This window comes from Chiloscyllium punctatum, chromosome 31 (genome assembly GCF_047496795.1).
Source record: "Chiloscyllium punctatum isolate Juve2018m chromosome 31, sChiPun1.3, whole genome shotgun sequence".
NCBI lineage: Eukaryota > Metazoa > Chordata > Chondrichthyes > Orectolobiformes > Hemiscylliidae > Chiloscyllium > Chiloscyllium punctatum.
This window is the reverse complement of record NC_092769.1, coordinates 6,364,826-6,436,914: the sequence shown is the minus strand read 5'-3', so window position 1 is coordinate 6,436,914 and position 72,089 is coordinate 6,364,826.

Sequence of the window (72,089 nt, the reverse complement as noted above, 5' to 3'; positions counted from 1 at the left end):
TTCTGGCTGAGGATGGTGCAGATCCTGCATCTTTTACATGGATGCACAGGGCTGTTGCATTATTTGGGATGGCGATATTTGTGGAGTCCTCTCCTCCAGTAAGTTGTTTAATGGTCCATCGACTTTTATGCATTGATTTGACAGGACGAAAGAGCTTATATCTGATTTGTTAGTCTTGGGATCATCTCTCTCTCTGTATCAGATGTTAGTCCTCCTGTTCGTAGTGTAACCAGTCAAGTGCGGCAGCTTTAATGGATTGTCATCAGGTTTAGGTGCACGTGATTCCGACCCGACCATGTTCACCCACAATCGTCACTGACCCATGGATCAGCTTGATGGAAATGGTAGATGGATGGACTATCCTAGGGGAAAGGTTACAGATTGGCATTGAAATATACAGCATCAGATGATAACCAAGTTTTAGCTGCAATATCTACAATTCAATTCTACTGACTGCCCCCCAGTTCACACCGAGACCCATTCACCCTTCAGCCCTGTATTCAGTGACCTACTCTGGTTTCTGATGCGGAAATACTTCCATTTTCATATTCTCTTTCTGCTGGAAGTCTTTCCTTTGTGTCACGCCTCCAATTTGTCACATAAACAATATCCATTTAAGGTCGTAATCTGAATCTTTTCCTTTCAGTAATGCCATCATCTGTATTTGAAGTGAATGTGTTTACTTCTGTTTTTCTCCGTTACCATGATTTAGAGCTCTGCAGTATCAGTGATGCCAGCCTTATGCAGTTGCAGAGTCAAGGAACTTGTCACCATGCGTTGCTGTTCAGTTCCCAGTGTACAACGCTTCATGTTGGACAGGATGTTTGGGCATCTTTGACAATATGTCGTTGGAAATTGTTCAAAAACAGAAATTGCTGAAGAAATTGCGAAAGATGTTGAAGAATTTTCTGGAGTGAATGCAGAGTTAAACTTTCAGGTCCAGTGGACCTTCTATAAAGGCTTTTTATTTTTATTTCCAGTTTCCATAATTATTTATTTAATTGCAAAATTGTTCTGCGTCTATTCCTTTCTGGAGATACTCAGAAGGTCTGTCAAAATCTGCAGAGAAAGAGAAACAAAGTTAGCGTTTCCAGTCCTGTGTGACAAATCTTCAAAACTGAATACAATTGCAAAATGGTCTTTTAGTCCCTTGCCAGATGTAGAGGATGGGTGGCAGGGAAAAGAGGGTGTGGCAAAAGGAAAACGGGCTTTTAGCAGTGGTGAAAGGAAAGATTCTGTATAACGGGTCGAAATTAAGGTGTGAATCGGGGAAAGGGGTTCTCTCTATTGAATGCAAGATAAAAAAGACACAACCACACCAAGCTTTTCGGAGGCCAGGAGGGAGAATGTTGACCATGTGATGCATATATGTGGCCACAGATACGTTTCACTTTCGTGATCATCACCCCCTTTAGATAAAAGAATTCGGTTGCTTGACTTCTTATTGGCACTAGTAAGTGTTTCATGCTGCTTTAGTATTGGAACAAGGAGAAAAACAAATCACAGTTTGACTTTTGGGCCGAGTGTTGGTTACCTGTCATTTTTAATATTGTTTAATTTTGCAGTGCTTATCTTTAAACGCTTGTTCTTGAAGTTAGTATCAGATGGAGTGTAGGATGTTGAGGAGTGACATTATAGAAACATATAAAATCATGACAGGTATGGATAGGGTGAATAGTCAAGGTCTTTTCCAAAGGGTAGGGGAATCCAAACTTAGAGGGAATAGGTTTAAGGTGAAAGAGGGTAGATTTAAAAGGGACTAAAGGGGAGCTTTTTTACACAGAGGGCGGTGTGGGTATAGAATGAGCTTCCAGAGGAAGAGTGGGAGATGCAAAGACAGCTACAACATTTAAAATTCATTTGGACAAACATATGAATGGGAAACATTTAGAGGCACATGGACCTAATGAAAACAGATGGGACTAGTATAGTCTGGAAAACCTGGCAAGCATGGACATTTAGAAAAGCTTCACGCAGAGTCAGGGTGATTTTGTGAAAGGAAAATGATATTTTGCCCTGTAAAACCTTGCAAAGTATTTCTGGAGATGCCTGTAAATGTAACAAGCGGACCTGATAAAGGGGATCTGATGGACATGAGGCTTTCCAGAGATTTTCCACAAGGTATTACGAAACAAAAGTTCTTACACAAAACAGAAGCTCCAGGGTCGGATACTTTATTAACATGGGATGATGATTGTTTAACACAGATTCGGAGAGTCAGGATTAATGGATCTTTATGGTAAAGGTTTATCTGCTGCAGTACCACAAATATCAGTCTGATGGCATCAGTTATTTGCAATCTAAGCTGACAGCCTGAAGGAGGGAGTTGAGTGCAACATACATTCGAGTTTATGGATGACACTGAGAATCAAAAGGCAGGCTGTTAATTAATGGAGAGGACTTCCAGAAAAGGAACAGTAAAGGCATTGGAGTCTTCCTGTGTATGAAACATAAAGTCAGCAAGATGATGCAGCAAGTGACTTGGTTGGTACATTAGGTGGTTTCCTGTGCAGAAAGGGTTGTGTTATTGAGAATCTCTGAGCTGGTGAGGCGATAATTCATTGGGGTTTAAATGAATGAGGAGTGATAATGCTGAAACCTACAAGACACAGAAGGGGTTGGAGAAGGTAGAGGTTGAGAAGTTTTTTCCATTCTTGAGCAAAGTGTTGAACTCGATGATATAGATACCGAATAAGGAACATAGATTTCAATCTGAGATGCAGAGTAATGTCTTCTCTCCTAAGGTAGTGAATGTCTGGAATTCACTTACTCAGAGAGGTGTGGAGGGATACAAGGAGTCGCCAAGAGAGTGGGGTTGAGCCCTGGAGTAGATCAGCCATGTCCTTATTAAATGACTGGGTTAGCTTGAGGGGCCGATTGACCTACTCCTGTTCCTATTTATTAATTTCACATGTTATACTTTTGGAAAGTAACGGGTTATTTTGCTGAAAATCGTGTTGTACAATGTTGCGTTCAGGGAGAGCAGAGGATTTGTTGTTTTAACCCTGGGTGGGGTATGTGGCTGTATTCCCAGCGTATCTGGGTCTGCAACATGACCCTCATCTGGAGCAGAAGTTACAGAGAGGGGAAGCCTGGAAACAGGGACTGGGGGGGTGGGGTGGTGGTCACTTCCTGATCCAGCCTGGATTTTCCAAGTACATTTCCAAAACTACACCTAACCATCGGAGTGGCCTCGATCTGTCCATGTTTAGCATGTCCGAGGGCTGAGTGGAACATCACAACATAGGTCTGAGGGACACAAGTGGGTCATTCGGCCCTTTGACACTACTACACCAGTAAATAAGGTCATGGCTCATTTCATTGTGATCCCAGCTGCACGTTTCTTCCCATGTACCATTATCCCTGATTCACCTGCTCATGGAAAATCAGGCAAAGCCAGCTTCGATGTAATATAAAGGTCCAGCCACCCCAAACTTCTGGGAAAGAGAATTCCCACTTGACTGAAATCCCACTTTGTGGATTTATCCTAATTCCTACTCTGACGTATGTTGGAGGGTGTCACTGTTTCCTTTTCTCGTCCCATTCCTCCACTGCTGACACCAAATTTTAAATGTAACCAGGTTGGTGATATGGCCGATGATAATGTTCTCAGACTGAGTCAGGTTCAGTGACAGGAACAAGTCAGGCTGATTTCTTTAGTTAGCCACAAGTAACTAAGAGAACAAATAGATGCGCATGGTGGATCTGTGGTTAGCACTGATACCTCCCGTCACCAAGTAGCTGCGTTCAGTTCCAACCTCGGGCAACCCTCTATGTGGATTTTGAACATTCTCCCCATGTCTGTGTGGATTTCCTACCAGTGTTTCAGTTTCCTCCTATCGTCCATAGATATGCAGCTTAGAGCGGATTAGCCATGCTAAATTGCCCATAGTACCCGGGGATGTGTAGGTTAGATCTCCCCGATTAAAAGCAATCAATTAAGTTTTTTTTCATCATATGTTAGTGCCTGGGCCGCTGAGGTCTCGGCATCGGTATGGCTAGACATTGAGCCCTCTCAGACAAAGTGAACCCTTATTAATCTGTTGTTCTCAGATAAAATGACAATATTTTGGAATATTGTCATAAAATAATCATTATCAATACTGTTAAAACTTCAAGGACAATGCGTCAGATCGAGGCAATGCAGCCAAAACCATATTTCTTACTCCTATAATTGGTATACCGGGGATAATGGATTCCAGGTTTAAACTGTGGGCAGCGAGGGGGGTACCTTGCTTGGGTGATTTAGAATTAGTAGTATCCCTACAGTGTGGAAGCAGGTCCTTGGGCCCAGCAAGTCCACTTCGATCCTCTGAAGAGTAACCCACCCACACCCATTCCCCTACCATCCTATATTTACCCTGATTGATGCCCCAACTTACAGATCCTGGAACACAATGAGCGATTGAACAATGGCCAAGTCATCTAACATGCACATGTTTGTGACTATGGGAGGAAACCTACGCAGACACAGTTGAGAATATACTAACTCCACACAGCGAGTCACCCAAGGCTGGAACTAAACCCGTGACCCTGGTGCGGTGAGTCAGCAGTGCAAACCAACGAGCCACCACGTGTTACTTGAAGGAGAAACAATGATACCGTTTGATCAAATAACTCCTAAGTATGGACTACCTAGTAGGGACTTCTTCTGGTTTTTTTTCCAGATTAGAAATTTGATTAAAAAACACAATTTTACAAGACACTTATAGATCTGATACAGAGAAGCAGGTGATTATTGTAAAGAATACATTCTCTGTCAGTACCCTTTACCGTTTGTTGGATAGTGTCCCCGCAGACAAGACTGTGCAGCTTCGTGACGTCTGTGCGAGAGAGTTGTGATTTTAGATCTCTTCGGAGACATGGGTGGATATTTGTGAAAATGCTCGAAGGATTTTGATCAGTAATAAAACCCATTCCATGCAGTTGAAAAATCTTCATAGGTTCTTTCTGACCCCAGGTTTTCTCTCAAAATTCAAAGTGGGATTATCTTCAGCATGTCCTAAAGGCAGAATGACTACAGACACTCTTACTTATTGCTTGTGGTCCTGCTGCAGGCTTCGTATATATTGGAGCTCTGCCTTAGGTGTGGTAGAGTGGGTCATGGGGATCGAATTGGAGATGGACCCGGTTTCTCTTTTCCTGAACCTGCCCAGAGTATCTTACACAGATGCACATGGGAAAAAAATATATCCTTACTTTCTATGCTAGGAAAGATATTATGTTGTGTTGTATGTCGAAAACTCTCCGGGTCTGTTGAGACTTTGTATCCTTATTATGGAGAATATCCCTTTGAACTTTCTCACCAGCATGGTGCACCAAAAACAGAGCTTAATATAAGTCATAGAATCATCGAGTCATGGAGATGTACAGCATGGAAACAGTCCCTTCGTTCCAACCCATCCATGTCGACCACATATCCCAAACCAACCTAGTCCCACCTGCCAGCACCTGGCCCATAACACTCCAAACCCTTCTTATTCATTTACCCATCCAAATGCTTCTTAAATGTTGCACTTGTATCAGCCTCCCCGACATCACCTGGGAGTTCATTCTATACACGTACCACTCTCTGTGTGAAATAGTTGCCTCGTAGTTCTCTATTATATCTTTCCCCTTTCACCCTAAACTTATACCCTCTCGTTCTGACTCCCTGACCCCAGGGAAAAGACTTTACCTATTTACCCTATCCATGCCCCTCATAATTTTGTAAACCTCGATAATGTCACCCCTCAGCCTCCCACGCTCCAAGGAAAACAGCCCCAGCCTTTTCAGCCTCTCTCTATATCTCATATCCTCCAATGCTGGCAACATCCTTGAAATCTTTTCTGAACCCTTTCAAGTTTCACAACATATTTCCGATAGGAAGGAGACCAGAATTGCACGCAATATTTCAACACTGGCCTAACCAGTGTCCTGTACAGCCGCAACATGATCTTACAACTCCTGTACTCAATACTCAGATCAATAAAGGAAACGCCTTCTTCACTATTCTATCTACCTGTGATTCCACTTTCAACCTGCACTCCAAGATCTCTTTGTTCAGCAACACTCCCTGCGACCTTACCATTATTTGTATAAGTCGTGCTAAGATTTTCTTTCCCAAAATGCAGCACCTCGCATTTATCTGAATTAAAGTCCGTCTGCCACTTCTCAGCCTATTGGCCATTTGGTCAATCTGAGGTGACCTCTTCGCTCTCCACTACAACTCCAATTTTGGAGTCATCTGCAAACTTACTAATTGTACCTCTTTTGCTCGCATCCGAATCATTTATGTCAATGACAAAAAGTAGTGAATCCAACACCGATCCTTGTGGCGCTGCACTTGTCACAGGCCTCCAGTCTGTAAAACAACCCTCCACCACACCCTCTGTCTTCTACCTTTGAGCCAGTTCTGTATCCAAATGGCTAGTTCTCCCTGTATTCCATGAGATCTAACCATGCCATTCAGTCTCCCATGGGGAACCTCATCAAAACCTTTACTGAAATCCGTATAGATCACATCTACCCCTCTACCCTCTTCAATCCTCTTTGTTACTTTCTCAAAAAACTCAATCAAGTTTGTGAGACATATTTTCTCACGCATAAAGCCATGTTGACTATCCTTCATCAGTCCTTGCCTTTCCAAATACAGGCACATCCTGTCCCTCAGGATTCCCTCCAACAACCTGCCTCCCACCAACGTCAGGGTCACTGGTCTATAGTTCCCTGGCTTGTCCTTAACACCCTTCTCATACAACGTTAGTCAACCTCCAGTCTTCCGGCACCTCACCTGTGACTATCCATACTACAAATATCTCAGCAAGAGGCCCAGCAATCACTTCTCTAGCTTCCCACAGAGTTCTCGGGTACACCTGATCGGGATTTATCCACCTTTACCCGTTTCAAGACATCGAGCACTTCCTCCTCTGTAATATCGACATTTTGCAAGGTGTCACCAACTACTTCCCTACATTTTATATCTTCCATATCCTTTTCCACAGTAAATACTGATGCACAATACACCTTTAGTATCTGCAACATACTTCCTGTGCTAGTAAAAATATTCTGTTGTGTTGGATGTCTGAAGAACCTCCGGGACTGTTGTGTCATTGTAAGCTCGTCATGGAGAATATCCCTTTGGAAATTCTCACAAGTATAGTGCACCGAAAAGCAGAGATTTAAAAAAGATATGGCAACCCTTTTTGGATTACCGCGATACAGGCTGATCTGACACTCTAAAAAGGGCTTTTGTACAGCCATGACGATATTGTCTCATAAATTACATATTAAGAATTGTGAATGTATGAATGTGTATCAGTTCATGCTCTCGAAGAACGAGAGCTATCACTTTGTAATGCTGAGCCGTATTATTTATTATTATTTATTGTTTATTTTTGTTTTTCTTCTGTCCGTTTAGAGACTAACTTATTTTGTATATACATGCACATGGGTGTAATTTTGTTCAGTCATTTGAGTTGTTTTGTTGTTGGTTTAATATAAATAATAAAAAATCTTTTTCAATAAAATAAATGTTATAAAATTAAAATGCTAACATTGATAGATTAGAGTCCCAAATAACTCTGATTAGAGAGACCACTCATGCTGGTTTACATTGAAGGTCACCACACGGGTGATGGGGTGAGGTTGAGAGAGCATCCACTTCATGGTCACCTCTGTCTGTGTGGGGAATTGAACCTGCGCTGGTGGCCTCCCTCTGCATCACAAACCAACCATCCAGCCAAGTGAGTGGTAGACTGTGCAAATGTTACACATAGAATCAGTCACAGAAAAAGGGCAAGAGAAATTTTAATGACAAGGAAAAAGGTGTATTTGAGACAAAAATATTCTCTGCTAGAGATTATATTTTATAATGAGACTAGTGTTTGGAAGTTGTCTTTGGCTGAATACAATACGGTGAGACCAGTGAAATAACCAGAATGACTAATTGTGACTGGATACCGATAACCATAAAATAAGTGCATGTTTTTGAATGGTCTGTGGAAACCATACTGACTGTTGTATGAATTTATAAATCAGATGAAATATATTGTAAGCAGAGTCCGTCCACATGTGAAATGCCTTATGAACACATGCTAGAAGAAACCCGGGGTATGAAGTTTCTGAGAATCGTCTGCTCGGTAACAGGAACCTGGGGGTCGAATGACTGAAAGTTCCTGTAACATGGAGCTGAGAAAACCATCAGATCACCCCCAAACATATTGACTGTTGGAGCACATTTGAAGTACTGAATGGCCTCATGATGGATTTTAATTGTGTGTGATTTGAAAAACGTACATCTCTATTTCATCCTCTTACATGTTACACACTGGGGCACAGCTGCTTTAGTGAAACTGGGAATAAGTTGGAACAGTACCTGGAACATTCCATAATTCACATTCTCCAGAATATTCTATAACAATGTGGGGGGCATTAGAAAGGCAAAACAGAAAGAGATGGAAAGTGCTGCATGCAGTAGTGTGAGTGGTGGAGCATGAGCCTTGTTCGGGGGTCGGTGCTATAACAGATATACAGTGAGTGTGAGGATGCAGAGAAAATATGGTGACCCTTATCCTGACAGAGCGGGGAAGCTTATTGATGTTTGTTCTGTTTTACTGGTCATTTCGTCAGACCCCAGAAACTGCACTGAGCTGGGTGGTGAGCTCAGACCATGCTGGGTGGGTCTGGTAGTGTGGCCCCCTCTGACAAGAGCATGGTCCCCTTTGTACTAGCCCATCCACCAGGACCTCCGTGCTACTGTCGACAAACCGTGGTGTAATTTCCCCTTCGCTGCCATGCTTGGGGAAAATGTGCAGGTCAGCTCCAAACTGAGAAAGTGCAACCGTGTGCCCATTGGCCTTTTAAAGATGGAACCAGTGTCAGGGATCACGGAATATCCAGGGGCATCCGGGCGACTGTGAGTACCTTCAGTCACGATGGTTGGGAGAATCGGGCTGGCATTGAATGAAAGGGACACCATGGGGTGGGGTGGGTAATTAATGAGGTGAGTTTGGTAAGATAGCACCAGGAAACTAGCCCGGCCTCGTGCAGACAATCCCTCTGTCACACTCAATGAAAATGTCACTGAGACAGGTTTTTGTTCGATTCAGCCCAGTGAGGCGAAGACTCTTCTGTCCTTATTCCCAGTTACAAAGCTGCAGAACAAATGCTAATCCAAAACTCCCCATCGCCTGAACTCACAGCAATATCCTTTTCACTCATAATTCTTCGAAATACTGACCCGTGTTGCATGATACTATCGGAATGAATTCATTTCAGCATTCTGAACCTGTGAACATATCCTTCCATGACATTTTATCTCGGTGTACACCCCCCACCCTGTCTCCACCCCAAGACACACTGCTTTACAGTCATATTGCACGAGACTGACAGTATGACTGGCCATTTGGCCCAGCTGGTCCATGGCAAACAAAATGTCCATCCAGACTCACCCCATTCCCCTGTCCTTGTTCTGTATCCCTCTAATCCTTTCCTATCTGTGTATTTGTCCAAATGCCGTTTCAATGTTGTTATTGTACCCACCTCAATCACTTCCACTGACAGATCAGTCCATATGCGTATTACACTCTATGTTAAAAAGTTGCCCCTCAGTTTCCTTTTTACATTTTTTATCCTTTCCAAACATTAATGGACGTCCTCTAGTACTCGATTCACCAAACCTGGGAAAAAAATTGAATTATTCGCCTAATGCACACCTCTCATGATTTTATAAGAGCTACACTTCAATATGAACCCCCCCCCCCCCCCCCCCGCCCACCCCCGCCGGTTTCCAATGCTGTAAAGAAATAAGTTCTAACCTGTTCAATCTCTGCCTAAAACTTCGAGCCTTTAGCCCAGGAAACATCTTTGCAAATTTCTTCTACACTTTTTCTCGTTCAATAATATCCTTTCTAGAGCAAGGTGAACAAACCTGAACACAATACTCCAACTGCAGCCTTACCGACATCCTGTCCAACTGCAACATAACGTCCCAACTTCTTTACTCAATGCGCTGATGCAGGCCAATGTGCCAACATCCTTCTTCACTGTCCTGTGTATCTGTGACTCAAATTTCAGATAAACGTGCACCTGATCTCCAACGTCCTTTTGTTCCACTTCACTCCTTAAGGCACGATCATTCGTATTAAACTCCTACCTGGATTTGACTTTCCAAAATGCAAGACATCACACTTATCTCTCTTAAACTCCATTTGTTATTTCTCAGCCCACTTCCCCAGCTGATCAATGTACTGCTGCAATTTCTGATAACGTTCCTCACTGTAAATGATGTCTCCTAACTTAGTGTCATCTGCAAACTTACTAATGTTGCTTTGTACACTTTGGTCCAAATCATTGAAATCGATAACAAACAGCAATGGTCCCAGGACCGACCACTTAGGCACTCCACTAGTCACAGGCCTCCAGTCCGACAAGCTAACCTCCACCATAGCCATTTGCTTCATAACGTCAAGCCAACTGTGTCGCCAATTTGCCAGTTTACATTGGAGTCCATGTGATCTAAACTTCCAGATTGGCCTACCATGTGGAATCTTATCAAAGGCATTACTGAAGTCCATGTAGAATATGTCTACCACCCTGCCCTCGTCAACCTTCCTGGTCACTTCCTCAAAAAATTCTATCAAAATTCGTCAGGCATGATCTGCCACGCACAAAGCTATGCTGACTGCTCTAAGGCAAACTCTGTCTTTCCAAATGCATACATAACTTATATCTCCGAACCTTCTCTAGTGGTTTACGAAACAGATGGAAAGCTTACTGGTCTATATTTCCCAGGCTTTTCTTTTCAGCACTTCTGAATAAGGGCACAACATTTGCTACTGAACAGTCTTCTGGGACCTTGCCCCTGAACTATCTTCTCTCGCCTAGTGCAGCGCCTTTAGATATATCTGGTCAGGACCAAGAGATTTATCTGACTTAGTGCATTCTAATATGTCCAACAGCACCTCTACTGTGATATGGACTGTGCCAAGATATCGCAACTAACCTCTCAAAGGTCGCAAGTCTTCATGTCTTTCTTCATGATAAACGCAGAGGGGAAATTGAGGACCTTACCCATCTCTTGAAGTTTTACACATGTATGCCCATTTTGGATTTTAAGGCGTCCTATCTCTCTCCAGTTGTTCTTTTTCTTTACTATACTGAATTTGGATTCACCCTAATCTGCTCAGCCAAGGCTATCTCATACCCCACTTTAGCCCTGCTGATTTCCTTCTTCAGTAAACTCCTGTATCCCCCGTGCACCTCCAGAGATTCCCTTGGTCCCAGCTGCCTGTACCTGAGCCACGCCTCCTTTCTTTCTGGTCAGAGCCTCATTATTTCTTGTCATCCATGGTTCTCCCTTTCAGCCTCACTTTCCCTTCACCCTCACAGGAACATGCAGACCTTGAACTCGAGCTATCTCGCTTTTGAAGCCCTCCCACTTGCCCGGGATCCTTTTACCTGGAAATACTCGACTCCAATCAAGCCCTGCAATCCCCTGTCTAATTCCAACAATATTCGCCTTGCCCCAATTTAGAACTTTAATCTGTGGACCAATTTTGTCCCCACCATACCTATTTTAACATTAATACAGCTCTGGTCACTTTTCTCAAAATGCTCCCCCACTTTACGTCCGTCACTTATCCTACTCAATTTCCCAACAGTAGGTCGAGTTGTCCCTTCCCCAGTAGGACCCTCTACATGCTGCTTGTGGAAGCTTTCCTGAACACTTAACAAATTATGTTCCATCTAAGTTTTTAACCCTCTGCAAGTACCCGTCTATGTTAGGATAATTAAAATCACCAATTATGACAACCCTATTGCTCCTGCAAGTCTTGCCAGTCTCCCTGCATATTTGTTCTTCTAATTCCCATTGATTATTTGAAGGCTTATAGCGCAACCACTATAACATTACCACCCCCTCTTACTTGTTTGCATCATTTACAAAATCTCATTGGTTATTATCTCAGCTATTTCATCTTTAAATTCTAGAGTGATGTGCGCCTTAATTAGAACTATTGCTATTTAAATTGTTTCCATTTACATTTCTTTCTTGCAGTGATTTTCACATTCGCAGCACCCCTTGTCAAGGCACAGTGGAGATATGGAGCTGTAAATGGATGGGAACTGCACATCCTGTCACTTCCAGCATTGGTTACATGTTTCCCCAAAATGGGCAGTGATCTAACACAGTGTTGCCGAACAATGCAACAGCCTGGGTTTATATATGAATGAACCAGTGCGTTCTGCACAGCCCCCTACGCTGGACATTTAGCCCAGGATAATAGATCCAGCATTGGTGTGGGCTGCACATAGTTTCACTCTGCACATAGCGAGGTTGCACTCAGCAGACACTAGCCGGATCGACACAGTGCTCCATCCTGAATATGTAATGGAATGGCTGGTTATGTGATTTGAATTGCGAATATGAGAGAACTAAACATCTAGCAATGCTTTTATTTTGTGTTTTAATTCTTGTAATTGGACTCTTCAAATCCTGACTCATCCGGTTAGACCCATCTGTCTGGATGAGTCATGTTGACTGTTGTTACAGCACCTCTGTCTGCAACATGACCAATAAATGGAGCAGAGGCTGCAGAGAGGACAGTCTCCATAAAATGGAATGAGGGAATCACCATCAGATCAGCCATGGTCTTAGTGAATGGTGGGGCAGGATTGGATGGACAAATAATGCAATTTATTCATATATTTCTGTTTGTTCCAAGCAAACTTCCCTTCTCTCCCAGTGTCCCATACTGGTGTGGACTGCTTCACCTCCTCCTATTCCTGCGTCACAGGATCATCGAGCCGCACTAGCCTCCAGATTTCCCTTTGCCCAAGTTTTGAGCAGTTTAATGACTGGCTTCTGTTCCTGTGTCCCAGCCTCGAACAGTTGAGTGACTGTCTCCTGTCCCTGTGCCCCAGTTTCAAGCAGTTGAATGACTCACTCCTGATCCCAAGTTTGTGAAAGTAGATGTCCTCCTCCTGCTCCTGTGTAGCAGGCACCAATAGCTCTGTGCTCACCGACTGCTCCTGTGGAATGGAGGTGAGGGACTGAATGGCCTCTTCACATTCTTTACAGCTTTTCTTGATGAAAGGCCATTCTACTATTTCTGTAAAACTTCATCAAAATCTGACTGATATATTTTTGTATTTGACTCAGTAATGGAGCAAACAAGCCGACTGGCAGAACTCAGATGCTGAATAGCTTCCACCTGTTCCCGTGTTATACACTGAAGAGTCAATAGACTCTCAGAGATGTACAGCACGGAAAATGATCGTTCCGTCTGGTCATCCATACCGCCAAATATCCGAAATTAATCTCGTCCGCCTTGCCAGCAATTGGCCCATCTCCCTCTACACATTTCCCATGCATGTATCCATCCAAATGCTTTTTAAATGGTGTAACTGTACCTCCCTCCACCATCTCTTTTGGCTGTTGAATCCATACGCACAGCAGTCTCTGTGTGAAAATGTTGTCCCTCGTGTCCCTTTTTAAAATTTTTCTCCTCTCACCTTAAACCTTTGTCTTCTAATTTTGGACTTGTCTATCCTGGGAAAATACATTGACTGTTTACCTTATCTATGCCCGCTCATGATTTTATTAACCTCTTTCAGGTCCCCCTCAGCCTCAACACTTGAAAATAGCCCCAGCCTATTCAAACTCTCCCTGTCACTCTGACCCTCCAAAACCTGCAAGATTCTTTTACATCTCTTCTGCACCCTTTCAAGTTTGACAACGCCTTTCCGACAGCAGGGAGACCAGAATTAAAGGCAATATTACAATTTGGCCAAACCAATGTCCAGTACAGATTTAACATTTCAAGCAAATGCTTCGACTCAAAGCACGCACCAATAAAGGCAAGATCACCAAGTGCCTTCATCACTGCGCTATCTACCTGTGACAGCACTTTCAAGGAACGGAGAACCTGCATCACGAGTCTAGCTTTGCTGCCTCACAGGGCAGCGACCTGGGTTTAATTCCAACCTTGAATGACTGGCTGTGTGGAGTTTGAACATTCTCCCTGTGTGCCGTGAGTTTCCTCCGGGTGCTATGTTTTACTCCGACAGTGTAAGTATGTACAGGTAACGGTAGATTGGCAATGCTAAATTGCGCACCGTACCCAGGGATGTGTAGGCGAGGTGTATTAGCCATGGGAAATGCAGGCTCAGAGGGATAAGGCAGGTGTTTGTCCAGTGGGATACTGTTTAGAGGGTCGGTGTGGCCTCGATGGGCCGAAAAACCTGTTTCCTAACTGTAGAGATTCGATCATTTCCATGGAGTTCTCCTTGATTTCAGATTTCCACAGGAACCTACCTATAGGTCTTGCCTTGATTTGTCTTGCCAAAATGCAACACCTCACATTGAAATAAAATAAACGCTATCTGCCACTCGGTTCACCGAAACAAGGTCCCATTATAGTCTGACAGATCATTCTTCACTGTCGACTACACCAACAAATTTGTAATTATCTACAATCTTACTTACCATACTTCATATATCAAATGCAAATGATTTGTATCAGTGACAAAATGCAGTGGACTCACTACTGATCTTTGTGGCACGCCACTGGTCAAATGTCTCCAAATTTAATGAACAAATGTCCACTGTCACACCCTGTCTCCAATATTCAAGAAAATTTGGGATCTAAATGGCGAATTCTCCCTGGATCCCAGCCAGTCTAACCTTGCTAACCAGTCTACCATGTAGACCATTTTGGTTTTCTTACTGAATTCCATAAAGCCAACAACCACTGTCCTGCCTTCATCAATCATCTTCATTACTTCCTCAAAAGATTACACCGAGTCAGTGAGACGTGATCTCCAATGTACAAAGCCCTCTTCAGTCCTTGTCTTTTTAAATGCATACACATCCTTTCCCACAAAATTCCCTCCAACACTTTAGTCACCATTGACGTCAGGCTCACCGATCTATGATTAACTGTTTCTTTTTTTCCTTACTTTCTTAAATAATGACAGTATTTTAGCAGCCCTCCATTCTTTTGACACCTCACCTGTGGAAATCAATGACACAAATACATCAGCAAAATGCTGACCAATTTCTTTCCTAGCTTCCCACAACCATTTGGGATACAACAGAACAGGTCCAAGGGATTTGTTCACCTTTATGCGTTTTAAAATGTCAAACACCTCCTTGTAATATAGACACTTTCCAATGTATCACTATATATTTATTCATTCTCTCGCCCTTGTAATCTCCTCCTCATTAAATACTGAGGAGAAGGTTTTGTTTCGTATTTCTCAAATCTCCTGTGGTTCCACACATAGGTTGCCTTACTGATATTTAAGGGGCCCTATTCTCTCCCTAGTTAATCTTTTGCCATTAAAGGATTTGTAGAATTTCTTCAATGCCTCGTTAACCCTATTTCTAAAGCCATCTCATGTCTACATTTCTCTGGCCCGATTTCGCCATTGACGATGCACTTGCTGCCCTTATACACCTCTCGGGAATTACTTGATCTTAGCTCTGTTTACCTGACATATGCCTCCTTCCTTACATTGACCAGAGCATCAATATATCTAGCCATCCAGCACTCCCTGCACCCTCCAGCCTTGCCCCTGTCACTAAAAGGAACACGTTGGCTCTGGACTCTCTGAAACCAGGTGTTGATGGCCTTGCATTTTCCAACCATCCCTTTACCTGTGAATAGGGTATTCCAATTAGCCTTTCACAGGGCTCGCCCAACACTTTCAAAATTGGCCTTGTTCAAAGTTAAACCTTTAACGTTTAGATCAGGTCTTTACTATTCCACAACTAATTTAAAACTAATATTTATGCGTCACAGAAAGTTAAAGAAACACATCTTGCCCTTCTGTAACAGGTTCGAGAGGCTGAATGGGCTCCTCGTCGCCCTCTGTAATAGATTGGAAAGGCTGAATGGCCTCCTCTCCTGTCCTTGTGTAACAGACCAGAGACATTAAATGAGACAGCAACCCGTGGATTACGAGCAGTTGTTAAACTGTATCTGATGGAGGTCGATCCCTTCTCAGTTGCAGAAACACAACCAACACAATGTACTCCATGTGCCCTCTCACGAACACCTCATACAGCTGCAGCAACACATCTCTTTGTTTTGAATGATTCTTTTGGCAAAATGTGCTGTAAAATGTGTTGCTGGAAAAGCATAAAACGTCGATTTTCCTGCTCCTTGGATGCTTACTGACCTGTTGCGCTTTTCCAGCAATACATTTTTCAGCTCTGATCTCCAGCATCTGCAGTTCTCACTTTCTCCTTGTTGGCAAAATGCGCCAATATTCTAGATTACCATCTTTTCAAGTAGCAACAGGCTAATATTGGCTGAATGGCCTTATATTCTCCCTCTGTAAGAGGCCCAGAGGGACAGAATTGCTTCGCCCTGTTGTTGAGCAGCAGGCTCAATGCTCTGTCTCAAGGTTATGAAAGGATTTGGTAGCAGGGCATTTAAAACCAGGAGTAGCCTCACACTGGTCAATAAGGAATCTCGAAACTTGCCCACCCGACTTTTCTTTATGCAGCCGATCAGTTATTTTATAACAGCCTCTTTCATAAACAGTGTGGAACATATATAAACCGACGCAGTGTTCTGTTAATACTCTCATATCCAAGTTTAAAAAAAGATTCGAAGATTTATGATCCATCCCTCAGCAACCCTCATCCATTCCATCCAAACCCAGAAAATATTCTCTTTTGTAGTTATATGAAAAGTGATGTGTGGAACTGGTTAATTGAATCTGTTAGCTCACTCATGATTTGGAGATGGCAGTGTTGGACTGGGATGTACAAAGTTAAAATCACACAACACCAGGTTATAGTCCAACAGGTTTAATTGGAAGCACACTAGCTTTCGGAGCGCCGCTCCTTCATCAGGTGATAGTGGAGGACACACTTCTAATGAACAGAATTTATAGCAAAAATTTACAGTGTGATGTAACTGAAATTATTCATTGAAAAATACCTTGATTGTCTGTTGAGTTTTTCATCTGTTTGAAAACTATGATAGTTTCACTTCTATCATTTGTGTAAATCACGAAACCGTTCTTAAAAATAAAATGTTACATTCTCGGGTTAGCTGTAACAGTGAATGTTAGCTAGACAATATGTTGAAGGTGTTAGCCCCCTGTGTTCTCTGTCTATGCCATGATGTGTCGATTGATTCTAATCTGAAAAGTGAGATAACAGAGTTTTACATGACTCCATGCAGGTTTTGAGCTCAGGGTTTTATATGAATTCACGAAGTTTTTGAACAAATTACAATGCAACTCTGCAAGTACAAATTCATCCCACAAAATATATGTGTGCATGTGGGTTTTGTCAGTTTGTGTGTGTGTGTGTCTGTGTCTGTGTCTGTCTGGATTGGGGAGTTTGTGAGTGTGAGAGAGAATGTATATGTGTGTGTAGTGATGTGGAGTGTCTTAAGTCTCTGAGAGGATGACTGTGTGAGTGTGGGAGTGTGTGTGTCTGTAAGGGTGCGTGTGAGTGTCTCTATGCATGTCTGTGCATATGTGTGTCCATATGTATGTGTGTGTACAGGAGTGCCTGTGTCTGGAAGGGTGCGTGTGAGTGACTGCATGCATGTCTGAGTACATGTGTGTCCGTATGTATGTGCGTGTATAGGAGTGCCTGTGTGTGTGTGTGTGTGTGTGTGTGTGTGTGTGTATAGTGCAATGGTGGTCACCTCTAATGTGACATGAACCCAAGGTCACGGTTGAGGCTCTCCCTATGTGCATCAAAATTTGCTATCTGCCTCTGCTCGGCCACCTTTCGCTGCTGCCTGTCCTGAAGTATGCCTTGGAGGATGGTCACCAGAAAGTCCGAGGTTGAAGGTCCTGGACCACTGAAGTGTTCCCCAACTGGGAGGGAAACCTCCTGTCTGTTGATTGTTGTGCGGTGACCATTCATCCATTGTCGTAACCTTTTCTCGGTTTCCAAGAGTTTGTTCAGTGACTCTGATTAATGCCAATCTCCATGGATTCTAATTATTCCAGTGTAAGGTTTCCATATTTAAATGATAAGTGTGCGCCGTTCAATGTGTTATCCCATAACATGATCGGAGCATCACAGCACTAATAGGGATCAGCCGATTTAGACAGAGGGGAAGGAGATCAGAATCTGAGAACATTAGACTGGAATGTTCCAAAAATGTATCAGAATCTGGGAACATTATATCAGCATGTTCCAACCATAGACAGGAGTTTATCACATTATGTTTGGTATTTTTCTGCATTTTATTGCTTGTCATTATCATTGAGGATCTATTACACTCTTCTCATTATTTGATATGTTTATTATCCTTTCCTGGCTATCGTTGGTGTTCCTGGTAAGTGTCACTGAATAGACTTTTTTTCTATACACCGGTTATGACTATATTACTCTTTCATATAGTGTACACTTCTTGTCACTATTATTTTCCTGTTGAAACTTTCAATCCACATATTCACTCCACAGACCACTAATAACTACATCAATGAATGTGTTCACTTACTGTCTCCCTCTCTGCTCTGGCATTGTTACTCATGGGTCTCGATGTTGATCTACTCAGTTCCAGCTGCGAACTACAATTTATTGTATCATTGCCTTTGTTATTTACATATTAAGAGCATGGAGGTCACTCTCTACTGTTCTGTTTCAAACCTCACTTCCTGCCACTGTTTCCATCCCATCCCTGGCCAATATCTGCTGCTGAAGCAGACAAGTCACAATTGTGGGAGATCCCTTTGACCATGAGCTGATTCTTGACACCATTCCCTGACCATTTCGAACTTGAAATACTTACCAGCCCAGAATATATCTCACCGGTTTATTCCATCTGCTGTTTGAACCTTGAGCTATGAATTACCCCGTTTTAATAAAGTTAATAATCTGCTGCTGACACTCCCGGCTTCAAACCTGCCGAAGCAAATCTGATTCGACCTCACACCAAACTCACCATCCATCTGTCATTCATGTGCACGCCGATGTGTATTGCTATTGTGTCTGGCAATGCCTTTATGTTAACATTCTCAAACACTTTACCTCATCTGTCCATGAAACCTCTCTCGTTCTCTCTCTGTCGATTAACAAAATGCCTGCCAGTTTTTCTTATTTAAAATAATTTCCTCCATGTGCGTTCCTTCTCAAACAATGAGTTTCGCATTCAACCACGCCAATCGCGCATACACACGCACTCTCCTTCAGTTTCTGATGAACACACACACACCGAGCAAATCTTCCCATTGTCGGCAGTAATCTGATGCGAGTATGGTTGGCATATGATAGTAAAGTTTGCAATACTCACTACGCTGGGCATTTAGTGCAGTTTACTGAGCAACACACTAGCATGCTCTGCACAGCTCTCCATGCTGGGCTGTCATCTTGTCCCAGTTTATGTTGTTTGTGGTGTTCTGTGATGTAGCTTCAGAATTTGATGTAACAAACCATTTCAGCTGATCTGACAATGCCTTTATTCAATGTTGTCATTCTTGTAAGTTTTCTCTCGAAGATCTCACTTTTCCAGTTAGTCCCACTGCCCTGTCTTTTTCTCCATATTTCCACAACATTTTTCCGTTAATTAGCTGCCTGTTTCTGTCTTTAATGTGAATCTTTCTGTCCCTCTGTATCTTTCCCTGGCCTTTGCTTTTGGCTCCCTAGTGTATGGAGTGCTGGCATTGTGAAGCTGATAAACAGTAGAATGTTGTGTGTCAGGCTGTTGTTCACTTCCCTGTATGTCCCACGTGATGGTCCACGGACAGGGGTGTTTCAAAAGTTATGAGATACATCCTTGTAACTTGGTCTGTACCTGAATGTGTCCCTCTCACGTGACCTTGTGATCAGTAGCACGAGGAAGCCCCTCGAGTAAAGGACCAGGCATCTAAATTGTGTGACAACGCTCTTACTTTAAAAAAAAAGTTATTTTCTCCTTTTTTAAAAGTAAGAGATCTTAAAGGCCAAACTGCATGCTGAAAACGGCTCAAGTAAATAACTTACGACACCTTTAGGGTTTTTAATCAATAGTAGTAACAACGGCCTAGTAACTTATCCCCAGCTGCTACTCTCTCTGAAACCTGACTTGATGCTGATTCCTCCTGGATTGGAGAACTGTATGCAAGAATGTATGTCTGAATGTTCCTTTTCGCAAAGGGGTGTGTTTAAGGGATGTTAGTATATTGGAACAGTTCATTTGTAGTAGATACTGTATCCATTATTCGGTTAAGGTTTCCAGTTGTTAAATTATTCTAAATTCCTCTTCATTTTGAATGGACTTTCATTAGAGTGTTTAAATATGTTGTGTTTTGCTTAATGGTGAGTGGTTTAACTAGTAGCATCACATTTGGAACACCTATTTCACATCTACTTTTAAAATAAGAAAGGTTTGGCATCCAAGCTACCCTCTTAAAATAGTCTGAGTCAGTCTGGTGGGTCTATAACAAACTGGGGACTCTTGTCTGGTCCTAAATCGATAATACCATATTGGGTTTAGAATTACAATCCCTCCAGTGTGAAAACAGGCCATTCGACCCAACAAGTCCACACCGACCCTCCGAGGAGTAACCTAGCCAGAACCATTCCTTTACCCTATTATTACACATTTACCCCGACCAAGGCACCTAACCCACACATCCCTGAAAACTATGAGCAATTTAGCATGGCCAACTTACCTGACATGCACATCTTTGGATTATAGGAGGAAACCAGAGAATCCAGAATAAGCTCATGCAGACACTGGAGAGTGCACCGGGAGACTATTGGGTACAAAGGTCGTGTATGGTAGTTGTTAGTGTCTTTTGTTGCGGATATTGAATTCGGTTGGTTTAAACAGTGTTTTGTGTATAAAGATTCTTTCAGTCATTAAGAGTTCTCTGCGTATGGAAGAAGTAAAGTTGGGTGTTTTACAAAAGGTAATGAAGGCAAAGCTGTAGGAATTGACAGACAAACTGGAGTTGGGTTTGCTTTTGTCTGTGAGAAAATGAGAGATAATTACAGCTATAGCTCGGCAATTACATTTGGTAGAACTGCCAATAGACACTTTGGAAATAGCTGGAATTCAATTTCAAATGAGGCACTTTGAACATGAGAAGGAATTGAAACAGTTTGAATTATGATGAAATGTAGAAATAAAAGAAAAGGAAATGAAGAAGAAAGAGAGGAAAGGAAGAAAAGCAGAGAGTTTTAACTTAAAATGTTAGCAATTAGAGTGGAAAGTTGACATAGAGGGCGGTGATGAAGGTAGCAGGTCGGCAGGATGAGGAGGAGAGTGAGGTTGAGCAACCCTATTGTAACCAATGGCCTCATGGGGTTCTGTTTAAATACATCCAGGCATTATCTAAATTTGATGAGAAGGATGGGGAAGCCTTTTGAATTTCATTTGAGAAAGTGGCTAAACAAATGCAGTGCCCAGTAACCATGTGGATTGAGATGATCCAAACAAAGCTGATAGGCATTTGCATCCTATCGGAGTCGGTATCTGGCCAGTATGGGGTAGTGAAGAAAGCCATCTGAAATCCATATGAGCTTGGGCCAGAAGCCAATCGACAGCATCTAAAAAATGTTCCCTGGATAATCGGACATTGAGTTTGAAAGGATCAAACAATGTCAGATTGAAAGGTGGGTAAGGGTATTAAAAACAGAACAAACCTATGGCACTCTTAGAGAGATTCTTATTTTGGAAAAGTTCAACAATCGACTTCCTGCAGTCGTGAGAACTCGTGTGGAAGAGCAGAGAGTAACAATGGCAAGATTAGAAGCTGAAATGGCTGCTGATGATAATTGAGTTCAGAAATGAAAGTTTGGTTTCTGTGAGAGATTGAGAAGAATGTGCGAGATCTTTTTAAAACATATATCTGTGAGAGTAAAGTTTACTGGCATAGGCCAGGCGTAGCAGGTAAAGTTAGAGCATTAAGATGTACAGAAGTATGTAATCCTTTTATGCTGAGACATGAGCTATGCCATTCAGAAGGACTATTGGAGAGATGAGAAGTGCTCCGTTATGTAACGTGTGGTTGGAGTGTCCAGTGGAAACATCAACAGATTTATTCCACAATGAAGAAGGAGGCCTTGAGCTTGGTGTTGGCGTTACAATATTACAGCATTTAAATTGCGAATAACATACCTGAGACAAATCTTTATCACTGATTGTGACCCCTTAAAGTTTTTGGAGAAGTTTAGGGAGAAAAATACCAGTCTGTTTCGATTGAGCTTATTATTGCTGCCATTCAGTTTGAAATTATACAGGTGACAGGGCGAGAAAACTTGAGTTTTGACACGTTGTGGAGACTTGGATGAAGAAGGACAAAGGCATTCTGTGGCAGGAGTAAAATGACTGAAATCGAAACTAGTTGTCAACATTTGTAAGCTTAGAGTCAATGTAAAGCATATTCATTCCACTCTGCTAATACAGGGAGATTAGGTGGTCTAAAATGAATCCACCTTTGTATATTGATGGATGATTCTATTAAAGATGGAGTTGTGAGAATGCTTTCACTGTAAAAAGGTTATTTTCTCTTGTTTTTTTTGTTTTGAAGAGAGGTTTTAAAGGCAGAGGTGCAGATCTGCTGTCTAAAAACAGTTTAAGTAAAAAATTGAGATTTTAGGTTTCATTAAAACGGTGGTAACAATGGAAGGGCAGTGGCCAGCTCTCCCAGACCAGGGTTTCTCATTTTGTTTTTAGCTGAAGCATTCAGAAGCTGCTGGGGATCCCAAAAGGTTTGGAAGTTTCAATACATGTTCCCCAGCTGCTTTTCTCTGAGACCTCTGTTGATGTTGTTTCCTCCTGGATTGGAAAAGTGCTGGAAGGATAAGTATTTGAATATATCTTTATGCCAAGCGGTGTACACAAAGAAGGTACAGTATCTATGGTTTGTGTAAGAGTTCCAACATATAAGCTATCCCAAAACGTTCTTTTCTTTGATTGTATTTTAACTGAAGCATTTGAATAGATTATATTTTGCTTAATGTCGAGTGGTTTGACCAGTCGCAAAATATCTGGATCACACACTTCACATCTACAGTCAAAATAAGAAAAGGTTTGGGTCTAAACGGGCTTCTTAAAATATTTTGCGGGGATCTATCTGGTCCACAACATTTGTACCAAGGGGTTTCTGACTGGATCCTGTAATTGAAAATTTTGTGGAGGTGCTGGGGATGGTTTGCTGGAGGTTGTGCTGTGAGCTGCCTCAGACATTCAGGAAGACCTGAGGATTTGGTGCCCCAACTCTGGATGGAGCATTGAGACTGTATATACAGAATCTGGGTCTGCAACATGAATACCAAATGGAGCATAGGCTGCAGAGAGGCGAAGCTCTGAAACCACAGAGTGAATGTGTGTGGGGAAGGGATCTGCTGTATCCAAACGGTGTTTTCCAGGAACAGCTTCGCAAGCTCCACTTAACCCAGGAGCAGAGTGTAAGGGGACACTGATTGTACATAGAGCGGTGTCACCTCCTTCAGCACGACCTGCAGCTTCACACCAGGGGGAGGATGGTGCTGCCAGTGGCTGTTAGGGTCACACTTTCATTCAGCTTCGATGATTCACAACATTCCAGGCAGTACTAGGTGACATATCAATCATTTCCCAGTATCTCAACATCAATGTCACCATTGGGTGATGGAGGATATATATAGTGGATGAGGTAAATACATTGTTTCTCCCACAGCAGGGAGCTGCCGGGTGTTTCCAAGAAAGTGGGATTCCCAATGGTGTACATGGCATCTGCAGAGTACTCATGTCAATAGAGAGAGATAGAAGAACCGAAGGAGCTCTCTCTCTCTCTTAATGTTACAGTGTGCCCATCATAGTATATCGTCTTGGTGAATACATCCCCTGGTCCTGGCAGCAGTCACGGCCTCTTCATTCAGAAGCAGTCAGCCATTCCCATTGTCATCATGTCTCCACGTAGAAAGAAATGAATATATCTTGCATAAAGGCTGTCCCCTTGATGAACGTTTCAAAACATCACCCCACCACCAATCAACCACAACAAAGTATTCCATGTGTACAGAAAGCAATGGGGTCACTTGGAGTGTCTGGGAGCTGACGATCAGGGATTGGCAAAACCTCCCATGTCTGAACGGGTCTGTGGGAAACCCCCAGTACCCAATATCATTATGTCCTCTAATCCCTCTCCACTTCAGGATCATATTTCCTTCCATTATTCCTCTACATGGAATGACAGGTTATATCATGTTACATTCCACCTTCCAAACTATTATCTATTGCCTTTACCTCTCTGAATCTATTTGCAGACTCTCCACCCTCTCTTGATAATTTAATCTTTTGCTTGCCACAGCGACATCACCAAACTCAGCATCTGTATATCTGTTCCATCCTCCTGATCGTTAATATAGATTGTAAATAGTTGAGAACCCAGCGCTGGTCACTTTGTGACTCCACCAGTTACATTCCCTCGAACTGATTGAGACTGATTTATCCTGAGTGCCTGCTCCTGTATGATGCCCAGTCCTTCCCCATTCCTGTGCAACACAGAAAGGGTTGAATAAGAACAAGGAGCATCTGTGAGGAATCCAACCCCTCGATGAGGCTGATGTCAACGCGGCCTCTGTTCCACTTTCCTGCCATCTCTCCATCCTAAAACTCTAATCGCTTGTTATTGATTGCGCCACATGAAAAAAATCCACTCCACAGCTACACTTTCAATTACTTTTAGCATTTTACAGACCTCAATGAGATCGTCTTTCATTCTTATAAACTCGGGAGTATAGGCCTAAACTGCTCAATTTCTCTTCATAAGCCAAACATTTCAAATATGGAATCAATCTAATGAAGCTCTTCTAAATTGCCTCCAATGCAAATACATCATTCTGCAGGACACCCAAACTGTACTCCAGTTGCAGCCTCACTAATGCCTTGCATAGCTGCACCAACACTCCCTACATTTCTTCTCTACCCTTTTATAAGTAAACACTGAAATTATGCTTGCAATTCTCATTACTTGCAGTACCCGCAGGCAGGTTTTCTGTGATATAAAAGCAGACACCCAGATCCCTCTGCACCTAAGCACTTTAAACTTTCTCTCCATTTAGATAATAATTTGTCTTTCCATTATACTGGCCAACTTGAATAGCCCCATATTTATTCACTTAAAGTTTCCTTGCCAAATGTTGGCCCATTCACCCAACCTATCCATATAGTTTAAAAATCTCTTGGATCATCATTCCGAAGTAATTTCCAACCGATGTTAGTGTCAACTGAAAATGTGGAATCGTATTTTCTATCCCGTCAACCGAGTACAGTAATACCATTGCTCGCAAGTGGTTGAGGCATGAGTACTGAAAGCAATGGCACCCTACAAATTGCATTTAGCAAAATAAAATGACACATTTATTCTATGTGACTGCATTTTGTTGGTTAACCAATCCTCCATCCGAGATAATAAATTACTCCGAAACCCATGTTGTCTGATCTTACCATTTACTCTTTGGAGAAGCGACATATCTGATGCCTTCAGGAAGACCAGATATGTTCCGTCTCCCACGATCCATCTTGTTTGTGACATCTTCAAATAACTCAAGCAAACAATTCAAACTTGATTTGTCCTTTGTAAATTTATGTTGACTCTGACGGATTGTAGTTTAACTTTGAAAATGTCCTGAACAAGTTACTCTAACAATTAGCCTTAAATTATAATAGTTTATTGTTACACTTTAGTCTCTAATGTATACCGTTATTATAAGTTCCTCCCTTTCGACAGCCTTTACTTTTTCTTTGAATTCCTGTTTAACAGGCAAAAGGCTTTAAAAGGTCTGCTCCAATTGCTGTGAAAGAGCCATGTGTGGCTGAATTGACTCATTATCCTGCTGGTGTACAAACGCAATGGGCTGACATCTTTCTGGAGTTCCCATTTTGTCATCTCCAACGCCAGAATAACCTCCTCAAGTTGATGCTTTAGAATATTGGGAGACTATGGAATCTTCCTGTTGCTGTGTAACATTTTGAGAGGCTGATGGGTCTTCTCATACTTCTCCATAACAGGTGGATATACTGAACGGTCTCCTCATGTATCCCAGAGATGGGACGGAATGATTGATTGGTCTTCTCTTGTTCCCATACAACAGACACTTGTCTAAATTGCCTCTTCCTTTCTCATGAAAGAACTCTCAGATAGTTTTTTTAATCCTTATCCAATTCCCTTGCAATAGGCTTGGTCGGACTGAATGGCCTCCTGTTATCCCTGTGTCACAATCTCCAGTCACTGTGTGACATCTTCCAGTTCCTATGTTAAAGACATGAGGAGGCTGAATGGACTGATCCTGTTGCTGTTTCACATAATACTGGTGCAGCATGGCCTACTGTTACAGGCTCGAGTGGCTGATTGACCTCCTTCTGTAAATGTATATCAGGCACCAGGGGCTGAATAGCCTCGTCCTGTTTTGATGTAACAGGCTCGAAGGCCTGAGCATCCTCATGTTGTTCCTGTGTAACAGGCTGGAGAACGGAATGGATTGCTCCACTATCTGCGTAATTCGCTTCATTTCTTGACTCCTTCTGTTATCTCTGTTCAAATCAGATCATCTTTAATTTTTGTAAACGACAATGGCTACTGGGTCAACCTGATAATCTTTTCGGTATAAGCTCGCATCTTCGTTGCAGGAATCAGTTGAGGGAACCATCTCTGAGCTGCTTCCAATATAACAACATCCTTTCTTCATTGAAGAGATTAAATGTGTACATACTACTCCAGACGTCATCTCACTAAGAACCTGTACAGCATCAGCAACACTTTACCAGCCTTTTATAAGGTTCCCACCCAGGTTAGAACTGTCTGAACTCTCTCGGGGAAACAGAGCATTGTTAGACTATCATTGTCCTTCTCGACTCCATCAGCATAATGGTAGCTCTGGAGAAATTAAAGTTTGAGAAGATCATAAATGATGTGGCGAGATGATCTCTACTATTAATCTCCCCAGAGCCCACGTCGCTCAGATTACACAGAATCTCTTAAGGTGTAGCACCAAAACAGCAAGGAGGAGCAAACATTGATGGGAGGAATATATCAAAGTGAAAGCTGTAATACAAATGTTGGACATGTTAGAAAACAGGAAATGATATACACATTTGTGGGTACTTCAGTTATAATGTACTGTTTAAATTATATCTAAACGGTGTAACCCAACTGAATGCTAATGCTGGGAAAACTGGATTTCATAACCACGTGTGAGATGGTTTACGTTAACATTATATCGAGCACTGAGCTCGAGATCAGGTTATTTAGGAATTGGTGTTGAGTGATCAGAAGAGCTAATTGAAAATTTTGCTGTCAAGGACCTTTTGGGAACAATGACCACAATGTATTGGTTTTCTTTTATGCTGTTTGAGTACATGACAATTTTTGTTTTATTTGCAGTAACCGTTATAAATCTGCATCATGCAAGCCCTGAAGGTGTGAGGAGAAAGTGGGGACTACAGATGCTGGAGATCAGAGTCGAAGAGTGTGGTGCTGGAAAAGCAGTCAGGCAGCATACTAAGAGTAGATAAATCTATGTTTCGGGCATAAGCCCTTCATCAGGAATGAAGCTTCTTGGCCAAGGGGGTTGAGAGACAAATGGGAAGGGGGTGCGGCAGTGGGGAGGTAGCTGGGATTGTGATAGGTAGATGAGGGTGGGGTTGAAATTGATAGGTGACGAAGGAGACAGAATGTTTCATCTACTGCATCCATTAAACCCAATGTGGTCTTCTCTACATTGGTGAGGCAGGAGGTCAACTTGTGGATCATTTCAGAGAATACCTCGAGGACAGCCACATTGAATATATCCATCATATTATGGCTGAGCACTTTAACTCCCCTTCCCACTCTGCCAAGTACATGAGGATGTTGGGCCTGCTCCATCGCCAAATCCAAGCCACCAGAAGCCTGGAAGAAGAAAGCCTCCTCTTCTGCCATGGGACCCTCCAACCACAGGGGATCATAATGGATTTCCCCATTTCGTAATTTCCCCTAATCCCACCTTATCCTACTCCAAACTTCCAAATCAGCACCGCCCTTCTGAACATTCATATGTGTCCACCTTCCTCCCTATCAGTCTGTTTCACCCTCCTTCCTCTCTGAATATGACTTCCAACCCCACTTTCATCTACCTATTGGATGAAAGGAGGCAGCTTAGAAAAATGCCAAGTGTTGCAGTAAGCCAGAGGATTCAGAGAAATGTAGGACCCAACAAAGGATGGCCAAGAAACTGAGAAGAAAATCAGAAAGAGAAAAAGCGTGCAAATTAAAGAAAAACATAAAGACTGCTAAAAAGCATCTAACGATGTATGAAAAAAAAACAAGGTCAAATGTGGAACAGTTAGTGTGCGTTCAGGATAATGTATTGCAGAGAACAGAGAAATCGCAGGGAAAAGAAACAATTTCTTTGCGTCTATCTTCATGGAAGAATGTCCAGAAATTCTTCCAGAAATACCAAGTGACCATGGGTCTTGTGTAAGTAACGTCTAAGATCATTCTTATCAGTGTTGGGGTTATCTTTGCAAAGAAAGCTGGATTGAGTATTTATAAATCTTACAGACTAGATGCAAATCATACAAGAATTTCAGAGGAAGCAGCAATAGACATGTTGATTGCACCGCGGATTTTCACTTTATTTTCCGACACATTCCCGAAAGGCATTTAGCCAATCTGCATAAGGCAAAGGTTATAAATATTATCCAATAGTTTAAGAAAGGATGAATTTGGAGATTTGTGAACTACAGATCAGTTATCTTGTCTTCCGCAGTCGGGTATCTGTTGGACTCGATTACAAAGAACATGCTACTAGATATTTAGAAGGTAATAACATAACTGGGGAGTGTGAGAATGTACCGATGGAAGGAAAACCAGAAGTGGCAAACATTATTCGGAGTGGTTTGAAGATGATTCTTGTGGACATAGGCAATGATGAACCATTGATTAACGTATAGTTGGATATTCATGAGCTTTTTTTAAAGAACTCACACAGCAAGTTCATAAGAAAAATTTAAGGGAGAGATTTTGGGAAGAACATACGTAAATAGGAAAGTAAAAATTAGGTTTACATTCATGTGAATGTAATTGGAAGATTTAGGATGTCGTGCACCAGTTGCATCAAGCGTTGGTGAGACTAAACGTAGAATATTGTGTATCCTTCGGAGTCCCAATCTAAGAAAGAATATACTGACTACAGAGGAACTGCAAAAGGTATTATCCAGATTAATCCGTAAAATAGCAAGATTGTCTGATGGGGAACCTCAGCCTGTAATCTCACGTTTCAAAACATGAGAGTTGATTGTGGTGAATCTTAGAAACATCGAAAGGACTGAATAACAGAGGGACATGAAGAAGTACAAGTAGGCGAGATAAGGGAGAATCCCACGATATTCCACACGGACAAGTAGAACAGAATAATCAGCAAACAGTAGTGTCCATTAGAAACCAAGTAGCAATCTGTGTGTCAAGCTGGAGAACATCGATGGGTTGTTACATGAGACCTTCACATCTAATTTACTTGGAAGAAGGAGGAGGCAGGTACAGAATTCAAGAAGATGGACGAGGAAGCTCTTAAACAGATTGATGTAAAACATGAGAAAGGATTTGAGGCTTTGTTCTGTACAAATTTGGACCAATGTCCATGTCAGAATGAGTTGTATCACAGGCGGCTGTTGGTGTCGAAGGAGGAAAGACCCTGACTGAATATTTTAATTAGAATCTGACCATAGGGGAGGTGCCAGAGAACTGGAGAACTGCTAATATGATTCCACTTCACAGTAAGGGTGGGAGAGATAGACCAGGGAACTATAGACGAGTGAGTATTAGATCACTGTTAAGGAAACTACTGGATAAAATAGGAAAGGATAAAATTGAACTCCAATCAGAGTCACAAGTTTTGATCAGGGATAATTATCATGACTTTATCAGAAGGAAGTCACATCCAATGGATTTGATTGAATTCGTTTGAGGAGGTCGATTATTTAGTTTTGTCGGAAGGCCTTTGACAAATTTCCACCTGGGAAAATGAAAAATAAAGTAAAATCTCACAATATGATGGATAACTTGACAAGTTACAACGAAACTTGACTTACTGGCAGGAGACAGAGGGTGGTGGGAGAAGTCTGTTTGTGTGACTGGAGACCAGTGTCCCCTGGTGTACGACAGGGATCAGTGCTGTGTCCCTTATTGTTTGTGTTATTCATAACAAAATATAGATGTGAATGTGGAGGGTGCTAGGTGGAGAGTGGGGAAGGTGTGATAAGTAAGTGTATGTTTGACATAAAGATTGACCGGTTGGTTTGCAGTGAGGAGGAAGGCCTTAAGTTACAGGAAGATGCATATGGAATGGTCAGATGGGCAGATCAATGGCAGATGGAATGTAACCCTGATAAATATGAGGTGATGCACTTTGGGAGAAGGAACCAGGCAGGGGAGGACTCAATAAATGGCAGCACACTAGGAAGCTCAGATTGTGCTTCTCCAAACATCCCTTAATGTGACTGGTCAGGTTAATGCTTAAAAATGTGTTGTGAAAAGCGCAGCAGGTCAGGCAACATCAAAGGAGCAGGAGAATCGATGTTTCGGGCAGATTCCTGAAAAGGCTTATGCCCGAAACGTTGATTCTGCTGCTCCTTGGATGCTGCCTGACCTGCTGCGCTTTTCCAGCAACACATTTTTTAAGCTCTGATCTCCAGCATCTGCAGTCCTCACTTTCTCCTTGTAGATTATAAGAACAATACAGGGCTTTGGTTCGGACAAAATGTAATCGTGTATGTAGCTCCGGGAACCACATTCCAGGAAGGATGTGATTGTACTGGAGAGGGTGCAGAGGTGATTCACCAGAATGTTCCATGGGATGGAGCATATCAGCTATGGAGAGAGGTTGGATAAACTCGGGTTGTTTACTTTGGAGCAGAGAAAGCTGAGGAGTCAGTGATTCAGAAGGATAAGATTATAAGGGACATGGACAGGGTGGATAGACAGCAACTGTTCCTTTTAGTGAGAGGGTCAAGATGACTTAAAGTGAAGAGTTTGAGGTTCAGCGATGATTTAAACATTTTTTCACCTCGAGGTGTGGGGTTCTGGGATTAGTTCCTGAGAGGGGAATGATCACCTCACAATCGGGAAAAAGCACTTGGACGAGCAATTGGAAGTGTCATAACATTCCAGGCTATGGTCTGGTGTAGGAAAGTGGGACTAGTATAGATCGTGCTGTATTTCTGTCGGTACAGAGTCTATGCCCCTGTGAGTGTGTGGTGTGGAAGGTCAATTATTGAGCAGTTTAAGGCAGGAATTGATGAGTTTCTGAAGAGTTATAGTCATAAGGGTTATAAGAGTGAACTGTATTTGCTTGTTATATTACGTCAATGTTAGAAATATGAGAAAACAAGTGCAGTTTCCTTACTGTTTGAAATCAGATAATGAAAACTGGGGAAAAGGGAAGTGGCAGAACTATGAAGCCACTACTTCCGTTCTGTCTTCACAAAAGTTTCTAACAATACAAGGAAAACCGAGTCTGGTGTGGGAAAATGATAGAGTACATGGAACATAGAACACAGTAAGTAAATGGTTTAGCAGAAATTATTGTGGCTGAAAGTAATGGTCATAAACAACACTAACATAGATTTATGAAATGGGAATTATGTTTGAGAAACAAACTGGGAGACAAATGAAAGAGAAGCAATGATGTAAAACATTATGATTTTTAGAAAAATGTTGGTAAATCTCCAAGCTCAATTTGCAAAATCAAATCTGAGTGGATTGGGTTGAATATATGGACATGTTTCTAGAATGGGACAGCTGGCAGGAAACAGTGAATAGAAATAAACAGACTCATCAAGCAACAGCCTGACATTTTCTGAAAGGTATGATTCTGTGAGTAAGACTATGTTCCAGACAACCCATTACCTTCCCCAGACATCTCCTGACTCATCAGCAGGACGGACACAGCAGAAGTGGCGGTACAGTGGGATACAGTTGGAAGGGAATTGCTCTTGGAGCCCTCAACGGTGACTCTGTATCACATGAAGTCTCATGGCATTAGTTTGCACATGGAAAGGAAACTTCCTGCTGATTACCATGTACCAGCCTCTCTCAACTGATGAATCAGTACTCCTCCATGCTGACCAACACTTGGAGGAAGCACTGAGGGTTGCACGTACGCAAGATGTACTCTGGGTGGGGAATTTCAATGTTCACCACCAACAGTATCTCAGCTACAGCATTACTGATCGAGCTGGCCAGGTCCTAAAGGATATAACTGGCGACAGGTGATGAAGGAACCAACAAGAGGAAAATACATACTTGACCACAGCCTTATTAATCTGCCAGTTGCAGAAATATCTGTCCATGACAGTATCGGTAAGAGTGACCACCGCATAGTCATTGTGGTGACAAAGTCACACGTGTATATTGAGAATAACCTCCACCATTTTGTTTGGTATTATCACGGTGCTTAATAGAGCAGACTTCGAACAGATCGAGCAGCTTAAATCTGGATATTCATAAGGTGTTGTGGGTCATCAATAGCAGTGGAATTGTACTCCTGCATAACCTCCTGGCCTGGCATATCCCTTCGCAACAATTGCCATCAATCCAGAGAATCAACATTGGTTCAGTGGAGTTTGCAGGATGGCAGGAGCAGCACCAGGCATACCTGACAATGAGGAGTCAGCTGGTGAAGCCACCAATCAGGACTACTTGTGCGCCAAACAGCATAAGCAGTAAGTGATAGACAGAGCGAAGTGATCCCACAAGCAACGGTTCAGATCTAAGCTCTGCAGTCCTTCCACATCTTGTCGAGAAACGTTGGGGACAATTAAACAATTCACTGCAGGAAGAGATTCCACAAATAACCCCTTCCTCCATGATGGAAGAGCCCAACACTTCAATGTATAAGATAAGGCTGATGCATTTGCAACAATCTTCAGTCAGAAATGCCGAGTGGATGATCCATTTCAGCCCCGTCCAGTGGTCGTCAGCAATTCAGTTACCAGTCATCAACCAATTTGGTTCAGTCCACACGATATCCAGAAATGATTGGAGATACTGGATACTCCATAGGGTCCATAATCTGACAACATTCTGGCAATAGTACTGAAAATTTGTTCTCCATAACTTGCCACTCCCCTAGCCAAACTGTTTCAATACAGTTACAACAATGGCTTTTCCTCAATATGTGGAAAATTACCCCAAATATCTCATGTATATAAAAAAGAGAACAAATCCAATCCGGTCAAATACCACCCCATCAGTCTTCTCTCGATCATCAGTAAAGTGGTGGAAGGTCTCAGTGCTTTTAAGCCGCATCTGCTCAGCAATACCCTGATCAATGACGCCCAGTTTGGGCTCCACCAGGGCCACTCAGCTCCTGACCTCATTACCGTGGTTCAAACATGGACAAAAGAGCTGAATTCCAGAGGTAGGGTGAGAGTTACAGCCCTTTAAGTCAAGGCTGTGTTCGACCATGTGTGGTATCAAGGGGCCTTAGCAACACTGGAATAAATGAGTATCAGAGGCAAAATCCCTGCTGGTTAGATTCATACCTGACACGTAGGAAGATGGTCATGGTTGATGAAGGTCAGTCAACCCAGCTCCAAATCTGTAGGAGTCCCTCGAGCAGTGACCAAAACTTCTGCAGGGCTGCTTCATCAATGACCTTCCTTCCATTTTAAGGTCAGAAGTGGGTATATTCGCCAATGATTGTACAATGTTCTGCAACATTTGTGGCTCCTCAGATACTGAAGCAGTCAATGTTCAAACGCGACAAGTTCTGGAGAGTATCCAGGCTGACAAGTGGCAAGTAATATTCAGCCCACACGAATGCCAGACCGGGCCCATCACCAATATAATACAATCTAACCTGCCCCTTGGCATTCAATAGTGTTACTATCACTAAATCCCCCAGTATCAAATTCCTGGTGGGTAATCATTGCTCAGAAACTCACTGGTCTCGCCACATGAACACTAACTATAAGAGCAGGTCCGAAGCTAGGAATACTGCGGCGAGTAACTCACATCCTGACTTCCAAAAGTCTGTCCATCGTCTAAAATGCATAGGTCAGACGTGTAATAGGAGATTCCCAATTTGCCTGGATGAGTGCAGCCCCAATAACACTCAAGAACCTTTATACCATCCAGGACAAAGCAGCCAGTTTGACTGTACATTCATCCACAATGCTCCACCATCAACGTTCAGCAGCAGCAGCAGTGTTTTACTATCTACATGCTGCCATTAAATGATTCACCAAAAATCCTCAGATGCCATCTTCCCAACTCACGACCATGTCTATCTAGAAGGACAAGGGCTACAGATGTATGGGAATACCATCATCTTCAGGTTCCCTCCAAGCCATTCATCATCCTGACTTGGAAATTTATCACCGCTCCTTCACAGTCACTGGGTCAGAATCCTGGGATTCCCTCCCTAATGGCACTGGAGGTAAACCACAGCAGGTGGACTGCAGCGTTCAACAAGGCAGCTCACCACCACCTTCTCAAGGGCAACTAGGGACGGGCAATAAATGCTGGCCGAGCCAGTCACACCCAGATTCATGAAATAAATAAATAGAAATTAACATAGGAAGTTTGCTGAGGTGTCGCAGGGATCGGTGCTTGGGGCCCAGCTGTTCACAATGCCCTTTAAACATTTGGTTGCTGGAATCAGATACAATATATCCCAGCCTGCTGACAGCACTAACGGGTGTGGGATTGTGAGTGGGTGAGGAGGTTATAAAAAAAACACCGAGAAGACAAGTGGAGTGAATGAGTAAATACGTGACAGATGGAGAACAATGTGGATAGAGTTGATGGTGTGCTCTTTGTTGGAAACGATAAATTGGCAGCCTACCATTTGGAAAGGATAGGTTGAAAGATGTTGATCTACAAAGGGACGCATGCTCCTTTTTGTTGTTTCCTTCTGCATAAACCTCTGAGGTCCCTGCAGCGCAGTGAGTTCTACAACCAGAAGTCAATACTGGGCATGGCATTGGCACGCTGACCAGTGTGTACAGACCCTTCAAGTGGGGAGCTGTAACACTGAAAAAGGATCTGCATCTCCTTGTACACCAGTCGCTGAAAGGAATATTGCAGAAACAGAAAGCAGTGAGGAAGATAAATGGTGTGTGGACCTTCTTTCAGGGGGATGTGAGTCCAGGAGAAAAGGTGTCTTACTGCAGCTGTGCAGGGACTTAGTGAGACATCGTCTTGAACATTGTGCAGTATTGTGTGCAGTTTTGCTCTCCTTACCTAATAAAGGACAAACCTGACATTGATGGAGAGCAGTGAAGGATGACCATACTGATCTCTGGGACGACGGGCTTGTTATGGGAGCAGAGTTTGGGGTCACTGGGCCAGTATTTCATGAGGTTTAGGAAAATGAGTGGAGATCACAGTGAAATATACAAAACTCTGACAGGGTGAGACATATTGGAAGCAGGGATGATAATTCCCCTGGCTGGGACTTGTAAAACAAGGGGCCACAGTATTAGGTACAGGCAGGTCACTATGCATTGAAATGATAATAAATGTCTGCTCTCGCTGACTGGGGAATTTGAGGAATTCGCTTGCACCTGGAAACCAAGACACGGTTTATAAATAAGAATTTAGAGACAGTAAAGGGATGGTGGGAGAGCAGGAGTACGGTGTGGAAATGAAGGGCCAACCATCATAATATTGAATTGGGGAGCAAACTCGATGACCAAACGTACTACTGCACCGCCTATTTTATAGCTTCACAAGGTTACTGACATTAACGGATATGTATATCGTGTGGGGTAAGTGCATTGAGGAGATTTTTTCCATGAACTAGAATGAGGAGGCTAAATGTGTTTTCCATTCCCGATGTTTCTGTGCAGTCTGTGGGAAAGCTCTGTAAATACTGTCACAAGCTCTCAGATGTTAGGAAGGGGGTTTCTGCAGGGTCGACAGGACTGTGTTCCCATTCCCTTTTCTGACATTGATGCTGAGGCCAGGTGTTCTGTCCGGTTTCATCGTTTCAGACCTCGGAGTAGATTCATACAAATGAGTGTCCTTGCTTGGGGTTCAGAGACCATTGAAATGTTTATCACATGTCAGGGTCTTTGGAGTCACTTTTAGGCCAGCCCAGGAAATCATGGGAGATTCACGTCCTAAAAGTACATTGGAGAAGGAAATTCTGTTTACAATCCATATTGGCTTCAAGGTCACTGTTACTGACCCCAGATTTGAGATCTCGATATTTTATTAATTGTTTTTAACTTCCACCCACTGCCAGAGCATTAGCCTGGTCTGGATTAGTAATCCACAACAGCACCACCTCCACATGGGGACCTATCGGAAACCACACTGAGCAGGTTATTTCTGTGCTGCTTGAAAGCTCTGTCAAAAAGAACTCCCACCAATTTGACCGTCATGATGGGACTGAGGAGGTGGTAATTAGTCAGATTGTAATTATTCCCGTCTTAGGGGACGGGACAAAGCCGAGTAATATTCCACATTGCCAGGGAGATGTCAGAGTTGGATCTGAAATGCAACAGCTTCCCCAGGGACACGGCTTGTTGTGCAGCACAAGTTTTCAGTCCTATTGCAGGAATGGAGTCAGGGCCCACTGCCTTTGTCGTATCGACTGTGTTCAACTGTTTCTTCATGTCACGTGCAGCGAATCAAATTGGTTGAAGAATGGCGTCTGTGATTTTGAGGGCATCATGATGAGGGTGATTTGTATCATCGACTCAATACTTCTGGCAGAAGATAGTGCAGATAAAACATCCTTCTCTTTTACACTGATGTGCAGGTCTGTTCCATTATTTAGGATGGGAATGTTTGTGGAGCCCTCTCCTCCAGTCATTTGTTTAATCGTCCATCATCATTTATGACTGAATGTGACAGGACAGCAGTGCTTCGATCAGATCTGTTGGTCAAGTCTGGTAGCTTTAATGAGTTAGTATCAGGTTAAAGTTCATGTGATTCTGACTCTGACATGTTCACCCACACTCGTCACTGAGCCATAGATGGTGTTGATGGTAATGACAGACTGAGGTGTTATCCTGGTAAAAAGTTACAGGTTGTGGTTGAATGCAGGTCTGCCTCTCCTGCTGCTGTGGTCTACAGCACTACATGAATACGCAGTTTCGAGCTGCAATATCTGCAATGCAATTCTGCTGTCTGTTCCCCAATTCTCACTGAGACCCATCCACCTATCAGCACTGCATTCAGTGACCTATCCTGGTTTCTGATGTGGCAATACTTCCATTTTCATACTCTCATCCTGCTGAGGGTCTCTCTCCCCGGGTCTTGCTTCCAACCTGACACATTCCGCAAAAGCATTTAACTGATTTTAATGCAAATGTTTAATTCACCTGAATCTTTTTCCTTGAGAAATACCATCTTCTGTATTTAAAGTCAATGTGTTTCCTCTGTTTCTTTCCCTGATCATGATTAAGAGCTCTGTAGTGTCAGTGATGCCAGCGTTATGTAGTTTCCGAGCCAATGAATTCTCTGGATTCCCAATCATCTTCACCACATTGTATGTTTCCTCTTTTGGTTTGATGCATTATCACTCATGGCTGCCTTGTTCTCCCATGAGTATATTTCATGTTCTTGGGGTTGCATTTCTGGTATTATCTTCCGAATTATCCCCAGAACCTCCTCCCATTGCTGCTCCATGGTCTTTCCTGCTCAGCTTCCCTTCCAATTAACTCTGGCCATCTACGCCCACATATCTTTGTAGTTACATTGCTCAATTATAACCACATTACATCTTGAAGAGACCATTAGATATAAACTGAAAGAAGGATTATTGGGAGATGGGTCACGAAGAATAATTGGTGGATTTCTTAACGAGATACAAAGGGAGAACGAGAGAGAGGATATAGATATGGAGATGTGGAAAATGCGGCAACCACATTATCGAAAGAAGTAGATGAACATCCCCGAACGTTTTAGCAATGCCTGTGTGCTGTGGTCCTTTGTACAGTGCATGTACAACAGAGTAATATGTTCAAATCCTGAGTCTGATGCCAGAATATTTAACTCCAATAATATGACAGACACTAGTTTTGGAAAGAACCCAGCAGGCCAACATATTGTAGTCCCGGTATAAAGGGGATTAACTGAAATAAGTTGGGAAAGCAGAATCAAGAATTTGGAGCACACATCCTCGTGAGAATGAGAGATCAGAGTTGGGAATCCCAGAAAAGGAGGGTACGTTGAGAGGATCAAAACATGTTTTAATGTTTTGTCAACTTTATACATCATATGCATCATTTTTCGTTAATGGTGTCTCTGTTGTTCATTTACAAAGTGTTGTGCACATATGAAAAATGCGACTTATCTGCACACACACATTGATTAAACAGTGTATATAAAATCATTTTTCCACCATTTAAACTGTCCTGTTGTTGTGTTACGCGGATACATGAACACCAACTAGCCACCAAAAGAAATGACGCACTATCACTATGTCCCATACATACAGACAAAGAAGCGCACAACTTTGACTGGGGCAAAGCGCACACACATACGAAGACACGCAAGGGCCTTCTTAGAGGAATTGTATTCTAACCAGAAGTCGATCAATAAACCCATCAATTTAGATCCTGTCTACATTCTCTTGTTAAAATAACCGGAAATGACATCACCCACTATAAGAAACCAAGACCTATAAATAGAAAGGCGGGACATACCACCAGCGCTTCAGCAGATACTCCCACTGATGATGTCACCTAGTCATGGTGACGAAATTTCTGAAAACATATCTTGAAGCTCAGCGAGCTAACTTGCATACATATAAATTGTTTTTTTTTGTTTACTTGTGGAATTTAGGAGTTCTCTGTCGCTCATGTTTTGACAGATTATGATGTGAGGTGAGTTTTTCTAGGTGTGTGATTTTAATTAACAAAGGGGTTCGACATTGATGTCATAACATTTTGGGGCCTTACCGTGTGGCACTTGAACTGACTTTAACAGATTTGAGAAACAACAGGTCCCAGCAAATTCCAACTCATTGCAATTAGTGACTTTGATCTTCAAATAAAACCAGTGGGAAAATTCGTTTAATTTTGTTACTTGTGGTTAGTTAAATGAAAAGTGAGGGAAATGGCTGTTAACATTACTAAAGAGGTTCCCAAATTTTCCAAGGAATTTTAGAAAGACAGAAGGAGGACATGTTTTAGAATTAGCAAATAGGTTGGAATTGTGTTTAACCAGGGAGAAAAGGGAAGCTGAAATTGTTTTGGAGTTGGTTGAGCACTTTGATGTATCAGAGAAATAGGCAACTGCAGCAGAGTTAGAAAGAACTTAAATTGTAAATGTGGCAACTGGAGTTAGAAGATAAATAACGGGACGGAAACAGAGAGAGACGAAAGAGAAAGAGAGTCAAAAGAAAGAGAGAGAGGATTTGAAATTCAGAAGTTGGGAATTAGACAAGAAAGTTAAATTAACAGGATGGAGATGACGGGAGAACGTAGGGATGTATACAACTAGGTGAGTAACTTGCCATATTCCGATGAGAAAAATGTCAAAACTATTTTATTTCATTTGAAAAAATGGCTAGGCAGATGACGTGTCCAGTGAATTGTGGGTAATGCTAGTTCAGAATAAAATGGTGGACACAGCTGGTGAGGTCTGTGCAGCGCTGTCAGATGAGGGATCAAGAGATTATCAAGATGTCAGATTGGCTATTTTGATTGGTTATGAATTGGTACTAGAAGCATATGGACAGAAGTTCAGAAAAATTGAGACGGAACCAGGTCAGACTTATATTGAGTTTGAAAGAACTAACCACAGTCATTTTGACAGGTGGGTGCTGGCCTTAAAAATGAATAAGGCCTGTGAGGCTTGAAGGGGAACTAATCTGCTGGAGAAGTTAAAAGACTCACTTCCAGAGATAGTAAGAATTAATGTGAATGAATAGAAAGTTCAAGAAGTGAGAAGCGCGGCAGAAATGGCAGGTAAATATGCATTGTGGCATGTGATGAAATATAGCGTCTGGCAGGAATTTCATCCTGTGAGGGATAGAAATTGGGAGAAGGGACGATCACACATTACAAAGCGATCAGTAGCTCACAATAGTTCACTACAGGTGAAGAAAGTAGCTCAAGGGGGTTGAAAGGTGATGAAAGGCCTCAGGTGCTCTCACTATAAGGGAGTGTAACACATAATATTACAGTGCTGGTGGTTTAAGAAGAGCACAAGGAAAAAGTTGTTTTCACTGCAGTAAGCTAGTACACACCATGCTGGGCGTTAAAGGAAGACACTTTGGGGAAAGATGTGGTAGAAGAGGCTAAGCCCAGTGGCATTAGTGAAACTGGTAAAGGAGACCCCAAGTGGAGCCGAGGAGCTGCAGTAAATTGCACAGCCTAGGCAAGGGCTGGGTATGGAGGCAGTGCCTCATCTCTCTAAAGAATTCACCTCTGTATATAAACTTTTCTCAGAAAGAACAGGGGGAGAAGGACAAGAAGTTATAATTTTGTGAGATACGGGATCTGCTCAGTCTCTAATAGTTGAAAAGTGAGGCGTCGGAAAAGCACAACAGATCAGGCAGCATCCAGACTGCAGGACAATCAAATATCAGGCAGAAACCCATCGACAGGAACATGATGGGGGGACAAGGCGACTGAAAGATAAATACGAGGGTAATAGCTGAGCTGGTGGGAGGGTCACTGGGAAGGCAATATGAAGATATAGGTGGGAGTGATCGTGATATGTCGGAGGGTAGAATGGAGTCGATAGGTGGAAATGAAGATGGCTAGTTAGGGCAGTCCAAGAGGGCAGTGCTAGGTTGAACGGTTGGATCTGGGAGAGGTTGGTGGAGGGGAGATTTGGAATTTGGTGAAGTCAACGTTGATGCTATACAGTTTGAGGGTTCCAGCTGTCCTACCACCGATAGGAGTCCTATCACCCTCCTGTCCGACCTATCGCCATCACACCCTCCCTGCATCTCCCTATCGCCTTCCAAGCTCCCTTACACCCAGCTCCACCCTCACCCTCCAGTGTTACGGGTAGCTCATAAACTAACTGCAGGCGGTCACGTAGGTGTACAGAAGACTCAGGCTAAGGTACAGAAGCATTTCCTAGTTGCCTGGAATGCACAAGGACGCTGTTAATTTTTGTTGTACGTGACATACATACCAAATGGTAGATAAGTAACAGGCAGTAATAAAACCAGCACATTTCTTGCCAATTCCTGCATTCGAAAAACCTTGCACGTGGATTATGATTAATTGTGTATCTCCCTTTCTAAAATAAAAGTGGAAACCAATACTTGCTGACCATAATGTATGTGTCTACCAGATTTCCAGAGGCAATTCCAGTATTAGAGTGTTAAGGCAAAAAGGGAGGTGGAGGAGTTGATAACTTTCTTGACTCGCTGTGGGCTGCCCAGAGAGACTCAGTCAGACCAATGGTCTCATTTTACCGCTCAGCTGTTTAAGGAAGTCAAGGATGACTTAGGTAGACAGCACTTCAAATCAAGTGCGTCCCATCCTGAATCCCAGAGAGCCTTGGAAAGTTAGCATCAGATGCTGAAGACTATGTTAACAGCGAACCTGTCAGGGTTATCCAAATGATTGGGATAAAGGTGCCCCATTGAATTGTTTGCCATTAGAGATGTCCCAAATAAATCTACTCACTCTACTTCCTTTGAGTTAATATTCGTACATGAAGTGAGAGCTCCTTTGAAATTAATTAAATATAAATTGACAGGACTGAAGTCGAAAATCTCACAACTGGATTATGTGTATGAGGTGAAGGAGAGGATAGATGAAGTCGGTGAGTTTTCTAAACAGTATCTGAAGAGCACAGCATAGAGTGAAGCAGGTGGCAGATAAAAACACTGAAACTTTGAAGATTTCCCGTGGGGATGACGTATTAGCATTGCCATCAGTGGTAAGAAATCTCTTCAAAGCCAGGTTTAGTGGACCCTTTCAAATAAAAAAAAATGTGGAGTCAGTTAAACTACCCAGTAAAGATACTAGAGAGGACAAAAAACTTTATCGAGTATTTCATACGGATAAATAATGCACCAGCTACATTTAAGACTCAGAAACAGAGTTGTGGCCATATGAACAAATTTTGCAGCATATCTTTATGATGTAGTGATCTTTAGCAAGTGATTGAAAGCTCACATGTTACAGTTGGCAGAGCATGTTGAAGGATTACAAGAAGCAAACTTGGCAATAAACTTAAAGAAAACAGAATTCACGAAGGCAGCGGTTTCGTTCTTGGGATATTACATTGGATTGGAAGGTTGACCCCATGGAACATAAAAACGAAGGACTTTGAGGAATTTCCACGACCATCCTCGAAGAAAGAGGTGCTTCGATTTTTGGAACTGAATGGATTCTATCGGACGTTTGTTGCAAACTTCAGCAGCGTATTGGCACCACTGATGGATTTATTAAAGAAGGAAACAGAATTGTGGTGGACAGAACAATGCCAGGAGGCATTTGAGAATTTTAAAGCAGGATTAATCACCACATCAGTTTTAGCTGCACCAAATATTTTGAGACCCTTTAAAAATTGTGTTTGATGCTCGGGATATCGGGGACGGAGATGTATTGATTTAGAAAGAGGATGATGGAATTGAATGGCTAATTGGCTACTTGTTGAAAAAACTCAATATCCACCAGAAACAAATTACAAAATCTCCATTATTGAACAAGAATAATTAAGTTTCACACTGGCCTGACAATATTTTAATGTTTATATGACAAACAAATTGTCAGAGATGGTTGTGGACAACGACAAATCTCTCGCATTTTTTGGAATATTTAAACACCAGAATATGAGACTATTTAATTGGACTCTTACCTTACCGACTTTAAACTCACAAAATGTACATGCTGTGGCTCCTACAGTGTGATAGCAGGTGGGTTTTCGCGGATTTAACGGAAAGCAATGTAGATAAGATTTGACTTATTCCCGTGTTGTATTGGTGTGCAGAATTAATATGAATGGTATAACTGAGACTAATACTTTTGAATTTCATATAATTGGGATAAAGAATTAGAGGAAAAGAAATATAGCCATCTTTTCATTCTGCTGGTTCATTTTATTTTCTGACGCCGGAAGATGTTATGAAGCCAAAAACATGTATGGGCACTTTAAGACACATCGGGTTTGGTTGAATAGAAATTCAAGCCACAGATGCCAGCTAAAGGTCACACTGTTCCAGATGTCACCAATAGCTGAGAAATGAATACCTGAGTTTTGGTTGCTGATTTGACAGCCATACAAATGCAACCAAAGAGTTTAAATAACTCTCAGGATACCACAAACCAACAGAATTTGAATATTATTGTTTGGACACCTGGACAGCAATCAAATAATGAGAATTATTATATCATCTGGAGTATATAATCCCAGCATTTTGAACACTAGAGGGAGAGCTGCTGCCATCCAACATAGAGCAACTGCTGTACAGCAGGAGTGCTAACTGGCTATCTCAAGAACTCTCTATCAAAGACACATGTTCATGTAAACCTACTTGCAATAAAAAAATACATGACCCAGGGAGATCAGCAGCTGAAAGAGTGAACACAGCGGGGAAGATAGAGACTGTATGGTCTTGAGATTTTAATGTTTCATATGTGGGTTGTTGGAACAGGATATTTTTACAGAGTTGGAGTCAGATAGTAAGTAGGTAAGAAAAGAGGGGCTTGTATTTGCGAATAGTTGTTGTTTAGCGTTCACTATTAAAGTTAAGAAACTAACTTGATAATTTTTGTTTAAATAGTGGAATGTCGGAGATCTGTGTCGCTCATATTTTAACAGATTACAAGGTGAGGCGAGCTTTTCTGGGTGTTTGGGTTTAATTAACAGAGGGGGTTCGAGTGCACCTTGTAATTATCGATCCACGCTAACCCCATTTCCCTGCAGTTGGCCCATACGCTGCCAGTCCTTTCCTATCCACATATTTATCCAAATGTTTTTGAAATGTTGTTAATGTACCCCCCTCAACCATATCTGCTGGCAACTCATCCACGTACCAGCCCTCTGTATAAAGACGTGGCCCCTCAGGTTCCCTTTCATTCCTTCCCCTTTATCCTTAAACTGATCGTCTCTAACCCTCGATTCTCTCTACACCTTGGAAAACGATTGAGAGCATTAACCCTATCCATACCCCTCGTGATTTTATACAGCTCTATAAGGACTCCCTCAGTCTCTTACACGCTAAAGCAAAGGTCCCAGCTTGTCCAACCTCTCCCTGTAACTCAGACCATTGGGTCCTGGCAATGTCCTTGTAAATTTCTTCTGCACTATTTCTAAATTAATAACATCCTCCCCATAACAAGCTGACAAAGCTGAACACAATACTCCAAGTGCGTCCTTAGCAAAGTCCTGTGGACCTGCCAAATAAGTTCCCAACTTCCATACTCAATATCCTGCCTGATGAAGACCAATGTGCCAAAAGCCTTCTTCACTGCCCTGTCTACCTGTGACTCCACTCTTAGAGAACCGTGCACCTGACACCAAGGTCTCTCTGCCCACTACATCCCTGAAGACCCTCCCATTCACCATGAAACTCCTACCTTGATTTGAGTTTCCAAAATGCAAGACCTCACGCTTCTATATTAAAGTCCATTTGGTTTTCTCGGCCCATTTCCCACCTGATTTAGGTCCTGCTGCAATTTTTTATAAACATTCTCACTGATCATGCTCCCAATTATTTTAGTGTCATCTGCAAACTTACGAACCATACCTTGTACATTCTCAACCAAATCATAGATAACAAACAGCAATGGACCCAGCCTCTGGTCTGACAAACATCCTTCCACTAAACCCTCTGCTTCCTACCATCAAGCCAACTGTGTATCCAATTGGCCAGTTCCCCCCGCATTCAACCAGATGTAACCTTCCTGAGCAGCCTGCCATGTGGAACCTGATCATAGGCCTTACTGAAATTCATAGAGACTACGTCTATCACTCTGACCTCATCAAACGTCCTGGTAACTTCATCAAAGGACTCTAAGAAATTTGGGAAGCATGATCTCCCACTCAAAAGTCTATGCTGACTGCTCTGAATCAAACCCTGTGTAAGTAATGGATGCAGTCAATGGTATGCTGAAATTCATTGAAAGATGATTCGAGTACATAAGTAAAGCCATCTTCCGGCTGTTGTAGAGCCTTGCTGAGAGAGTATTTGGGGCACTCTGTACAGATTTGATGTTCTTCGTAAGGAATGATTCCCTTACCATAGACACCGGTATTAGTAACATGAGGATCGAGTGAATAAGCTGAGTGTTTAATCTGTAGAGCTGTGAGAGACGAAGAAATTGTGATGCTGAAACACGAGGAGTGGCAGCAATCACTTATTTCCAAAACAGACATTGACAGTGAGAGAAATTCCATACTTTACCCAGGATTGATTGGTTTGATTTATTGTCACGTGTATCTCAGTACAGGGAAACTCTTTGTTTATGAGCAGTGTAGGAAGATCATAGTAAGCATGGCCAGACAGATCATAGGGTGGAAATAAACTTGGACAGAGTAAGGCATACAGGTTACACTGCACAGGACATGCACTAGACAAGATCAACATGAACAAGATCACCATTATTTGAACTTAGAGAGTCCATTAATCAGTCTAACGTGACTTTCCTTATAGTTTATTTGCCTAAATAAACGCTCCCCATGTTATTGTGCAGACGGCGAGTGAACCCTGTACTGAACATCAGGTTGCTCAGAATCCCCAACAGCAGCCACAGTACCTTCCATCTGAAACAGGTAGCCATTCCCATCAGCTTCCACCCTACACAGCAAACACCAGGCTGTCTTCGTGGAGATGGAAGATGCCTTCATGAGACGTCACACAAGACATATGGCTTCCCTGCCCACTTCTAGAAAACCATGTTAAACTCCCACATGTGTATCATAAACAACGGAGCCAAGAGAAACAACGTGGAACAGTCTGTCAGTGCATCCTCTGCCCCACTTGTTCATCCTGTTAGAGCATCAATTAGGAGACAGTTCGGAATGCCAATGCTGGAGATCAGAGTAGAGCATCAATTGCTGGAAAAGCACAGCGGGTCAGGCAGCATCCGAAGACCAGGAGAATCGACGTTTTGGACATAAGACATTCATCAGGAATCAGCAAAAATTACCTCATTCTGCCCCCGTGTAAGTGCACTGAGGTGGGAATAGCCTCCTGCTGTTCCTGAGTAAGTGACTCAAGGCAGTGATTGGCTTCAACCTCGTCCGATTGGACAGGGCCAAGAGCCTGACTGGTTAACCTTGGTTCCTGTTTGACAGCTCATTGTAATGACTAGTGTGACAATGTTGCAGCTTTATTTTGTCCTGGTTTACTTTATGAGAGAGATTGAACGATTGTTACCAAGCTTGCCAGTTAAGACCACTTGAGTAACAGCTAGGGAGGCCTTAGGTTAATTTTAATGCAAACTGAATGGGTGTGGCCAATTCTCACAGATTAGGATCTTTGGGTTTTGGTTTCTCAGTAACATCAGAAACTATTGGGGTCTCCACAGAGTTGGAAGCTTCAGTGAATGTCTCCTGGGTGCTCCTCTCGCTGAAATTTCTCTTGATACTGTTTTTTTATTGTTGGATTGGAGAAATGTTTGTGACAATCTGCGTCTGAATATTTCTTTTTGCCAAGGGCTGTGTTTATGGGATTTCCCTATATTGGAACAGTTCATCAGTAATAGTTCCTAGATCTATTATTCTGTTAAGCTGTCCAATAGAATTACGTTATTCTAAATTCCTCTTTCTTTGGTTTCATTTTCTCTTTCGTGTTTAAGTAGATGGTGTTTTGCTTCACACCGAGTAGTTTGACCAGTCACATTGCATCTGGAACAGACACTTCACATTTCCTTTAAAATAAGAAATCATTAGAATCTAGGCTACCGCCTTAAAATATTTTCGAGGGGCTCTGGTGAGGTCCATCACACTAGACTCATTCTCTTCCTGAGTAATAGGCTGGAGGCACTGAATGGGCTGTCCCTGTTCTTCTCCAACAGTGTCAATGGGCTGAACGACTTCTTCATTTTCCTTTGAAAACAGCGTGAGTTGATGAATGAACTCTTGCTTAATTGTGGCAATGTGCAGTGCCCGCCAGTGCTGTTACATGAATGTTACGGACACTTTAACAGCACAATTCTCAATGGAGTCTGTATCCTGCTAGTTACAGACAAAGACCAGTTCAGGAGCTGACGGGGGACAAAATGTTCTGAATATTGTGGAATCTTCAGCGACCATCCCCACTTCTGATCTTATGGTGGGGAGAGTGGGGCGGGGGAGATATTGATGAAGTCGCTAAAGATGTTTGTGAAGAGGAAGGTACCCTGAGGATCTCGCACAGAGGTGACCCAGGACTGAGATGATGAACATCTTCCTTTGTTCCAGGTTTGACACCAAACACTGGAGAGGTTACTCTGATTCCCATTAAGTTCAGTTTTGTTAAGGTCCTAATAATACAGAATAACAGATAGCCCGGAGTGAGTTACAGCCTGGAATCGAATCGAGGGGTTCAGGGAGTTTTAGATACAGAATAACAGATAGCCCGGAGTGAGTTACAGACTGGAATCAAATCGAGGAGTTCAGGGTCGTTTATATACAGAATAACAGATAGCTTGGAATGTGTTACAGCCTGGAATCTAATCGAGGGATATGTTAACCTTTTTATGTGAAATAACTTGTTATGGGGAGTGAGTCACAAAGTGCACTATTAGCCAACTGGTTGCAAATCTTGACTCAAATAAACACAATGCAGTCACAAACTACACAACTTTAGTGACTCCCAACTTTCCTAGTTTGAGGACTATCCTCCACTGTTTTCCCCTTCCACTGAAAGTATCAATATACCTTTTATACTGCACTGCCATTCTGGTTACAGTGCTACCTATCTCTCACTGTCTCATTTATCTTCAATCCTGTTGAAAGATACTTAAACCAACAGATGCACAAATTTCCAGAAAGAATTTTGTTCAATTGCAGGTGCATTAATTTCTTTTATTTGTAGACAACACACAATTTGAACCCAAAGAAGGTCAGTGTGGCATTTGAAAAACCCTTCAATTTGGGATGAGGCCTCGCCAGGCAGGATTCTGATCCAACGCTGCAAATCTACAATTTAGTGACTGAGCTCTATCAGGTTTTGTATATTATGTTTCTTCATATATTAGTAGCTTGGAAAGTAAGGCAGACCTTACTGGAATGTCACATTTTCTCTCCGCATTCACTGTAAACAGGTTCTGGGATTTGCATTTTAAGCACCTTCAGAAAGCTGTCTCCATTTCCTATCTCTGCTAGCATCAATGAATGGAAATGGCTTTTGACACATTGCCCCCTCTCCCTTGCTGAAAGTATTCCTGACACACATCAGTCAGGCAGTCATTTTAGATTTGTCCACAGTCACCATTTTATATCAACAAAACGATGACATTGAGTTTATAAATAAGGAAAAGCAAGAGAGACTGGCAACATCAATACAGTTCGAAAATACAGTTTGAACACGCACACAGAATCACACATAAACGTGCATACACAGACACACAGAATCACACACAGAGAGATACAGACACCTTCCAGGAGCTGTCTCCATTTCCTACCTGACAAGGGAATTTATGTTATAATGATGCATTCATGCAGGACAAGAAACAGCTTTTGAGACTTTCCCCATTGTGACAGGAATTCAGCCCCAATCTGAAACTTTGAGATATGTAACAGGACAGAAATGTATAGGCAGCTTTCTGTGTTCCTGCTCCCAATGTATCATTTGACCATATAGTTTATCTTGTCTACGGTCTGACATCCAACAAGGATCACTTCACAGATCCAATAGCAGATCCCCAGGAATGAGTTCCAGACTGGAATCTAATTGAGGGGTTTCGGGTTTACATACAGCATATGAGATACCCATAGGTGAGGGACAGAGTGGAATCTAATCGAGGGGTTCAGCGTGGTTTACATACAGAATAACAGATAACAAGTCGTGAGTCACAAAATCGCAGAGTTATACAGTCATAGAGATGTACAGCATGGAAACAGACCCTTTGGTCCAACCCGTCTATGCAGACCAGATATCCTAACCTACTCTAGTCTCTTTTTCAAGCACTTGGCCCATCTCCCTCCAAACCTTCCAATTCATATACCCATTGAGCTGCATTTTAAATGTTGCAATCGTACCAGCCTTCACCACTTCCTCTGACAGTTCATTCCATTCATGTACCACCCTCTGAGTGAACAAGTAGCCCCTTAGGTCTCTTTCATATTACCTCTCACACTAAACCTATGCCCTCTAGTTCTGGACTCCACACCCAAAGGAAAAGACTTAGTCTATTTATCCTATCCATGCCCGTCATGATTTTATAAACCTTGATAAGGTCACCCCTCAGCCTCAGATGCTCCAGGGAAAACAACGCCAGCCTATTCACCCTTTCCCTGTAGCTCAAATCCTCTAACCCTGGCATCCTCCTTGTAAATCTTTTCTGAACCCTTCCAAATTTCACAACATCCTTCCGATAGGAAGGAGACCAGAATTGCATACATATTCCAACAGTGGCCTAACCCATGTCCAGTCCAGCCACAACATGACCTCTCAATGCCTATACTCAAAACTCTGACCCATAAAGGAAAGCATACTAAACGCTGCCTACCTTATCTTATCCACCTGCCACTCTACTTTCAAGGAGTTATGAACGTGCAATTGAAAGTCTCTTTGTTCAGCATCTCTCCCTCAGACCTTACCATTAAGTGTATAAGTCCTGTTCAAATTTGCTTTCCCAAAATGCAGCACCTCGTGTTTATCTAAATTGAACTCCATCAAGTGGAATATAATTGAAGGTTTTGGGGTGTTTTTGAAACATGCGAATCACACATACATGGAAGTGAGTTACACGTTGGAATCTAATAGAGAGGGTTCTGGGTGATTCATATAATCCCGTCAGTGGGGTAACAAGCCCTTCAGCCCAACAAGACCACACTGACCCTCAGAAGAATAACCCATCCAGACCCTTTTACCCACATTTACCCCTGACTAATGCACCTCACATACACATCCCTGAACACTGTGGACAATTTTAACTGGGTTTGGATTGGATGGTTAATATGCAGACTAACAGATACCCAGGAGTGTGATACAGACTGGAATCTAATCAAAGGATTGAGGTGGCTAATGTGCAGAGCCCCTTAAAATTGGAAGTCGGATACAGATTGGAATTTTATCAAGGGGATTCGGGATGATTATGTGTACAATAACAGATACCCCAGAGTGAGTTACAGGCTGGAATCTAATCGAGGATTTCAGGGTGGTTTATATGCAGAATAACAGGTAGCCCGGAGTGAGTTATAGAGTCATAGACTCATAGAGATGTACAGCACGTAAACAGACCCTTCAGTCCAACCTGTCAATGCCGACCAGATATCCCACCCAATCTAGTCCCACCTTCCAGTACCCGGCCCATAACCCTCCAAACCCTTCCTATTCATATACTCATCCAGATTCCTCTTAACTGTTGCAATTGTACCAGCCTCCACCACTTCTCTGGCAGCTCTCTGTGTGAAAATGTTGTCCCTCAGGTCTCTTTCATTTCTTTCCCCTCTCAAATAAACCTATGCACTCTAGTTCTGGACTCCCTTACCCGAGGGTAAACCACTATACGGTCACCCCTCAGCCTCCGACACTCCCGGGAAAACAGCCCCAGACTGTTCAGCCTCTCCCTGTAGCTCAAATCCTCCAACCCTAGCAACCTCCTTGTAAATCTTTTCTGGACCCTTTCAAGTTTCACAACATCTTTCCGATAGGAAGGAGACCAGAATTGCATGCAATATTCCAAGAGTGACCTGACCAATGTCCTGTATCGCCGCAACATGACCTCCCAATTCCTGTACTCAATACTCTGACCAATAAAGGAAAGCATACTAAATGCCTTCTTCACTATCCTATCTACCTGCGACTCCACTTACAAGGAGCTATGAACCTGCGCTCCAAGGTCTCTTTGCTCAGCAACACACCCTAGGAACTTACCATTAAATGTAGAAGTCCTGCTAAGATTTGCTTTCCCAAAATGCAGCACCTCGCCTTTATCTGAATTAAACTCCAACTGCCACTTCTCAGCCCATTGGCCCATCTGGTCCAGATCCTGTTGAAATCTGAGGAAACCCTCTTCGCTGTCTACTACACCTGCAATTTTGGTGTCATCTGCAAACTTACTAACTGTACCTCTTATGCTCGCATCCAAATCATTTATTTTAATGACAAACAGTAGAGGGCCCAACACTGATCCTTGTGGCACTCCACTGGTCACAGGCCTCCAGTCTGAAAAACAACCCTCACCACCCTCTGTCTTCTACCTTTGAGCCAGTTCTGTATCTAAATGGCTACTTCTCCCTTTATTCCATGAGATCTAACCTGCTAATCAGTCTCCCATGGGGAACCTTGTCGAACGCCTTACTGAAGTCCATATGGATCACATCTACTGCTCTGCCCTCATTAATCTTCTTTGTTACTTCTTCAAAAAACTCAATCAAGTTTGTGAGACATGATTTCCCACGCACAAAGCCATGTTGACTATCTTGAATCAGTCCTTGCATTTTCAACTTCATGAACATCCGGTCCCTCAGGATTCCCTCCAACAACTTGCCCACCGCCGAGGTCAGGCTCACCGGTCTATCATTCCCTGGCTTGTCTTTACCACCCTTCTTAAACATTGGCACCACGTTTGCCAACCTCCAGTCTTCCAGCATCTCACCTGTGACTATCGATGATACAAATATCTCAGCAAGAGGCCCAGCAATCACTTCTCGAGCTTCCCACAGAGTTCTCAGGTACACCTGATCACGTCCTGGGGATTTATCTACCTTTAACCATTTCAAGACATCCAGCACTTCCTCCTCTCTATATCTGCACCATTTTGCAAGAAGTCACCTTCGATTTTCCTGCAGTCTATATCTTCCATATCCTTTTCCACAGTAAATACTGATGCAAAATATTCATTTAATATCTCCCCCATTTTCTGTGGCTCCACACAAAGGCCGCCTTGCTGATCTTTGAGGGGCCGGTATTCTCTCCCTAGTAACCCTTTGTCCTTAATATATTTGTAAAAACACTTTGGATTCTCCTTAATTCTATTTGTCAAAGTTATCTCATGTCGCATTTTGTCTTCCTGATTTCCCTCTTAAGTGTACTCCAACTTCCTTTGTATTCTTCTAAGGGTTCACTTGATCTATCCTTTCTATACCTGACATACGCTTCCTTCTTTTTCTGAACGAAATCCTCAATGTCTTTAGTCAGCCAACATTCCCTCTAACTACCAGCCTTCCCTTTCAACCCTGACAGGAAGTTACTGCCTGGAATCTAATCGTGGGCTTCAGGGTGGTTTATATACAGAATAACAGATAGCCCGGAGTGAGTTACAGCCTGGAATCGAATCGAGGGTTTCAGGGTGGGTTATATACAGAATAACAGATAGCCCGAAGTGAGTTACAGCCTGGTATCAAATCGTGAGTTTCAGGGTGTTTTATATACAAAACAGCAGACTCCCCAGTGTGAGTTACAGCCTGGGGTTCAGGGTGGTTTATATACAGAATAACAGATATTCTGGGGTGTGATACAGCCTGGAAACTAATTGAGGGGTTCAGGGTGGTTTATGTGCAGAATAACAGATACCCAGGACTGACTTACAGCCTTGAATGTAATCGAGGGGTTCAGGGTTGTTTATATACAGAATAACGGATATCCAGGAGTGGGTTACAGCCTGGAATCGAATCGAGGGGTTCAAGGAGGTTAGTATACAGAATAACAGATAGCCCGGGGTGCGTTACTGCCTGGAATCTAATCAATGTCTGTTCACTTTAAGATAGGATGGGTTTTGCTGAATCGAACGTACACCCACAGATGCCAGCTAAAGGTCAGATTGTTCCAAATGTAACAATTAGCTGGGAAATGGAAACCTGAGTTTAGGTTGCTGTTTTGACAGCAATTCAAATGCAATCAAAGAATTTAAATAATGCTCAGAATATCAGAATCCAATGAAATTTGAATATTATTGTTCGTACACCTGGAAAGCAATCAAATTATGAGAGTTATTGTATCATGGGAAGTAAATAATCCCAGCATTTTGAACACTAGAGGGAGAGCCGCTGCCATCCAACAGCAGAGTAACTGCTGTAGACCAGGAGTTTTAACTGACCATCTCAAACACTCTCTATCAAGACACATGTTCATGTAAACCTACTTGCAGTTTAAAAAAATCATGACCCAGGGAGATCAGCAGCTGAAAGAGTGAACACAGCGGGGAAGATAGAAACTGTGTGGTCTTGAGATTCAAACGTTTAATATGTGGGTTATTGGAACAGCATATTTTTACAGAGTTGGAGTCAGATAGTAAGTAGCTAAGAAAAGAGGGGCTTGTATTTGTGAATAGTTTTTGTTTAGTGTTCACTATTAAAGTTAAGAAACTAACTTGCGAATTTTTGTTTAAATAGTGGAATGTCGGAGATCTGTGTCACTCATATGTTAACAGATTATGACGTGAGACGAGCTTTTCTGGGTGTTTGGTTTTAATTAACAAAGTGGTTCGACTCCACATTGTAAATGTCCATTCACACTAACCCCATTTCCCTGCAGTTGGCCCATATCCTTCCAGTCCTTTCCTATCTACATATTTATCCAAATGCTTTTGAAATGTTGTTAATGTACCCTCCTTAGCCACATCTTCTGGCAGCTCATCCACGTACCTGCCATTTATGTAAATTAGTGGTCCCTCAGGTTCCCTTTTATTCCTTCCCCTTTAACCTTCATCTGATCCCCTCTCGTCCTCGATTCTCTAAACTTTGGAAAAGACTGAGAGCATTCACCCTAACCATATCCCTCATGATCTTATACAGCTCTATAAGGTCCCCGCTCAGTCTCCTACACTCTAAAGAAAAGTTCCTAGCTTGTCCAACCTCTCCCTATAACTCAGACCATTTGGTCCTGGAAAAGTCCTTGTAAATTTCTTCTGCAATCTTTCTAACATCATTATATCCTCCCTATAACAAGTTGACAAAACTGAACACAATACTCCAAGTGCGGCCTTACCAAAGTCCTGTGTAACTCCAACATAAATTCCCAACTTCTATACTCAATGTCCTGCCTGACGAAGGCCAGTGTGCCAAAAGCCTTCTTCACTGCAGATCATAGGGTGGAAATAGACTTGGACAGAGTAAGGCATACAGGTTACACTGAACAGGACATGCACGAGACAAGGTCAACATGAACAAGATCATCATTATTTGAACTTAGAGACTCCATTCATCAGTCTAACATGGCTTTCCTAATAGTTTATATGCCTAAATTAACTCTTCCCACGTTATTTTGCAGTCGTTGTGTGAACCCGTAGTGAACGCCATGATGTTCACAATCCTCAACAGCAGCCACAATACCTTCCCTCTGAAACAGGTAGCCATTCCCACCAGCTTCCGCCCAACATTGAAAACACCAGGCTGTCTTCTCGGAGATAAAAGATGCCTTCTTGAGACTTCACACAAGACATATGGCTTCCCTCCTCACCGCAAGAAAACCATGTTAAAGTCCCACGTGTGCATCATGAGCAACGGACCCAGGAGGAACAACGTGGAGCAGTCTGTCTGTGCAGCTTCTGCTCCTCTTTTTCATCATGTTAGAGCATCATTTAGGAGACACTTAAGACTGCAGATGATGGAGATCAGAGTAGAGAATCGATTGCTGGAAACGCACAGCAGGTCAGGCAGCATCCCTAAAGTAGGGGAATCGTCGTTTTGGGCATAAAACATTCATCAGTAATAAGAATAAATTACATCATTCTGCCCCCGTGTAAGTGCAATAAGGTGGCAATGGCCTTCTACTCTTTCTGTGTAAGTGGCTCAATGGACTGACTGGCTTCTTCCTCTTCCAATTGGACAGGGCCAAGGGCCTGACTGGGTTTCCCCTGGTTCCTGTTTGACAGCTCGATGTACTGACCAGTGTGACAATGATGCAGCTTTAAGAGGTTAGTTTGTCCGGGTTTCTTTTATGAGAGAGATTGAACGTTTGTTACCAAACTTGATTGAGTTTTTTGAAGAAGTAACAAAGAAGATTAATGAGGGCAGAGCAGTAGATGTGATCCATATGGACTTCAGTAAGGCGTTCGACAAGGTTCCCCATGGGAGACTGATTAGCAGGTTAGATCTCATGGAATAAAGGGAGAAGTAGCCATTTAGATACAGAACTGGCTCAAAGGTAGAAGACAGAGGGTGGTGAGGGTTGTTTTTCAGACTGGAGGCCTGTGACCAGTGGAGTGCCACAAGGATCAGTGTTGGGCCCTCTACTGTTTGTCATTAAAATAAATGATTTGGATGCGAGCATAAGAGGTACAGTTAGTAAGTTTGCAGATGACACCAAAATTGCAGGTGTAGTAGACAGCGAAGAGGGTTTCCTCAGATTTCAACAGGATCTGGACCAGATGGGCCAATGGGCTGAGAAGTGGCAGTTGGAGTTTAATTCAGATAAAGGCGAGGTGCTGCATTTTGGGAAAGCAAATCTTAGCAGGACTTCTACATTTAATGGTAAGTTCCTAGGGTGTGTTGCTGAGCAAAGAGACCTTGGAGCGCAGGTTCATAGCTCCTTGTAAGTGGAGTCGCAGGTAGATAGGATAGTGAAGAAGGCATTTAGTATGCTTTCCTTTATTGGTCAGAGTATTGAGTACAGGAATTGGGAGGTCATGTTGCGGCGATACAGGACATTGGTCAGGTCACTCTTGGAATATTGCATGCAATTCTGGTCTCCTTCCTATCGGAAAGATGTTGTGAAACTTGAAAGGGTCCAGAAAAGATTTACAAGGAGGTTGCTAGGGTTGGAGGATTTGAGCTACAGGGAGAGGCTGAACAGTCTGGGGCTGTTTTCCCGGGAGTGTCGGGGGCTGAGGGGTGACCGTATAGTGGTTTACCCTCGGGTAAGGGAGTCCAGAACTAGAGTGCATAGGTTTATTTGAGAGGGGAAAGAAATGAAAGAGACCTGAGGGACAACATTTTCACACAGAGAGCTGCCAGAGAAGTGGTGGAGGCTGGTTCATTCTCAGGCAGTTTACATTTTCTCCCTCTCTGAGCTGAATCATACAGAAGTGTCATCTTCTCCCAAATTGGACCGTGTGAGGTCTCCTTGTACATTGTCCAAACTATGTCTCCATCACATTCCCTGTTCCATGTAGGTGCATCATTGCTTCTGTCATATACAGAGACATACCCGTAGCAGAAAATGCTCTTGGTCGATTTGAAGATATGTTTAGATTAGATTACTTACAGTGTGGAAACAGGCCCTTCGGCCCAACAAGTCCACACCGCCCCGCCGAAGCGCAACCCACCCATACCCCTACGTCTAGGTCTACCCCTTACCTACACTACGGGCAATTTAGGATGGCCAATTCACCTGGCCTGCACATCTTTGGACAGTGGGAGGAAACCGGAGCACCCGGAGGAAACCCACGCAGACACGGGGAGAACGTGCAAACTCCACACAGTCAGTCGCCTGAGGTGGGAATTGAACCCGGGTCTCTGGCGCTGTGAGGCAGCAGTGCTAACCACTGTGCCACCGTGCCGCCCATATGCCCCTGCATCATTAAAAATTAAAATTGTTTAATTTTTTTCAGAGTACCTGTGTGAAACAGAACGCATTTTTTAAAGAAATACAGAAATTGCTGAAAAAATACAGGTCTGTCAGCATCCAGATGCCTTTTACATGCTGTATTTGTACCAGCCTCCACCACTTCCTCTGGCAGCTCTTTCCATACGCATACCACCCTATGTGTGAAAAAGTGCCCTTTCGGCCTCATCAAAACCTTTCCCCTCTCACTTTCCACCAATGCCCTCTAGTTTTGGACACCCCTAACCTGGGGAAAAACCCTGACTACTCAACCTATCCATGACCATTCTGATTTTATAAACCTTTACTACTGCGAATTGTGACTTCATTCAACATGAATGGCTGTAATTTCACTCATCCTGGGCCTAAATTCTGAAATGCAATCCTGACACCTCTTCCTTCTCCAACAAGTCACAATTCTAAATCCATTTTAAACGGTTTGTTCAGATGTATCATGAGACACTTCTGTGGGATTTACACCCAGAACGTTGTGCCCAGAGAAAGGGACGTGAGCATCGCTCAGCAATACCCATAAAGCTGTAACAGTATTCTCCTGTCTGTTTGTTCATCAGCCTGTCCTGACATGATGAGACATACCTCTGCAACAGGTAGGACTTGAATCCAGGTCTTCTTGTCCAGAGCTAGGAGCACTCCTGCACAAGTTCAGGAATTGGAATCAAATCCAGAGCTCTGGCTCAGAGACAGGGTCACTATCCACCACACTAGCATACCCAGATTTTGAGTCATATCTTAGTGCCCATTTTCAGCTCGGTCTGGATTTATTATGATCAGGTTACCATTACTGAGCTACACAAAACCTTTTGTATTGTTAAACAAATGCAAGATATTTGTCTCAACTGTGGGATGTTGAGTGTACTTGCTATGCTATCAAAATTAACTATAAACATCTTTAATTGCTATTATCTGTAGTCTGCAATATTAAGGAAAGAAATCCTGCAGACACACTCTGCCCAATGAAGAGTCTCAAATAGATATTTATTACTGAACACCAGAGACGAAGGAGGAGCTTAATTTCTGACTCCAAAACACCGATCACTTACCCACATCTAATGTGCGACTGCCCTCTTCCTAAAACCATGAAATTATACCAGTCTGTCCAGCCTTTCCTCCCCACTGACTGTGTCTGTAATCTGTCTCTCCTCCCTCTAACCGCACAAGGCAACCCAAGCGCAGAGCCTTTGTGAAAATCAAGGCCTGAGTGTGCAGGCATCCTGGAGAGGGATGAGCATTTTAAAATTGAAGGGGGAGGGTGAGGCGGCAGTAATATCACACACTGGGCGGAGGAGTGGCAGATGGAGTTTAATTTGGATTAATGCGAGGCATTGGATTTATTAAATCAAACAAGAACAGGACCTATACAATTAAAAGTTTGGTCATTGGCAGTATTGTCGAACAGAGACCTCGGCTGTCAGGTATAATTCTTTACAATTTGCATCTCATATCGATAGTGTGGTTAAGAAGGTGTTTAACACGCTTGTCTTCATTGGTTAGACCTTTGAGTATCGGAATTGGGACGTCATCTTGTGGTTGTACAGGACATCAGTGAGACCTCTTCTGGAATACTGTGTCTAGTCTGGTCATCCTGCTCGCTCATTCCACAGGCACACCACCCTCTGGGTGAAAAAGCTTCCCCACAAGTCACTTTCAATGTTTCCCCTCTCACCTTAAGTCTATGTCCTCTAGTGTTGGACTCCCCGTGCCCTAAGAAAATACCTAGACACTTCACTTTAATATTATTGACCTTGATATTATTAAACTGGAGAGGGTTCAGAAGAGATTAACCTGGATGTTGCTGGGAAAGGAGGGCATGAGCTACAAGGAGACGCTGGGTAGGCTGGGACTGTTTTCACTGAAGAATATGAGATTCTGCGGTAACTTTACACAAGGGCTGATGTCTTTTCCCTAGAGTTGGGGATTCAAAACTGAGGGATATTTTAAGGTGCGAGGAAAAAGATTTACAAAAGTCATGAGAGGGAATTATGTTAGACAGAATCTGGCTTGGCTGTGGAATAAACTTCCAGAGGAAGTGGTGAAAGCAGGGACAGTTACAATGTTTAAAGGACATTTAGATCAATACATGGATAAGACATCAGTTTGGATGGTGCTGTGAGCAGGTACCTTCCCCTCCCCTTCTCTGAATGAATCCCTGCGGGTTTTCACCCTCTGCCGATGCCTGTGCAGTGGCGTGGGGAGGCCAGCAGAGGGTGACATTGCATCACTTTAAGCACCATAGAGACTGCCAGACCTGCCCACACAGAGACACACAGATACACACACAGCAATTGTTAGGACACAACATTGAGCACAGCTGGTAATTTAAACTAAACATAAAGAAATGCTCTGTTTGTCTTGTAAACTGTTAAAATATGAGTGACAGAGAACTCCCAAATTCCACTGTTTAAACAAAAATATCAATTTACATTTTAACTCTGAAAGTGAACATTTTTCATCAACTATTCACAACTTTGAAACCCCATTTCTCTTAACTGCTTATTACCCCACTTCAACTCTACAGCAATTACATAAACACAATTTCAAAACAATGCAGCAGCTGTTGTTTCATCTGACCTCACACCAAAATCCCTTTTTCCCATCTTTACTGGGAAGACTGGCTCATGTGACAGGATGCTAACGAAGTGTCAACATTTCAGCATTCTGCAACCTGGGACCACATCCTTCAATGACACTGTCTCTCAATCTCCGCATCTTTGTCTATATCACAAACTCTTCCTGTGTGGTGATATTTAAACTGATTCCCCTGCCATCTCTCTCTGGCAGTGATGCTCACACCCACAGCACCCCCTTGTCAGGGTACAATGGAGAGATGGAGCTGTAAATGGGTGGGAGCTGCAAATCCCGTCACTTCCAGCATGGGCTGCAAGTTTCCCCACACTGGGCAGGGATCTCACACAGTGTTACTGAGGAATGCACTGGGGTGGTGTACACAGTCCTACATGCTGGGATGGTAACTGGTCCTGATTTACAGAATAATGTATTGGGGTGGTGTACACGGCTCTACATGCTGGGAGGTTAACTGCTCCTGGGTTAAAGATTAATGCAATGCGGAGGTGTACATAATCCTACATTCTGGGACGGTAGCTGCTCCTGGTTAACAGATGAATTCATGGGTGATCACTGCACAGGTCGCTGTGCTGGTCAGACTATCTAGTTGAGGTTTATAGATAATACAATGATGTAGTCTGTGCAGCTCCCAATGCTGGATGGATATTTGTTTCAGGTTTACACATTAGTGTCCTGTTGTGTTCTGCACAGCTCTCAGTGCTGGACAGATATCTAATCCGGGTTTATAGATCAATGCACTGCTGTGGTCTGCACAGTTCCCCGTGCTGGTCAGATATCTAGTCCGGGTTTATAGATCAATGCACTGCTTTGGTCTGCACAGCTCCCCGTGCTGAACAGATAGCCAGTTGCTGAAGAAGGGCTGATGCCTGAAACATCGATTCTCCTGTTCCTTGGATGCTGCCTGACCTGCTGCGCTTTTCCAGCAACACATTTTCAGCTCTGGACAGATATCTAGTCTGGGCTTATAGACCAATGCACTGCTGTGGTCTGCGTTGCTTCCCATGCTGAATACTTGCTGGAGGAGCACCGCAATCCAGGCAGCATCAGGAGGTGTAGAATTTGATGTTTCAGGTTTAGCCATCCTTCAGGACTCTTACAGAACGGTAACACCCGAAATGTCGACTTCTCCACCTCCTGATGCTGTCAGGATTGCTGTGTTCTCCCACCTTCCTGCCTGTCTATTTGGGACTCCAGCATCTGCAGCTTTTCTGTCTCTATCACAGCTTCCCAAACTGGACAGATGTCTAGCCTGCCTTTGAAGATAAGTGATGTGACATGATCAATGCAGTGTTTCACTCTGGATAGATTGCTGGATTGTATTGACCAGTGCAATGGATGAATCTGGACTGATTGCTGGGTTGTACTGAGCAGGACACTGGCCTGGTCTGCACAGTGTTCCACGGTGAACAGATATCTCCTCTGGGTGTATGGTGTCTGGGCTGTTTCTGTGAGGTGGTTTGAGAATGTGGTATAACTAACCATTTCATCTAATGTGGCAATGCCTTTAGTTCCCATTCCTGTGATTGGACCCTCCGTCTCTCTCCCCATTAATGTTACAGTGTGCCCAGGCGCAGTACATCAAGTTGGTGGGGTGGGTAGGGGGCAAAGGTGATGGGCAGGTCAAGGAGTTCCCCGGAACGTTCTGTCCCCAACATTCTATAACTGCCATTCCCTGGAACGTTCTGTCCCCAACATTCTATAACTGACATTCCCCGGAACCTTCTGTCCCTGACATTGTTTGTGAATGGCCGGACGTCAGTGAATTGAACAAACGATAAGATCCCGAGGGAAGAGATCCCGTTCCAGGGAGAAGGAGACACTGTTCCGAAGGCCCCTCAGGCAGTTAAAGGGGTGAATACGTTTTATCTGCATTTACATTTCTTCACGACACAGGATCGACCACAATTTAGACCAAAATACAGAAATTCCCAAACTCCGTTTGTCTTCAGGAAACTGGGAGAGAATCCTTCAAGACAGCAACATTCCCACCCTCCGTATTAGGAACTGGGAAGGAGTGATCTATGTCTGCTCTCGAGTATGTGGGAATATTCTAAAACCTATCTGTTCTTATGGATGTGTCTCTGTGTGTTTGGGGAGGGAGGGTTTCTAGTGGTTTATGTCACATTTTTGTCAGTAATTCCGACCTTCCCATTTGATATGCCAGCTCCAATTATTTTAATAAATCCCTGAATACAGGGACACATTTGAAAATTTCATTGGGTCCCCGATCAAACGGGTCCCTTTGCCTCCAGGCTGATGGATAATGGGTTTGTTTTCCTTCCTCACAGTTAACGTAGTGACCATCTACATCCTGCTTTATAAAGATTGTGGATTGTCTCCATATGTCAGACGTTACCTGGGGGCCATGGCAGTGGCGGATCTCCTGGTCATTATCCTCGACCTGATCCTGAGACACATTCCCATTGTTTATCGGGAACAGTTTTATTTCCTGAGGTACTACGTCCCCGTGTGTAATATCCACGCTGTCTTGCTTTCTGCAGCCACTGACTGCTCTGTCTGGTTCACCGTCACTTTCACCTTTGATCGGTTTGTGGCCATTTGTTGCCAGATGCTGAAAAGTAAATATTGCAGTGAGAAAACGGCGGCTGTGGTTTTGGGAGCAGTGACTGTGCTGAGCTGTTTAAAGAACATTTTCTGGTATTTTAATCTCAAGGCTCGGTATTGGCTGGAGAACCTCCCCTGGTTTTGTGAGGTAACAAACGCTGTTCGTTACTCCAGGGTCTGGGTCACAATCGAGCTCCTCAACCACATTCTAACCTCGTGTGTCCCATTTCTCCTGATTCTGCTCCTCAATGTTCTCACCGTCAGACACATTTTAGTGACCAGCAGAGCCCGCAGGAGACTCCGCGCTCACACCAATGGGGACGCTCAGTCTGACACTGAAATGAGAAACCGAAAGAAATCCATCATTTTACTGTTTGTGATCTCGGCCAATTTCATCCTGTTATGGTCAACGTTAATGCTGTATTCTATATGGACCCGGTTGGATGATATTGGATATAAGTCTGTGTTTCTCCCTCGCTCTGTGCGGGAATTGGGCTTCATGCTGCAGCTCCTCAGTTGCTGCACAAACACCGCGATTTATGCTGTGACCCAGACTAAGTTCAGGCAGCAGCTGAAGAATGTGCTGAAATATCCCTTCACCCGAATACATCCATGAATCAAATTCCCTCATTAATCAATCCATTCAGGATTTTCTCATTTCAGTTCAGTGTTTCAGTGATGTAGCAGCCGGTCGCTATGGTAACAGACTGAGGGTAGCGCTGTTTTGTCCATCTTATCCAACGGGGGTGGTGGGGAGGTTACAGGGTCACATTTCAATGTTTCAATCAACTAAGGGGCCAGTGAAAAAAGGCACCATCCCACTGACTGCATCCATCGCTTCCATTTGTAAACAATAAAAATGTTCATTAAAGCATGCCGAGGAGCAGAGTGACTGATGTTGTTGTGTGTCTTTGAGTTGGAGGAGCTGAGCTGGAGAGAGACAGACTCAGCCCCACGTCCTGGCCCTCAGGGAAGGGGAGGGCACCACGCCCTGAGCTCATGAATTGGGTTTAACTCCCTCTGTTCCCCCACTCCAACCTGGACTCCCCATTTCCTCTCCCCCCTCTTTCTCCACGTTTCTTTCCCTCTCTCTCTGCAGACTCACTCTTTCTCACCATCTCTTCCTTTCACTTTCCCTCGCTCCCCCTCTCATACACACACCCAACCCTGGTTTCTCCACCTGCCTCCACTCTTTCCTCTCCCCCCGCTCACTCTCACTCTCACTCTCCTGCCATCGCTGTCTCCCTCCCACAATTCAGTCTCTACCCCATTTTCCCTTCCTCCCACATCTCACCCCAATCCCCGCACATGTAGCCTCACCATCAACCCCACCCCTAGTCTCTGGGTCAGAGGGAGACGGAAGGACCAGGGAGACAGAGTGTGTCAGAGAGGTAGGGAGGGACATGAGGGAGAGAGATTCAGTCAGAGAGAAACCTAAGACTTACAGCTTTACTATCAACAGGACCCCCTAACACTTACTGGGCCACTATCACACTGACCCTATCACACTTATTGTGTCACTATCAGCCGGATCCCTAAGTTCCTGCATCACTATCACCCAGACACTCTCACACTTACTGCATCAACATCATCCGGCCTCCTCACAATTACTCCGTCACTGTCCACTTACACACCCACATTGACTGCATCAATATCACCCTGACCCCCTCATACTTAGAACTTCACTACAAGCTGGACACACTCGCATCTACTGTATCACGATCAGATAGAGCCCCTTACACTTACAGCATCATTACCAGCCTCTCCCTTTCACATTTACTGCATCACTATTACGCTGGCACAATTACACTGACTGTGTCACTGTCACCCTGATCCCCTCACACAAACTACGTCACTGTTACCCTGACCCCCTCACACTTACTGTGTCACTGTCACCCTGACCCCCTCACACTTACTGCGTCACTGTCACCGTGAACCCCTCATTCTTACTGCCCCACTGTCACCCTGTCCCCCGTCACATTTACTGCGTGACTGTCACACTAACCTCTTCATACTTCGAGCTTCACTACATGCTGGACACACTCACACCTACTGAATCACTATCAGATAGAGCCCCTTACACTTACTGTATCACTTCCAGCCTCTCCCACTCACACTTACTGCATCATTATCACCCTGGCACAATCACACTGACCGCGTCACTGTTACCCTGACCCCCTCACACAAACTACGTCACTGTCACCCTGACGCCCTCACACTTACTGTGTCAAAACCAGTCTGAACCCCTCACACTTACTGTGTCACTGTTACCCTGAACCCATCACACTTACTGCGTCACTGTCATTCTGGCCCCCTCACACTTGCTGCGTCATTATCACCCTGACCGCCTCACACTTACAGCTTCACCATGAGCTGGAAACACTCACACCTACTGCATCACTATCAGATAAAGCACATTACACTTACTGCGTCACTACCAGCCTGTCCCACTCACACATATTGCATCACTATCAACCTGGCACAATCACACTGACTGCGTCACTGTCACCCTGAACACCTCACACTAACTATGTCACTTCAACCCTAACCCAGTCAGACTTACTGTGTCAATACCAGCCTGACTCCCCCACACTTACTGCGTCACTGTCCCCTGAGCCCTTCACACTTACTGTGTCACTGTAACCCTGACCCACTCACACTGACTGCGTCACTGTTATCCTGACCCCCTCGCATTACTGTTTCACTCTCAATCTGACCCCATCACATTTACTGCGTCAATGTCACCCTGACCCCCTCGCACTTGCTGATACACTGTCATCCTGACCCACTCACACTTACTGCGTCACTGTCACACTGACCCACTCACAATGACTGCGTCACTGTCACCCTGAAATACCCCCACATTCACTGCGTCACTATCACCCTGAACCCTCACAATTACTATGTCACTGTCACCATGGCCCCTCACACTTACTGCTCACTATCACATTGACACCCTCACACTTACTGCATCACTATCACCATGACCCCCTCACCATTACTATATCACTGTCACCCTGACCCACTCACACTTACTCCGTCGCTCACACCCTGACACACTTATACTTACTGTGTCAATACCAGCCTGACCCCCTCAAACTTACTGCATCACTATCACCCTGACCCCGTCACACTTACGGCGTCACTATCACCCTGAGCCCCTCACACTTACTGCATCACTTTCACACTTAGCCCCTCACAGCTATTGCGACACTATCACTCTGAGCCACTCACACTTACTATGTCACTGTCACCCTGACCCTGTCACACTTAATGCGTCACTATCATCCTGACCCCTTCACAGTTCCTATGACACTATCATCCTGACCCCTTCACAGTTCCTGCAGCACTATCATCCTGACTGACTCTCAATTATTGCATCATTGTCACTGAGAGCTACTGCGTCACTATCATTACTGACCGCTCACATTTACAGCTTCACTATGAGATGGACACACTCACATTTATTGCATCACTATCAGGCTGAGCCCCTTAAACCTACTGCATCACTACTAGCCTCGTTCCCTCACACTTACTGCATCACTTTCACCCTGACCTCATCACAATTACTGCATCACTATCATCCTGACCCCCTCACCTTTACTGTGTCACTGTCATTCTGGCATAATCACACTTACTGTGTCACTGTCCCCCGATCCCCTTACACTTTCTGCGTAACTGTCGCACTAACATCACGACACTTACTGCGTCACTATCACACTGACCCCCTCACACTTACTGCGTCACTATCACCCTGACCCCCTCACAATTACCGCGTCACTATCATCCTGATCCACTCACATTTACTGTGTCAATACCAGCCTGACCCCCTCACACTTACTGTATCACTATCACCCTGGCCCCATCACACTTACTGTGTCACCACTAGCCTCTTCACCTCACACTTACTGAATCACAATCACCCTGACCTACTCACACTTACTGCATCACGGTCACACTGACCCCCTCACATTCAGTGCGACGCTGTCACCCTGGCACATTCACACTGACTGCATCACTACCAGCCTGACTCCCTCAAACTCACTGTATCCATGTCACCCTTACCCCTCAGACTTACTGCGTCACTGTCACCCTGACCTCCTCACACTTAGTGCGTCGCTATCACTCTGACCCCAGTTAATGTGTCTCAATCACCTTGAACCTCTCACACTTTCTGCCACACTATCGCCCTGACCCACTCACTGTACCTGCGTCACTATCATCCTCCACCCCTCACACTTATTGTGTCACTGTCACCCTGACCCCCTCATCAGTTACTGCGTCACTGTCACCCTGACCAACTCACACTTACTGCGTCACTGTCACCCTGAGCCCCTCATGCTTACTGTGTCACTGCCACCCTGACCTTGTCACACTTACTGCGTCACTATCATCCTGACCCCCTCACAGATCCTGCCTCACGATCCTCCTGACCCCCTCACACTTACTGTTTCACTGTCACCCTGACCCAATCACATCTACTGTGTCACTGTCACACTGACCCCCTCACATTGACTGCATAACTGTCACCCTGACCCCCTCACACTTACTGTGTCACTGTCACCCTGACCCCCTCACACTTACTGCATCACTATCACCCTGACCCACTCACACTTACTGCGTCACTGTCACCCTGACCCCCTCACACTTTTTGCATCATTCTCACCCTGACCCCCTCACACTTACTGCATCACTGTCACCCTGACCCCCTCACATTCACTGCGTCACTGTCAACAAGGAACAATCACACTTACTTTGTCACTACCAGCCTGACTCCCTCAAACTTACTGTGTCCCTGGCAACCTGACCCCCTCACACTTATTTTGTCGCTCTCACCCTGACACCCTCACAATTACTGCGTCACTGTCACCCTCACACGTCCTGAATCACAATTACTCTGATCCCTTCACACTTACTGCATCACTGTCACCCTCACACCCTCACACTTTCTACGTCACTGTCACCCTGACCCCCTCACACTTATTACGTCACTATCACCCTGATCCCCTCACACTTACTGCGTCACTATCACTCTGATCCACTCACAATTACTACGTCACTGTCACCATGAATCCTCACACTTACTGCGCACTATCACCCTGACCCCGTCACACTTACTGCATCACTATCACCCTGACTCCCTCACATTTACTACGTCACTATCATCCTGACCCCCTCACCATTACTATATCACTGTCACCCTGACACACTCACACTTACTGTGTCAATACCAGCCTGATCCCCTCACACTTACTGCATCACTATCACCCTGGCCCCATCACACTTACTGCAATACTATCACTCTGAGCCCCTCACACTTACTTTGTCAGTGTCACCCTGACTGTGTCACACTTTCTGCATCACTATCAACCTGACCCCATCCCAGTTCCTGAGTCACTATCATCCTGACTGACTCTCAATTATTGCATCATTGTCAGCCTGATCCCTCAGAGTTACTGCGTCACTATCATTACTGACCCCACAAACTTAAAGCTTCACTACGAGATGGATACACTCACACTTACTGCATCACAATCAGACTGAGCCGCTTACACCTACTGCATCACGACTAGCCTCGTTCCCTCACATTTACTGTATCACTATCACCCTGACCTCATCACAAATACTGCGTCACTATCACCCTGACCCCCTCACGCTTACTGTTCCACTATCATTCTGGCACAATCACACTTACTGTGTCACTGTCACACTGACCCCCTCACACTTACTGTGTCACTGTCACACTGACCCCCTCACACTTACTGTGTCACTGTCACCCTGAACCCATCACACTTACTGCGTCACTATCATCCTGATCCACTCACATTTGCTGTGTCAATACCAGCCTGATCCCCTCAGACTTACTGCATCACTATCACCCTGGCCCCATCACACTTACTGTGTCACTACTAGCCTCTTCATCTTACACTTACTGAATCACAATCACGCTGACCCCCTCACGCTTAATGCATCACTGTCACACTGACCCCCTCACATTCAGTGCGACGCTATCACCCTGGCACATTCACACTGACTGCATCACTACCAGCCTGACTCCTTCAAACTCACTGTATCCCTGTCACCCTTACCCTCAGACTTACTGTGTCACTGTCACCCTGACCTCCTCACACTTAGTGCGAAGCTATAAACCTGACCCCAGTTAATGCATCATAATCACCCTGAACCCCTCAGACTTTCTGCCACACTATCACCCTGAACCCCTCACAGTTCCTACGTCAGTATCATCCTCAACCCCTCACACTTATTGTGTCACTGTCACCCTGACCCCCTCACAGTTACTGCGTCACTGTCACCCTGACCACCTCACACTTACTGCATCAATATCACCCTGAGCCCCTCACACTTACTGTGTCGCTGCCACCCTGACCTTGCCACACTTACTGCGTCACTATCATTCTGACCCCGTCACAGATCCTGCATCACTATCATCCTGACCCCCTCACACTTACTGTTTCACTGTCACCCTGACCCAATCACATCTACTGTGTCACTGTCACCCTGACCCCCTCACACTTACTGCATCACTATCACCCTGACCGACTCACACTTACTGCATCACTGTCACCCTGACCACCTCACATTCACTGCGTCACTATCATTCTAGCACAATCACACTTACTTTGTCACTACCTGCCTGAATCCCTCAAACTTACTATGTCCCTGGCAACCTGACCCCCTCACACTTACTGTGTCGCTCTCACGCTGACACCCTCACACTTACTGCATCATTGTCACCCTTACCCCCTCGCACTTATTGAGTCACTGTCACCCTGACTCCCTTTCACCTATTGCGTCACTATCACCCTGATCCCCTCACACTTACTGCGTCACTGTCAGCCTGACACCCTCACACTTACTGCATCACTATCGCCTGACCCCCTCACAATAACTGCGTTACTGTTACCCAGACTCCCCTCACATTGACTGCGTCCCTGTCACCTTGACCCCCTCACACTGACTGCATCACTGTTACCCTGACGCCTTCACACTTACTGTTTCACTGTCACCCTGATCCCCTCACACTTACTGCGTTACTGTCATCCTGACCCACTCACACTTACTGCAAAACTGTCAGCCTGACCGCCTCACATTCACTGTGTCACTATCACCCTGACCCCTCACAATTACTACATCACTGTCACCCTGACACCCTCGCACTTACTTCTCACTATCACTCTGACCCCCTCACACTTACTGCTTCTCTATCACCCTGACTCCCTCACAATTACTATGTCACTGTCACCTTGACCCCCTCACACTGCGACACTATTATTCTGACCCCCTCACACTAACTTTGTCACTGTCACCCTGACCCTGTCACACTTACTGCATCACTATCATCCTGACCACCTCATATTTCCTGAGTCACTATCATCCTGACCCCCTCACAGTTCCTACGACACTATCATCCAGACTGACTCTCAATTATTGCATCATTGTCAGCCTGATCCCTCAGATTTACTGCGTCACTATCATTACAGACCCCTCACACTTACAGCTTCAGTACGAGCTGGACGCACTGACACTTACTGCATCACTATCAGACTGAGCCCCTTACACCTATTGCATCACTACTCGCCTCGATCCCTCACACTTACTGCATCACTATCACCCTGACCTCATCACAATTAATGCATCACTATCACCCTGACCCCCTCTCGCTTACTTTGTCACTTTCACCCTAGCACAATCACACTTACTGTGTCACTGTCCGCCTAACCGCCTCACACTTTCTGCGTCAGTGTCGCCCTAACATCCCGACACTTACTGTGTCACTGTCCCCCTGACCTCCTCACACTTTCTGCGTCACTGTCGCCCTAACATCCCGACACTTCCTGCGTCACTGTCACATTGACCCCCTCACACGTACTGCGTCACTGTCACCCTGACCCCTCACACGTACTGCATCACTATCATCCTGACCCACTCACACTTACTGTGTCAATACCAGCCTGACCCCCTCACACTTACTGAATCACAGTTACCCTGACCCCCTCACACTTACAGCGTCAGTGTCACACTGACCCCCTCACATTCAGTGCGACGCTATCATCCTGGCTCATTCACACTTATTGCATCACTACCAGCCTGACTCCCTCAAACTCACTGTTTCTCTGTCACCCTTACCCCTCAGACTTACTGTGTCACTGTCACACTGACCCCCTCACACTTACTGTGTCGCTATCACCATGACCCCAGTTAATGCGTCACAATCACCCTGAACCTCTCAGACTTTCTGCGATGCAATCACCGTGAACCCCTCACAGTTCCTGCGTCACTATAATCCTCAACCGCTCACACTTATTATGTCACTGTCACCCTGACCCCCTCACACTTACTGTGTCACTGTCACCCTGACCCCATCACAATTACTGTATTACTATCACCCTGACCCCCTCACAATTACTGCATCACCATCACCCTGGCCCCCTCACACTTACTGCAACACTATCACCCTGACCCACTCACACTTACTGCGTCACTATCACGCTGACCCACTCACATTCACTGCGTCACTATCATCCTGGCACAATCACACTTACTGTATCACTATCAGCCTAACTCCCTCAAACTTACTGTGTCACTGTCACCCTGACCCCATCACAATTACTGTATTACTATCACCCTGACCCCCTCACAATTACTGCATCACCATCACCCTGACCCCCTCACACTTACTGCATCACTATCACCCTGACCCACTCACACTTACTGCGTCACTATCACGCTGACCCACTCACATTCACTGCATCACTATCATCCTGGCACAATCACACTTACTGTATCACTATCAGCCTAACACCCTCAAACTTATTGTGTCGATTTCACCCTGACCCCCTCACACTTACTGCATCACTGTCACCCTCACACTTCCTGTATCACCATTACTCTGACCCCCTCACACTTACTGCATCACTCTCACCCTCACCCACTCACACGTTCAGCGTCACTGTCACCCTGACCCCCTCACACTTATTGCGTGACTGTCACCCTGACACCCTCACACTTACTGCGTCACTATCGCCTGGCCCCCTCACAATTACTGTGTTACTGTTACCCAGACTCCACTCACATTGACTGCATCACTGTCACCATGACCCCCTCACACTGACTGCGTCACTGTTACCCTGACCCCTTCACAAATACTGTTTCACTGTCACCATGACCCCCTCACACTTACTGTGTTACTGTCACCCTGGCCCACTCACACTTACTGCATCACAGTCACCCTGACCGCCTTAACTTCACTGCGTCACTATCACCCTGACGCCTCACAATTACTACGTCACAGTCACCCTGACACCCTCACACTTACTGCTCACTATCACTCTGACCCCCTCACACTTACTGCATCTCTATCACCCTGACTCCCTCACAATTACTATGTCTCTGTCACCCTGACCCCCTCACACTTACTGTGTCACTGTCACACTGACCCCCTCACACGTACTGCGTCACTGTCACCCTGACCCACTCACACATACTGTGTCACTATCATCCTGACCCACTCACACTTACTGTGTCTATACCAGCCTGACCCCCTCACACTTACTGCATCTCTATCACCCTGGCCCCATCACACTTACTGTGTCACTACTAGCTTCTTCACCTCACACTTACTGAATCACAATCACCATGACCCCCTCACACTTGCTGCATCACTACTAGCCTGACTCCCTCCAAATCACTGTGTCCCTGTCACCCTTACCTCCTCACACTTACTGTGTCACTGTCACCCTGACCCCCTCACACTTCCTGCATCGCTATCACCCTGACCCCAGTTCATGCGTCACAATCACCCTGAACCCCTCACACTTACTCCATGTCTGTCAACCTGACCCCCTTACAGTTCCTGCGTCACTATTATCCTCAACCCCTCACACTTATTGCGTCACTGTCACCCTGACCCCTCACAGTAACTGCATCAATGTCACTCTGACGCACTCAAACTCACTGCATCACTATCACCCTGAGCCCCTCACACTTACTGTGTCACTATCACACTTAACCCCTCACAGTTACTGCGACACTATCACTCTGACCCCCTCACACTTACTTTGTCACTGTCACCCTGACCCTGTCACACTTACTGCGTCACTATCATCCTGACCCCCTCACAGTTCCTACAACACTATCATCCTGACTGAATCTCAATTATTGCATAATTGTCAGCCTGATCCCTCAGAGTTACTGCGTCACTATCTTTAATGACCCCTCACACTTACAGCTTCACTACGAGCTGGACACACTCACACTTACTGCATCACTATCAGACAGAGCCCCTTACACCTACTGCATCACTACTAGCCTCGATCTCTCACACTTAGTGCATCACTATCACCCTGACCTCATCACAATTACTGCATCACAATCACCCTGACCTCATCACAATTACTGCATCACTATCACCCTGACCTCC